Consider the following 72089-nt stretch of genomic DNA (forward strand, 5'->3'; position numbering starts at 1 on the left):
GGAGTTGTGAATCTTAGCCAGAATTTGTTAGAAATATGTGAAACTTGCTCATTTCTCCTTTTTATTTTCCTTTTCCCTAATTTTAAGTTTTTAAATTATTTCTTTAAATTTGTTGTGTAGGGTAGATTGCAAAGTGAACAGTGGACCGAATGTTGTGGAAGCATGTGTAGGGTTTGCACCCAAGGGAGGGAGAGCATGGAGAGTAGGGTGGAGGCAATGGCTACCACGATGGTGCAATAATAATGAAGGCCGATTTGATTTTTAGTGCTAAGAGGGATGGATTGGAGTAGAGTTGGTGTGGAATGGGAAATGGTGTAGTGGCGGCCCTAGGTTGCTACCAGTTTGTTGCAACTAATAGAGGTAAACTATGTACTGGGTAGACTACAATTGAACAACGACGTGGTGGATTGGAGGTAGATACCATGCAAGCTGAGATGGAGCAGTAGATGGCGATGCCCAACAGTAGACAAGGGGGAGGAGTGCATTAGCGATGTTGAATCCGGTCAACACACAAGGATGCATATAGAGGGTTATGGCTACATTAGACACGAGAGGTGGTTGAGCCGCATTGGACAAGGCAGAACAAGAAATTCCAACCAACACAGGCCGTCATATTCGTCGGCAATTACAATGGACAACCCTTCATTTTGCGTTATGGGAGCTTCGGCCATCCGGCCATCTCAGTACTTGCGCTTAGGCTCTCTCATGGAAACCCCTTATTGGCTTTGCTTTATTTTCCTGTCTCGACCTTAGCAGCCACAAACGGCCCGGATCTCAAGATCCTTTTACTTGGCCTCTCGAACACCACGTTCTCCTGCAATATGGCCTTCAAGCCTCTCGATCTTGTTCACCTTCAGCTCCCATAGCTCATATCCCAACCCCCTATGCAGTGTGGACTCCGCTTCAAAGCTCGCATTACCAAACCGCTACTCAACTGCTAATCGTCTTCTCTCCTTTGTGCTCTCCAAGCAACCCGCTATGACAGGTCAAGAAAAAAGGTGCAACCTCACGACTATACCCAACCGTAACCTGTCCTTCAAGTACAAAAAGATAATCTTGAGCTCCTTAAATTGGAGCAGTCATTCTGCGTACACACTATGTGACCTCCGTATGTGATGATATAAACATCTTTAAACTCTCAGACTAGTTGAGCTAGAAAATTATCTTCAACTTGTTAAAAGCCACATCTGACACATACATTTCAATGACATCTGTTGTGCGCTTCATTTAGTACATACTCAACCACCCCGCCATCTACTTGCGGGCTTGCATGCATGGGCTTCTGGCATGTCCTTGAAGAAGCAACAAGGTTTGGCTGGATCATCATTTCCCACCCCTAGTTGCTACTCACCCACAACATTATTTAGGTAAAATAGGACTCTAAAAGAGAAATGATATATAGAGAATCATACAATGAGATTGTATAAGAAAACGATGATATATAGCCAATGTATAAATAGTATAGAGATAGAGAAAACAGATCATTTGTTACATCACCCTCCTTGCTCAAATGACAGAGGCTCCCCCAAGCATGGTGTAGCCTCCACCTGGATAGAAAAACAAAGCAACCTGCTTGAGATAAGTCATGGACTGTTATCGCCTGGATCAAAAGAAACAGCAATCGCTTCCCATGAATGATAGCCATCATCCCCTGGACCACATATATGGCATTGGCGATAACCTTCTACCTATAAAGCTTGCATGTTCAAGCCGTTTTATATGCCATCTCTTGAAGCACTTGCACCATAAGCAACTGGCATGCCACCTGTTAAAGCGAACCCCATGGCATAATCCACATCAAGAAAGTGTTGCAGTCGGTGCAAAGCTATCTGTAAAGCAATCATCAATAGCACATCTATTAACACCATAGCATGAAGTAACAATACCATGACATTTGCCTTCACTTGCTGTATAGCCAAGCAAACGTGTTCCCTCTGCAAACCTATATCTAGAACCTCTATAACTGGCTCAGAAACCGACTCTTGAGTCCCAAAAGTATGACTTGTTGACGCTTCAACCTGCTCTTCAAACTCCTGCTCAATCACCACATCGTTGGACAAGCAATATAAAAATTGATCTGTTTTACCTCATTACTTGTAGGGCTGGCAGCACCTTCATCTCTACAATAAATTGCCGGAGCCACCTCTCCACAGCCACACACCAACTCTCAAACTACAAAATGCACCTCTGCATGTCCATCAAGGCAAGGTTTCCCCATCCCCTACATAGACAAATCACTTCAACGTGCCAATCTTATTGTTTCTAGCTCCTGAAGTCATTATCAAGAACCCGTTCTTCAACCAAGTTGGATGCACAAACAAACCATACCTCTTCTTCTAGCAGGGACTAACCATCATAAGACATAAGAGAGAGTTGTTCAACTAACTGATTCACATAGGTACCTTTGCACTATGGTCCTCTTCAACCTCCATCTGGCTTGCATGCAACTCTTATAATAATGAGGATGCTCCAATCATGCTAATGATCTCCCACGTTGATCAATGCTTGTTTAGATCCTTGTCTTCTTAGCTCTCGGTCTTCTACACCCGATATGGTGTGCCCCTTTGACTCTCTCAAGACTCATGTATCTCTCTGTGATCTTTTTCATGCGAACCTTCCTAATTTGTGGAGACACCCTTCTCTTGCTTGGCTCTTGGAAACTACCCTCTACAGGTAGCACACCCCTTAGATGGCTTTAGCATTCCCTTTTTATCTTGATCGACCGCCCTTGGCCAACCTCCCTGTAGCGCCTCCTCTCTGGACTGTGAGCTCTCCACAATTGGCGGCCCTGCCCTCCTGTTCACGCCCGAGCTAGCCCCTCCTCCTCTCGGTTGCTACCAACGAACACCTTCTATCACTTGAAGCGATTGCAGATTCCCTTCCTCTAGTCAGGCTGCTCACAGTCTTCCATTCTGGCAATAATCACGAGACCTTTTTTCCCTGTTTGCCATCCACAATAGCCCCCTGCAGCGCTCTCTGCTCCTCTCGGGCTCATGGCCTCCTGCTTCTCTGCTTGCAGCTCGTTACTTAATTAACATACAAATGGTGGAGATCGAGGACCTATGCTCTGTAGCACCCCAAGGCCCTTCACCTTCGACAGCTCGGACCTCCCCCGATGTTATTGCCTCCCCTTGCTTATATGCAAGCAACACCCCTTCTCTACAACTTGTCCTCCCTGCTTCTCTGCTCAATCAACAATGGCTGCCCCTTTACATGCAGAACTGAAGCCCAACTCTTCTTTTCCTTCGAGCCCATTGTAGCGCCACCCTCCACTGCGAGCCATGTACTCCACTCCACTGCATGCAGCAGCACCACTCTTTTCAGTTGCACGCTCATTTTCTTTTTCCTTTAATTTTTACTCTAGCTTTACTTTTTTTTTTTTAACCCTTCTTAGCCTTGCTTCAGTTTCACCATTGCTGACCATATCCGACCACCGAACTTTTTCCATCTGCACACCCATGGCATGGCCTTGATCTCCGAGCTCCACCACATTACAAAACTCGTGCTTAGCCTCCCCGTCGCCTCCGAGTGCCAACCTTCTCTACCTTTTAATGTCATCTTGCTTCAATCCGTCAGCGACATGTAAGAGCATCCTTTGCTTCTAAGTGGGGCATACCGCTGTAAACTAGCTAGCCTCCTTGAGCTTTATACACCATAAAGTCCAGGTGGATGCGTGAGACAATTATCGTAGCAGACAGGGGGACTCGAGAAGGGGTGGTGTCGAGAAGCTGCCCACAGAGAAGATGTAGTAGACAGGCGGACTCAAGAACGGGTGGTGTCCTATAGCAGACAGGGGGACTCGAGAAGGGGTGGTGTTGAGTAGTTGCCCACAGAGATGTTGTGGCAGACAGGGGACTCAAGAACGGGCGTTGTCGAGCAGCTGCCCACACAGGCAAGCAATACGTGGAGTAGCGGCAGTTGGTGAGGTGATTATGGGAGCACAAAAATCATAAGGTTCCCTAGCCCTACACCTTCACTTCCCTTGAGACGGCCCACCTTCAATTCCTTCCAAACGTATTCTAGCTACACCCGGCCACGCACCCACTGTGCGCAATGATGCCAAAGATATGATGCCCGATGCCTCTTCTCAAGACCGCCATTTCAATGCTTCATCATTTTCTTGACATTGTTTTGTAACAATGACTGTCCACTATCTTATTTCAACCAATCAACATTTTTGGCCTAGCAAACAATGTTTAAAAATACAACTCAATCTTTTTTGTATTTTAGTCAGCAAAAAGAGAAGGCATCTCTATAGCCTTTGCCCTTTGGGCAGGCCAAAAAGAAATGGGTGATCCCCTCATGACCTTAAGCATCCATACATAAGGCTAGATGACCCCTAATTGGAAACAAAGGAAGAGAGTAGCTAGAAAGACTCAAAGGGGCACATGGCTCCATTTTCCTTGTACTCTACCATTTGGCTAACGCTTTTGTGCATGTTATATAGCTCAAGGGTGCTCTCTCTCATGTGGGGGTTGAGGGAAGTGTTACCATATACGTATGGTAGTTATGTGTGTAAACACACTTAGGACCGTTGGGGCATTTTTTCCCTCACTAGGAGGTTTTTCCCCCTGTGCGTCGTATATATGCCCATCACTCTAGGGCTAACTTATATTCCCATTGCACACTAAGTAATATACTCTCTGTTGTGTGCCTCGAGCTTCCTTCGTCTTCTCCAAGTTGTGTGTTTTTTTCCTACAACCCTAATTCCAACAATTGGTATTAGAGCAGGTTGCGTCCTCTCAGGCTTAGTCGTCAGCACCTCCAGCACACTCTTGCTCGCTTTCTTCGATTTCTGTGAGCTTTAGCAAGCGTTAACAGGTCGACAAATATTCTAGGTAAGCTCGAAGAGCTTGGTCTACTCATATTTTTTATTCGGGCTCATTTTGGCCTCCGTTTCCACTACAGGCAATATTGCGTAGGCTGTTTCACCATTTTGTGCAAAAAAATTGTCAGTTCTGTTTTTTGCATAACAGGTCCCTTGCAGTCTTCTGTGGTTTGTGTCACATAGCACATGTTGTTCCCGCTTCGTTTCTCATCTTTTAGAGCAATTTTCACATCACGTGTAAGCATTCTCCGTGGCCGACAACAACACGGATGTGTTCAAGATGTTTGCTCCTGAGGACATACTGGATGGGGACAATTACCCTATGTGGGCTTACATGATGCATCATGTTCTTGTGTCAAAGGGTGTCTAGAATATTGTGCAGGGCATTGATGTACGTCCTGATTCTAAGGATGTAGGCGATGTTGAGAATGTTGCAGGTCTTGCTGCAACGATTGCTGCTGTTAGAGTTGTTTTGCCTATGGCATAACAAGCTTGTTGGGATGTAAAAGATGTGCAAGCTCATTCATTGATTGTGTTGTTTATGAAGCGCACTATTACTCCTCACATTCGTTCAGCGAAATTTGAAAAACAGGCTTGGGATATTATGGTTGGTCTTTATGCAAGTCGCAACAATGAGGCAAAAATTGCATTGTTGCATAAAGAGTTGGAGTCGAAGATTATGCATGAGGAAGATGATATGGCCACTTCCTTGCTGGTGTCAAGGATATCAATGAGCAACTTATTTCTGCAAGTGGATTTGTTTCAGACAGATACCTTGTGCAGACTGTCCTTGATGCCTTGCCAAATTCTAACCAGACTTTTGCTAGTAGTTGGAGACTTATGACCCAAGGAAATCCTGAAGTTGTCAAGTTTGATACATTATGCACATTGTTGTTGCAAGATCGCTTTCCTGGAAAAAACAAGACTAGATAGCGTGCAGTTGAACGTGCCTTTATCGATGCTCAAAGAAAAGGTGGTAACAGTAATGCATCCACTTCTCGTGGTTCTTCTGCGAGTGGAAAATCACCCGTTCCGAATGCTTTTTCTAGCATCAGTTCGTTTAGAAATTCTAGTGATAAGGGAAAAAAGAAGATGTGTTGCCATTATTGTTAAGCTAATGATCACTTGATCAAGTAGTGTCCTAAGCTGAAGGCCAAAGAGGGTGGTTCCACTACAAATGTAGCTATTGTTGAGTCTTTTGTGAAAGGAGACTGTGATACTGATGTTGATGCAGAATGGGCTTTTAGTGCAAAGTGTGCCTATAATCTTATTGTCCATGATGCATGCATGTCAGTTGCTGCAGATTCACGTATGTGGTATTTTGACAGTGGTGCTACAAAGCATATTACCTCACATCGTGATTTGTTCATCTCTCTTGAGTATGTCCCTCATGGGAATTCAGTCACTTGTGCCAACAATGCCTCTTATTCGGTCCAGGGAGTTGGAAAGTTTGTCCTTACTGCTGCAAATGGCAGTTCTTTCACACTTGTTGATGCACGTTATGTGCCTGGGATCAAGAAGAATATTTTGTTTGTATCTGCACTTGCTAGATTGGACTTGTAGTCGAGTTTGTGGATGACAAATGTACAGTATAGGATCTCAGTTTTGGTGATGAAATTGTTGCATCTGGCATTTTCTACCATGGGTTGTATAAGCTCACTCTATATGACAAGTGTGGGCATAATTTTGCAAATGCACTTGTGGATTCTAAAGCTATTTTAGATGCAAAACTTTGGCGTACACGTTCTGCTCATCTTTTGCCAGATTGCTGCGTTTGCAAAAATTTGATATGGTTGCTTCTTTGCCGCCTCTTGAAGCACCTGTCAAACGTGTTTGTGAAGGCTATATTTTAGGTAAGATGCAGCGCTCCAAAGGATGGTTTAGTTAGGGCCAAATGCAGGTTGCAACTTGTACATAGTGATGTTTGTGGGCCCATGCAAACTCCATCCTTGGGCTTTACTTCGTGACTGTCATTGATGATTACTCCATGCATGCATGGGTATTTCCGCTTAAAGCAAATTCCGAAGTATTTATGTGTTTCAAACAATTTTTGGCTATGGTTGAAAATGTCTCGAAATGTACTATGGGCACCCTCCGTTCCAATTGAGAGGGGGAGTATATGTGTCATGAATTTAATGCATTTCTGGCTAGTTGTGGAATAAAACACCAATGTACAGTGCCTTATGCGCCTTAGCAAAATGGTGTTGCTGAGAGGAAAAACAGATCACTTACCAAAATGGCACGATGCATGGTCAAAAGTCAAGCTTTTCCGCATTCGTTTTGGCTTGAGGCCATCATGTGTGCCACTTATGTACTTAACAGGTGTCCTACAAAAACTTTGGAGTCTACTAATCCATATGAAGCATGGCATGATAGAAAGCCTTCTATTGAGCACATGCGTGTTTTTGGTTGTTTGGCATATGCTTTGGTGCCACAAATACAACACAAAAAATTGGATGATAAGGTTGTCAAATGTATTTTTGTCGATTATAGTACTGAAAGCAAAAGTTATAGGTTGTATCATGCACAAACAAAGCGTATCTTGGTCTCCTGGGATCTTGTGTTTGTAGAAGATTATGTTCAGCCCTTGTTGTCTAGAGACAATAATGTAAGCTCACAGGACCTTTAGGACACTTTCTTGCTAGAGTTTGAATGTAATTCCAATGAGCCAAATGTACAACCTATGGGGGTTTTTGAAAATGTTACAGATCGGCCTATTAATGATGCAGATGTGCATGATGTACTTTATGAGGAAAGGGCTGAAAATGAGCAAGCTAAAGGTATGCCAAAATGGTTGGTGCACATTGTGTAACAGTAAATTGGATGCACCTTTGTCTTGTCACACTCGTTCAGTCTCTCGCCATGCATCTTATGCATCAGATTATTATGCTTTGGATGTGTCTAGCTTACATGATGTTGTGGAACCTCTGTCTTTTGATGAAGCACATAATTCAAAAAATTGGATGGCTGCCATTCAATCAGAATATGATGCACTTATAGAAAATGACACATGGACTTTATGTTATTTGCCTCCTGGCAAAAAGGCCATTGGTACAAAGTGGGTTTACAAGTTGAAACGCAAGCTGGATTGTGAGATTGATCGCTATAAGGCTCGACTCATTGCAAAGGATTATGCACAACAAAAAGATATAGATTATGAAGAAACTTTTGATCCCACTTGTCGTATGACTACTGTGTGTTTTCTATGTTCATTGGTAGCTCATTTTGGCTGGGATGTACATCAATCAGACATTGTTACTACTTTCATGAATGGTGATATATATGAGGAAGTTTATGTAGCGCAGCCTCATGATTTTGTCAAGAAAGGACAAGAGGATAAGGTATGCAAATGTAACAAAGCTTTGTATGGGTTGAAGCAATCTCCTCGTGCTTGGTATGAGAAGGCTGACACTCATTTGTTCAAACGAGGCTTTTGTAACAGTCCAACAGAAAGAAGATTGTATGTAAAGCGTGAAGGTGATGTACTTCTCATTGTGGTTTTCTACGTGGATGATTTGTTGATCACTGGACCAAATGAGAAACATATTGCTGAATTTAAGGCTAATTTGAATGCTACTTTCAAAATGAAAGAACTGGGGCTGTTGCATCATTACTTGGGTATACATTTTAAGTAGTGTGATGGTGACATTGCCACATAGAGACATTGCTATGTAAGTTTGGACTCGAGGATTGTAAATCTATTGCCACTCCCATGGAAACACGTTTGAAATTGAGTCTTCATGATGTTGGTGATCTTGCAGACGTCACTCTTTACCGAACTGCTATTGGATGCCTCATTTATGTATGCAACACGAGGCCAAATATTCAGTTTGCAGTCTCACAGGTCAGCAAATTTATGCATAGACCAAGGTCTAAGCATTGGCAGGCTGTCAAGAAGTTTTTCCGCTACTTGAGTGACACTTTACATCTTGGTTTGTTTTATCCCAAGGGGGATCATTGCCATCAGGCTTACATGCTTTTTCGGACTCAGATTGGGCTGGTTGTTTTGACACGCGAGCGTCTACAAGTGGTTTTTGTTTTGTGCTTGGCAGTTCATGTATATCATGGTTGAGCAAGAAGCAATCTAATGTGGCTAGTTCTAGTTGTGAGACTGAGTACATAGCAATCTTCACAACTATGGTTGAGTGAGTATGGCTCATACGCCTTATGGCTTATTTAGGTGTTGGACAGGACACTGCCAACACTATCTACACTGGCAATCAGAGTGCATTGGCAATTGTGAGGAACCCAATTTTTCATGCTCGCACAAAGCACATTGAGGTGCATTACCACTATGTTAGGGAGAGACTCTCAGCAGGAGAGATCACCTTGGCTTATGTACCAACACAGGACAACCTTGCATATCTCTTCACAAAGGCATTGTCTTGTCAGAAGTTTGAAGCTTTTTGCAAAGCTTTGGGCTTACTCCCCTTTGTGGACTGATCATGTCCTCAAGGCATGGCACTTCACTTTACTCTATGTGCCAGCTCTCATTCACCACATCACTTCAGGGGGGATCTGTTACCATATACATGTGGTAGTGATGTGTGTGAACACATCTAGGACCGTCGGGGCATTTTTTCCCTCAATAGGAGTTTTTTTCCCTCGTGCATTGTATATACGCCCATCACTCTAGGGATGACTTATCTTTCCATTGCACACTGAGTAATATACTCTTTGTTGCGTGCCTCAAGCTTCCTTCGTCTTCTCCAAGTTATGTGTGTTTTCTTGCAACCCTAATTGCAACAGGAATGTGACGCGACACGAGAGAGCAAAAGAAATTGACAAACAAGAAATTGATAGAGTCCACATAAATAGATAGACTATATAGACAATCTTCAGTGTTGTAGGATAATTATAGAAGGAGCATAGCTCGTGCCATAACCTCCCCACCACCCTCGAGATATCTCACTCTCAATCACACTCTCAATCATACACACACCCACTCCCAATCACACACACACACACACACACATGCTCTCAATCACACTCTCAATCACTCACGCACACACACACTCTCTCTCTCTCTCAATCACAATCATGCAGCCGTCCTAATGATAGAGGTCGTCTCCCCGAATAACCACCTGAAAAGCGGCTATTTTTGTAGCCGAACTTTTGTCTTTAGCAAAGTAGAAAAAAAAGGATAAAAAATAAGCATCCTTCACATGACCACCAAAATGACACTAGAAATATTCCAATGTGCAAATTTAGAAATTTAGAAAACTTGTTTTCCTTAAGTCCTAAAATTTTGGCCATTTTCAATGGCCCGTAACTCCCAAACGGCTCCAAATCTGTCCAAGACCATCTCACATGATATTGTTTTTGTAGGGTCTCTTTGTGGCTCAAGCACCTTACCCCCCATGCATGCGAAGCTTCTCAAGCACCTTCCTCATTAAGTTTGTAGGGTCTCTTTTTGACTCAAGCACCTTACCCCCCATGCATGGAAAGCTTCTCAAGCACCTTCCTCATTAAGTATGACAAGCACCTCAAGTACCTTAGTCATCAAGCAGGACAAGCACCTTAGTTATCAAGCACCTCAAGCACCTTAGTCATCAAGCACAACAAGCACCTCAAGCACCTTAGTCATCAAGCACGACAAGCAAAGTCCAAAAAGTGTTTAGTCATTGGCTGTGAAGAAGCTGACTTTGGGTATCGCTTATGGATGGTAAAATCTTTAGAAGTAGGGATGTAATTTTCAACAAAAAAAATATGTACCAAGATTACTTGGAAAAAAAACAAACAAAAGATACAAGTGATGAGTACATGGAGCTTGAGGACGGTGAAAACTCAAGGAGTGCAAGCGTGACAACGTGCAGCAATGTGAACCAAATGAGTAGCCTCAACCTATGCCCAAAATATCTACAAGAGCAAGTAGACCTCCAGAAAGGTTTGTTCTTTCCTTCAGCCGTCTCTTGATCTCAGATTCTGGAGAGCCATACGAAGAATCTATGCAACATGAATCCGAAGAAGAATGGTTGAAGAGCGTGCAAGTGGAGATGGACTCATTACATCATAACCAAAAATGGGACTTGGTTGAGTTGCCTAAAGGTAAGTGAGTAGCACTGCACAACAAATGGGTGTACAAGCTAAAGGAAGAAGAAGGTGGGAAGAAAAGGTATAAGTCTAGGATTGTGGTAAAAGGGTTTTCTCAAAACAAAGGTATTGACTTCAATGAAATATTTTTTCCTATTTTAAAATGAACTCACTTAGGCTTGTATTAAGCCTTGTGGTTACTCGTGACTTAAATCTTGAGCAAATGGATGTAAATACGACGTTTCCTCATGGTGACTTAGAGGAGGAAATTTACATGCTTCAACCAAAGGGGTTCGAAGTAAAGGGTAAGGAGAAAATGGTTTGCAAATAAAAGAAGAGCTTGTATGGTCTAAAGCAAGCATCAAGACAATGGTATTTTAAGTTTGTTCAATGGATGCTGCATCCATCATGGATTCACAAGATACAACTCAGGTCGTTGCATCTACACAAAGAATTTGGGAGATGGGAAGTTCATCATCGTGATGTTGTATGTTGATGACATGTTGGTTGTAAGTGCTAACACATGCATGATATCAAAGACCTAAAAGAGGAGTTATCTAAATCTTTTTCAATGAAAGATTTAGGTGTTGCAAAAGGGACGGGACGAAAAAGACATAAAAGCTATCTCAAGAGGATTACATCAAGAAGGTACTAAAAAGGTTTGCAATGCAAGATGCAAAATTGGCTTCTACACCTTTGGATAGTCACTTTAAACTAGCCACGGATATGTGTCCAAAGATACAAGAGGAGATAGCCTATATGTCTGAAGTTCCATATGCTCCAACAATAGGTTCTTTAATGTATGCTATGGTTTGGACAAGGCCATATATTGCACATGCAGTGGGAGTTGTGAGTAAGTTCATGGATAATCCAAGTAAAGAGCATTGCAAGCTATGAAGTGGCTACTTAGGTATTTAAAAGGGACAACAACAAATTCCTTGTATTTTGGAGGCACTAATATTTGCTTGCAAGGGTGTGCTGATGCACATATGGCAGGTGATAAAGTACTCAAAGGAGCACTACTGGCTATGTCTTCATAGTTAGATGCACAACAGTAAGTTGGGCTTCAAAGCTGCAAAAAGTGGCCTCACTTTCTACCACAGAAGTAGAGTATGTAGCAATGACGAAGGCAAGCAAAGAAATTTTGTGGCTTCACAGATTCTTGAAGGAGCTTGGATACAAGCAAGACAATTGTGTCTTGTGTAGTGACAGTTGAAGCGCCATTCATCTTGCAAAGAACTCAACCTTTCACTCAAGGAAAAAGAACATTGAGGTGAGATATCACTTCATACATACTCTTTTGGAAGAGAGACAACTAAAGCCAGGAAGGTGCACACAAGTAAGAATCTTGTAGACATGTTTACAAAGGTGGTCAACAAGGAGAAGTTGAGCTTTTGCTCGTCTTCAATCGGCATTCAAGGATAAGAATCCAAGATGGAAAGCAATCACAAGTTTGGTATGGAGATCAATCTCCAAGTGGAAGATTGTTAAGTATGGAGCCTGATTTATCCATTGTAACTTTTAGTTCAAAAAACGCACATTTGTAAGGCCTCCATTATGAGGAGAAGCCATCGTGCAGTAAGAAAAATCACTTGTCAAAAAACAAAAAAATTCACGCCGAAATATTCCTTTTTCGTCAGAATATTACAGCTAGACGGCGGGGACGGTTATGGAGCAAGCTTTGGAATGAGTTTTTTTTTTTTTTTTAAAGGGCCACCACCACTACCTTCCATTGCCACCCCTTAGCACCCATCACCACCACCACCTAAGTCCACCGCCGGTGGTTAGTGGTGCTAGCTTACTGCCACCATGAGCCGGCTCTAATCCTACCACCATCACCCATTGTTGCCCCTTCCCACCATTGGAGTAGCCAAGGATCTCCTCTCTCTCTCTCTCTCTCTCTCTCTCTCTCTCAAATGCCAAGGCTCTAGCAATTTTGCTAGTACCCTGGGTCTCTTTGTATCAAACCAGCTCTCCCTCTCATGATCCCTCCAACACATCCCCTCTCATGTTGCCTCCTCTCTCTCTCTCTCTCTCTCTCTCTCTCTCTCTCTCTCTCTCACACACACACACACACACACACACACACATCCCCCACCTCTCTCTTTGTGCTCACACCTCTCTCCAGCCCTTTCCCTTCCCTTTCTTCCCCCCCCCCCCCCCCGCTCTTTCTCTCTCTCTCTCTCTCTCTCTCTCTCCAACCCCCTACCTTTCTCTCCGTCCGACCCTCTCTCTCTCTCTCTCTCTCTCTCTCTCTCTCTCTCTCTCTCTCACACACACACACACACACACACACACACTTGAGCCTATCCCCTTGTCATAGATACACACTATTGTAGCCATTCGGCTCAGCTTCTACTCCCATCGATGTGAGACAGGACGTTTGGACAATTGAGAAGAATCAATTTGATTGTGCACTTTTTATGCTCACTGCAAGTTTGAGAGTCTGAGTACCACACACTACTAGAGTGCTCAGCTTTTGGTCACATCCAAACTTGCTTCCCTCACATTTTTAGCCATTAGTTAGACCTATAAACTTTCCTCTCCCATCCACAGTATGGGCTCTCCATTGTGACTCTCATCACCACAATTTTGAAGCATCGAGTATCACTCATCAGCCACACATATACTACATCACATGTAACACCGGTCCCATAGGTCATATTTGACCTACGATGACGATAATAAAATATCTCTCTCTCTCTCTCTCTCTCTCTCTCTCTCTCTCTTTCTCTCTCTCTCTCTCTCTCTCTCTCTCTCTCTCTCTCTCTCTCTCGCTATTGCTTTGCTTGGAAGAGGCTTTTTTTATTAAAAAAAAATTACTCCTTTCCATTCCTTTTTTTCTCTTTATATGAAAAAAAAAAGCCCCCCCCCCCTTCCCTCTCACAATCCCTCCCCCCTCTCTCCCCGCTCGCCCTCTCCAACTCCCCTATCAGAGTTTAAAAAAAAAAAGGGTATAGTGTTTTCAACCGGCTAAACTTGTAAAATCTCGATTATATGTTGAGAGGTCCTAGAAAAAAACTAAGAAATTCACAAGTTTGTGTAAATACCACCAAAACCTTCAATTTTTTACCTAAAAATTGAGAGAATTTCAAGTTTGCCCTTATTTCTTCAGTTAGGGAAAATGTATTTCTCTAGCGCTATCCCTATCTCTCTCTCTCTCTCTCTCTCTTTCCATTACTCCTCTCTCTTTCCTCTCTGTAAGCCCCCTATCTCTCTCTACCCAACCCGTCCTCTCTCTCTCTCTCTCTCTCTCTCTCTCTTCTCTCCCCCCCTCCCGCAAATCCTCTTCTCTCTCTCTCTCTCTCTCTCTCTCTCTCTCTCTCTCTCTCTCTCTCTCTCTCTCTCTCTCTCTCTCTCTCTCTCTCTCTCGATCTCGATCACCTCTCTTGCTCTCTCTCCCACCATTTTCTTCCCTTTTGTCGTATAGTAAGAGAGATAGGGGAGAGACACACACACACAGAGCGAGCAAGAGAGAAGAATAAAAGAAGAGAATTTTAACATCGTAGGAAACTATCCCAAGAGACCTTAAAGATCTATCCAATGAGCAGAGTTGGAGAGAGAGAGAGAGAGGGGGGGGGGGGGGGGGGGGGGGGGGGGGGGGGGGGGGGGGGGGTGAGAGAGTGAGAGAGAGAGAGAGAGAGAGAGAGAGAGAGAGAGAGAGAGAGAGAGAGAAGGGGGAAGAAGGGGCCGGAGAGAGGCGTAGGTGGAGAGGGGGGGGGGGAACGGGTTAGAGAGAGAGGTAGGGGGACCAAGAGAGGAAAATGGGAGGGGGGAGAGAGAGAGAGAGAGAGAGGTTATATAGTGATAGGGAAAGAGAGAGAAAGAAGAGGAGAATCTTGACAAAGAAGGGCGATTGCTGGAGGAGGGAGGGTGGCTAGAGGAGTAGATGGAGGAGGAGGAGCAAGGGAAGAGGAGGAAGCACATGGGCAGCAAGAGGAGGAAGGGGAGGTAGGGAGGGAGGTCCTCAAAAAAAAAAAACTTGCTTCATTGAGCTCGCTCGAAGACCTAACTCATAGACAGCGATCGAAAAGTGATCAAAAAACGGCCGGCCGGTTGGCCGATGGTTGGAAATCAAGCGCATTGGAGAGTCCAACTTGGACTTGTCTACACAAGGGCGACTCCACACGATTGCCTTTCATGAGAGACGAAAACCCTTTTGGCCTTAAAAAGAGGCCTCTTCTACACACAAAATGTATGTGAAGTTGATGAAGCAAGGTGCATGTGAGGTGGTGAGAGTGAAGCAAGGCGGGAGCTCCATTAAGGGTATTATCCCTTTGTAACCTACTTCTAGTTTGAAGTACTAAAGCTTTTGAGTGGCTGCTTTTTTGTGCACATAGGCCACATTGGATGAACCACGTATATTGTGCTCTCTCTCTCTCTCTCTCTCTCTCTCTCTCTCTCTCTCTCTCTCTCTCTAGTGCTAGTGTTAGTTCTTTGTAATTTTTGTAATCAGACATGATATCAGATTCACCAATTGTAACTTTTTTTGGTCTCATAGGTCATTTTGCCCTTTCAAAGACGTTAATATAACATTTCTATTTCTATTTCTCTCTCTCTATAATCTCTCATGTGTGAAAATTATCCCTCTCCATCAAGTAAACTACTCTAATATCAACTTAGCTACGTCCTATTTCCTAACATGGCACCTATTCCAAGGATGTGCGCAATGATAGCAGGACCAAAAAGCTCTAGGTTGTTTTCAACAGATGCGAAGCGAGGACCTCTCTCCACCTATGTCACAAACTTCTTTAATCATAGGCAAATTGCATTGCGTAACCGCCTTCGCTAAACTCGATGCTGTGGAGAAGTGATTTCAAGCAGTCGGGATTCAACAATATCAACATGGATCTTGCTGCCTATGTAGAGGTCCTTATGTTGGGCACAAAACTTGAGTTGGGCCTTTATGCTATTTTCAACAGATGCAAAGCAAGGACCTCTATCCAAATGCAATCACCTATACTACAAGATTTTTCAATCGTAGGAAAATTGCATTGTGTAATCGCTTTTGCTAGACTCACTGCTCTGGCTAAGTGCTTTCAAGTAGGCGAGATTCAACGATATCAGCATGGATCTTATTGTCTAAGCATAAGTTCTTATGTTGGCACAAAACTTGAGTTGGGTGACGAGCTTTGCCCTTGCATGTACTCATGTTGGTTATGGCCATGAGTTGGACCTTCCCCACCTTTTCTTGCATCCTCAAAGCCTATAGAGGCTAGTCGCATCGAGGACGCCCTACAACCTAGCGCCCTACAACCTAGCGCCCTCATCAACGTGTATGCAAAATGAAGTGCTCTCATAAAGGCATGCCATGTCTTTAATGAGCTTCCAATCAGAATGTTTTTTTCTGGATTGCGCTTATCACAAGCTATTCCCACCATGGACCTGGCAAGGAGGGGCTTGCTTGTTTCCATCAAATGAAATGCGAGGGACTTTCTCCTGTATGCCAAATGTGGTACACTTGAAAAAGCACAAAAAGTGCTTGGAATGCACTGATTGTAAGATTTTTCCTATAGTGGCATGGCCAAAAAGATATTGTCCGTTTTTAGCAAATGCAAAACGAGGGCCTCTCTCGAGGTGCAATCACCTACACATGCATCTTGAAGGCATGTGGCTCTACACAAGATGCTAACATGGGCACAAAGAATTGCAAGTATATTGTTAGTCAAAGGCTCTTGAAAAGAAATGTCGTGCTTGGCACTATCTTCGTCGCTATGTATGCAAAGCAAGGGCCTCTCTCTAGATGCAATCACCTACGCATGCATCTTGAAGGCATGCGGCTCTACACAAGATGCTAATATGGGCACAGAAATTCACAATTATATTTTTAGTCAGAGGCTGTTGAAAGAGGATGTCGTGCTTAGCACTGTCTTGGTCGACATGTTGTTGACTGCAAGATATGCGCAACATGGATATGACAAAAAAGATCCGTTATGCTGTTACCAAATGCAAAGTGAGGAATTATTGCCAGACAAAGTCTGTTGGAGTGCTCTTATAGCCCTAGACTACTTTAGACAAATGCAAAGTGAGGGTTTCTCACATTGAGATTGTTGATAAGGGATTTTTGGTGAAAAATATCGTACTTGGCGGTGCTTTGGTCTACATGTATATCAAATGTGGTGCTCCCACAAAAGCAAAAAAAGCTCTTGATGAGCTTTCTCTCTGGAATGTCATCACCTCAAATGCTTTGATTGCTAGATATGCCCAACTTCATTGTGCCATGGTAGCTCTGGAAGCAGATGCAAACGGAAGCCTTTTCTCCAATTGCATTCACCTATGCTTGCACCTTGAAGGCCAGTGGCCTTATGCAAGCCGTTGACATGGGTGAGAGAATTAACGAGAAGATACCTCATTAGCGTTGGTTGCGAAGGATGTCATGCTTGGCAGTGCTTGGTTGATATGTATGCAAAATGTGGTATTGTCACGAAAGCATGAAAAGTTCTTCATTGGCATTCTCTCTGGAATGTCATCACCTGTAACATGTTGGTTGCAAGATATGCCCAATATGCCTGTCACAAGAAAGCTCGTGATTGTTTTAACAGAACCTCTTTCTCTAAATACATTCACCTAGGCTTGCATTTGCGTTTTGAAGGCCTGTGCCATTATGGAAGACTTTCACATGGGTATCAGAATTCACAATGTGACTCATAGTCAAGGGTTGTTGGGAGTACAATGTTATGGCTGGAGGTGGTTTGATCAATACGTATACCAAATGTGGTGTTCTCACAATAGCACAAAAACTTCTTGAAGGGCATCCTCCCTGGGATGTCGTCTATTGTAGCGGGTTAAGTGCAAGTGATTCCCAACATCGTAAGTGCATCAACGATAGACATTCAATCGCGTGGTGAGTAAGCATTACCTTCCCTCGTATTATAAAAATTGGGGAGGACTATGCAAACTCCCCCATGCAAGGAGACTTGCATGTTTTTTTTTTTGAAACATAAAAATGGAACAACAAACAATTAATAACATTGATATCTTGTACGATTATGAACATTGAGATTGACAAAACTCTAACACGCATTGTGGTTTTTTGCGAGGTACCCCTATGAAGCACTATCATCGGTATCCCATTTTGTGAGGTACACCTTTGAAACACGACGATCGTTATCCCAAAAACACTCTCATCTATAAAAAAATTAACATGATTGATAAAAAATATTTCTCTCTCTCTCTCTCTCTCTCTCTCTCTCTCTCTCTCTCTCTCTGCGCTTCATTTTGATGTCTCACCTCCCAATTAATAAATATCTTAGACATAATTAATAACATCAAATAATTGATTTTTTAAAATTTGAGAAGTGTTGAAATGGCATATACAGTTTCCAATACTTTGCTCAATCTTAATTTGATGCGAACGCACCTAATGAAGCACTCTAGTTCTTGGTCAGTATAGGCAATTGTCTCCAAGATTTTCTAGTCCTTTTAAAGTTTTAAAAAGAGTTGGATCACTTGCTTATAAACTTGAATCGTCCGTGCATGTTAAAGTACATTTGGTTTTCCATGTAAGTTAGTTTAAGAAGTATGGGTTTAATCCTTGACATGTTTTGCAGGAGAATTATAATTTTTGTGATGATGGGTCACTGGAGATAAAACCAGAAATCATTCTTGATCATAGAGTTAGGCAACTTAGAAGTAGAACTCTTGTCAAAGTTTTAGTTAAGCGGAATATGTATCTTGTAGAAGATGCCTTTTGGGTTGACTGAGATGTTGAATACCCTCCTTCTAACTCTAATGACATAGTTAATTTTGATAAAGGGGAGAATGAATAGGACTTATTTTTCAAAGTTTTAACAATAACTTTTATTTAAAGTAAAATTTGGTTGTTTTAGAGTTTGTCCAAAGTCTAAGAGTTTATTCTGATTGTTTTCCTTTAGTTTCAAATTTTGACCCAATGCACCCTTTGGGAGCCACTTTTGATGGTGTTAAGGTCGAATTTTCAAAAAGTTTTTTATGGAGGAAACATAGCTCTAAACAGAAGGAAACTTATTGACTCTTTGAGTGTTTTCAAATTCCATCATTTTGATGCTCGTTTCAGTCGTAGATTACGGGAAAAGCGAGAAAATGTTGTTTTACGTCTTTTTTGTAGAAACTGTCAACTTGCAATTTAATTTTTTTTAGAATCCGAGCAAGATATGCCCTTTTTGCATCACACAACTATTGAAGAGCATGAAAAAACAATCAATTTCCAACCCGATTACAATGTAATGGGCCCTATTTATACACTTCGGGTTTACTGTAGTAATTACCATAGTAACTACTAAGTAATTTGCTGCCCATCTCCTAAGAAGACGTTCCCACATAGTGAACTATCCAGCCGTCTACATACATATTAAATTATCAATCTCAAGGACTTAGGTACTTTGCAAAAACTAGTACTTCATAAAGTACCATTTATAGTGGCTTAGGTACTTTAGTACCTAACAGAAGGTTTGAAAAGTACCATGTTAGGTAGCATGTTCAAGTTGCAATGACTTTAACCTTCTCTTCACAGCCTCAAAGTTTTAAAGAGATTTTCTTTTCATTGGACAGGTGGAATTTTATAGGAGATTCCAAATGCAATATTAACACATCAAGATCTCTCTCAGATGTTTTGAGGGATTGGTTTGTTTGCAAGTTGAAGGATAGTTATACTTGTTGTTGCATTGCTCACATACAGATGATATACCTCAAGGATGCATTCAACCAGATGAGACAAAGCAAGACATGAGTGCACAATGTGGTTGCAAGTCTCAAGTATGCTTCATAGAAGAGGATCTAAGAAAATATGGAGCTACTGCGTACACAAACAATAGCATCAACAAATTGGCTGAGATGGTATTATGTCCGAAGCCACATGAGTCTATGTTTCATAAGCTCTCTTGCTTGAAGGGAGAATGTGACCAATGTGGATCGCAACGGTTAGTGCTCTATCCAAAAGAAGAATCTAAAAATATATTCCAAATTTTAGTAAAGGTGTTTGAAGACATTGCATCAGCCCATCAAGAAGGCAAGAAGTGCAAGGATCTACTGGTCAAGGAAATGGGATGTGTAGATTTTACATCCTTCCTTAAAAAGAATCTAACCACCTACATCAGACACAATTTTATTGCCAGGTGGCAATCTCAGCAATTCAAAGAATGCATTCAAAGGTTTCCTAGAGACATGGTAGTATCTGTTATAGACTTTGCTGAGAATTACTCTTTCACGGAGCAAATTGAAATCCAATCAATGCATCGGTACTCTCACAAGTCACAATCTTGGTGCACATCACCTATGTTCGAGACGAGGCTGACAGGGTGTTGAAGTATATACATTTTTACATCTCTGATGACAAAAAGCATGACAAATTGTTTGTGTAGCATTGCATGGAGTTGCATAGAGTGTGGCTACAAGAGCAAGGATTCAACTCCTTGAAGCGGCACTGGGTCTGGTCAGATGGGTGTGCTGCTCAATTCAAGGCATCCATGCCATTTTTCTTTGTGTTAAAGTATTCTAGCTTCTCTCTCGAACATGATATTTAATTTCTTGTTTTCTCCTAACCTTTGAGATGTGTCATGGATCTAGGTACTACTCTTTGATTGACATTGAGATGCTATGAAGTTTCTTTGCATCGGGCCATGGCAAAGGAGAACATGATGGGGCCGGTGCAATTGTAAAAAAGGCTCTGAGACATGAGCAATTGAAACCTAATGCATGGCACATGAAGTGTGCCAAGGATGTGGTTAGTTTCTTGAAACATAAATTTCATGATGAAAACACCCGGTCAGAGGTGACTCAAATTTTTTGGGACGTCGAAGCGACCGATGTGACAAGGGAGAGGAAATGGAATTGCAAGCGAGTGGAAGGGTCGTGCTCTTTGCATTGTGTGAATGGACACTCTAGGACTGACAAGTGTGCACTTTGCTATCGATCTCTCTCATGTTTTTTTCAGTTTTGTATGTTACAACGTTGGAGGTGATGCCTTAACAACACACATGTCAAAAACTGGCAATATATCGCCATCGAACCCTTGGACAGCAGTGACGAAGAAAGTGATCAGTCAAGTGATGATGAAGGATCAAATTTGCCTATGTATGGTGGACATCATGATGCCATTAGTGATGCTTTGCATGTAGGTCATAACTTTGCCACGAATACAAACGAAAACGAAGCAGACTTCTACCTCTTGAGGTGCTCAAAGGAGAAATGCAAAACAACACGAGCTCTAAGAGATTCTTGGGACAATTGCATTTTTTTGAATTCCTATTTGGTTGAGGGCTACTACTATGAGCTAGTCGATGGTACCAAGGATGTTTATCACATACCTCTTGACCAACCAAAAGTGTTATTGGTATTGCACTTGGTTCGAACCATCAAGATACCTTTGGAACTCTTGCATGGAGAGCCACATAAGTTCAGATTATCTCCAGAGGTTTACGAAAATGTGTACAACAGCACGCCAATGGTTTTGTAGGTCTTTGTATCTTTGAACCTAATAAATATTTGTTTTGCTGCACTTTTTGTTTGCTATACCTGAGTCCTCCCAAAACATAATCACAAATGTAGCCTCCTCGTTCTCTTTTCTCTTTCTACAATCCATGTGTGGTGTGTTTCTCTCACTCCCACCGCCACTTCTCACATGATATCAGAGTGTTGATGACAACAAACCGTCTATCTCCCATTTATTGTACCAACATGTGTACTTCAAAGTAATTTAAAACTTACTACAGTTTAGGTTTCAAGCATCTGACTGCTTGTTCAAGTACTTAAAGGGGGCATCCAGGTAGTCTCAAAGTACTAATGACAGGTTTTTAGTGCATGTTCTACAATGTAGAAGTGTGCAGATTAGGTACTTAAAATAACATGCATGGAACATATCTGTAAATTAGTTAATTTAGCATTGTTGTTAGTCTCCCAACATTCTTCACACGTATCTGTTTGTAGATAGGATACCCTAAACTACCATTGTGGGTGTTTTGAAAGTTCCCTTTTAAAATACCTGCCTGCACATCAGGTACACAAAGTACCTTGGTTGGTACCTGTATTGTTACTTTCTAGTGCTAGAATGCTTAAACATATGATTGTAACGACAAGAGGCCTCTAATGACTACACAACATGGCCTCAAGATTACTTAACTTACGTGTCTGGCACCATTCACAACCACAACCAAACACACACACTACCCACAACATAAATTGAGTCCAAAACACAAAAACTAGATTCCAAAGCATGTTAAACTGACATAATGGAATAACTATAAATTCAACTTTTGTGTTGCCGATAAGTTACATGTTAATCACTTAGTGTAGAGGCAGTCAAAATGTTATCCAAAAAACCATCCATGGGAAGTAGGCATATCCATGGGTTAGTAGAGAGCGTTAAGCTGTAATGACAAAACATGGCAGTACAAGGGTTTTCTACAAAGCTTGGCTTCCTAAAATTACATGAGCTTTTTAAGGATGAGATACCACGGCTAAAAGAAAATTGGCATCAAATGTGGCCCCGTCAAGTATTCTCCATATATGGTCGTCTTTCCACCTCGCTTGATTGTAGCTTTAACATAGTTGTCCTCCAATGTAGGCTTCACATTGAAGGTGAAAGCTTCGGCTGACCGATCCATAGCATCACGCCACTTGGCAAGAACCTCTTGCAAATCCTGGTCAATAGAATATTTCTCATACCGTATCGTGAAACCAGCTTTAGAAAATTTCACAGATTCTTTAAAAAGACCGGTTTTCCACCTACCATTTTGAATGTGGCTACATCACATAACTATTGTCTAGCATGTCTACTGAAGTAGTACAAAGCCCCCCAAAAGCTACCTTGATTATTTTGTCCACTCTGTTCAACATTGATGAACTCTAGATGTAAATATTTTCTCAACCCATAGCCCAAGCTAAGAACTGTTTTGCATCCTTGGGAACAAAGAGGTACCTGAAGGACAACAATTCTTGCTCTATGGGCATGCACAAATCATCCGTACATAAAAAATACTTCAAAGACTCAGTCAAACCTGTCATTATTTTCGTTGATGAGGCCGAACCCAACAGTTTCAAGATCAGGTGGCTGAGCATCCGGGTTATCAGGATCTTCAATCCATGAAGTATAAAGGACACCGTTAAGATCAAACACTAATGCTAGTCGTGAGGGGATATCAAATGGCAACAATGTGATGGTTTTTGGAATATAGGGGGGTGGATCTCTGATAATTATTATTTTTTTGATAGGAAATTTGAGTGTCCTCTTTTCTTTTGGTATCTCTGTAAAATACATGGGTTTTACATACGTCAAGGAATAGACTAAGCACTTTCTAACCAAAACAAGAGTGACGATTGCATTAAATTGAGAGATAGATAAATGGAGGCCAACATAAAATTCACATTTCTATTCAAAAAGCAAGAATTAAAGATTCTGTCATTACAAGAGAGTGCAGACACGAAGTGTCTTCAATGTCACAGTTTCTTGCAAAAACAAGAGGCTTTGGGGGGTCGGAAATAATAGTGGGATGCTGGAGGGGAGTACTTTTTTTGGGGGACTTCTTCACAGGACGCGGTGACTTTTGAACTTCCTCGCTCATCGATTTTCCATCTTTGCCTAAAACCAACACCCAAGCGACTTACACAGTGATGAGCATGAACATGAGCTATAGAGATAAAACTATCAATGAGGTTGACCCTACAAACTTCCTCTACGTGCTGAGATGCTTTTCCTGAACAAGCCATGAGTAAAAGAGGTCTCACAATCATTCTCTTCCTCAACCTTGTTTACTTTGCTGCTTTGAGTGGTTCATCTCTGATGCTCGCGTATTTTTGGGCTGTCCAGCTGCACCATAAAGAAACACATCAATAAAAATCATTCAATGCATGTAGGGAGCCAAGTCCTAGATAGCCAAAATAACTTACCATCAGCATGTTTCTTTTGCTTCCTTGACTTCTTCACCATATCACCAAGGAAGATAGGGGAATCTGATCTGCATCACCATGAACCATGCATTGCACTGCTTCCACCCCCTGTTGCGCTACAAAATCTGTCATCTTAACATCAACATCTTCCATTGGTTCAATTTCCTTTGGTTCTCATTCACCTACTGTCTATTGAGAGGGCTCCACCTCAGCAGCTTGGGTTTTGTCAATTGCCACATGCGAGCCTTTCTCGCAAGCCAAAGTTTTGTCACTTGCCAAGGAGGAGCCTTCCCTACCTGCTGGAGTTGACTGATCATCATATTGTGTGTCTGTGTTTATGGCGCGGGCGTCCGGAGTTGGATCAACATTCAGGTTTGGCACCTCAGCTGGTAATGTTGCCACATATAGTATATGATTGAAACCTGCAACTACACCACACAAGTTGTAGCTTGTGTAATCAAAAAAAGTTTCTTACATTCTTAACAAACTCTATTTATCTTGATAGACATGGAGAATAGAAAACCAACCATTATCCACACGCATCGACTTTGCCGATTTTGGAATACTCTGCTTACAGGAAGGGCTGGCACATTCTTTCTCTGACCCAATCCATCCAACAAAACACAAAGCATGGTATGCATCCCCACACGCTAGTGTATACACACACTACCTTGAAAGCCACAAAACCTAAACCACATGCAGCACATGCTCTTGGAACAATCACTTTGGCTTGTCGGTGACTCCCATGCTCGTCAGATGTCGATCGTAGCAACATTGAGTCACCTCTCTTCACTTGATCCAGCAAGCTCTCACAAAATGTGACTTGAGCAGCACATGTAGCTTCTAATGTTGCTAGCTCAATTAGTTCTTTCTGCACCACACTTGACAAGTAAATATTAGTCCATGTCAAAAAAGTACCAAGGATACACTCTAAGTACTTACAAGAGTACCAAGGACAAGCTCATAGTACCAATCATAAGAACTTACTAAGCACATATGAAAGGCACTTTGAAACAAAGGCATATGTACTTTCCCATGGTACAAACACATGCATGGTACTTAGGAAAAAAATACAGGTACTTTCACAATGTACAAACACATGCATGGTACTTTGGAAATAGGGCATATGTACTTTCAAAGTATCGACCTATGAAAGGTACCTTGAAAGATAAAGGCATATATTCTGTCAATGAACCTATGATAGGTACTATAAACTCTACCAAGTAATACAACATTATGTACAAAGTGCCTATGTGGGTACTCTTGGTTGTACCTTGAATATGAACTACCATATAAAAAGCTACCATATTACTTAGCCTCACAAAGTACCTTTAGTCCTAGTCTAAAAGAGGACTTTGTGATTTCCACCACCATCACTAAGATTTGTGAACCATTGGTCAATAAACTTGCATTGGTACTCATAAAAAGTACCAAAATCTACTCAATCATAGTCAAATGTTGGATTTTGAGAGTTCTACCTACTTGCTAACATTTATAAGCTCTATGAAGCACCAACTATGCCTCATTGGTAACTACAAAAAGCACCATGGTGTACATAATCAAAATCACATGGTGGAATCTGAGAGTTCTGCCCCGTTTTTACCATCCCTATGCTTTGTGAAGCACCCATACAGATCCATTGGTACTTATATAAAGTACCATGACATATTTAATCCTTGTTAAAAGGTGGAGTTTGTGTAGTTCTATCTACTTGTGCCTTGTTAAGTACCAAAAAAACTCCATTGGGACTTGTGGAAAGTACCATGCAAAACATAATCAGAGTCAGGTGTTGAATCTTGAGAGTTGTACTTGTTAGGTAATATCCCAAAACTCTATGAACCACTTAGAAAGTTGCAGTGGGAGTTGTCAATAGGTATATGGAAAATTTGACCAGAAAGCATTGGGAAGCATATCTTGAGATACATCAAGGGTTTACCCAGCAAGTGCTTACACTTCAAGAATAGTGATGCATCCATAGTTGGATACACTGATTCTGATTATGTGGGTTGTGTGGACACTAGGAGATCCACATCTGGATACGTTTTATTGTTTGTTGGAGAGACAGTCTCTTGGATATCATGTCTCCAAAATTATACTTTGTCTTCCACCACTGAGGCTCAGTATGTTGCAGTTTCCTGTGCTAGCAAGGAAGGTGTGTGGTTATCTCGTCTAGTGGGAGACCTTCGTATACAGCAGACTCTGATGTTATATTGTGATAGCCAGAGTGTGATTGTGCTGTCAAAGAATCCCGTGTTTCATTTCAAATTGAAACACGTTAAAGTCAGGTATCATGTAATACGGGATATTTTGGCCAGCAAACGCATTGAGTTAGGCAAAGATCACACGACGAAGAACCCAATGAATGATCTAACAAAGAGACTATCCTCATAGTGATTTGCACATTGCAATAGAGATGATGTGTGTAGGGTGAAGCCATGGTCATGCTTCACACTTGTATAGTTGTACAAACTAGCCCTTACACTTTAGCCACTTGGGTCACGTTGGCCTTTGGTTGGTCACCCATCACTAGCAATTCACTTATTCTTTGGACAACATAGAAGAATAAGGAGCGGTGAGTATAAATCTCACCGAGACCTCCATCAAACATTGTCTCTTGCTACATTGCATCACACTGCACTTGCACGCACATGCTCCCATGCAACACTCACAGGCACAACCAAATTAATGGAGATAACATCACCAGTGCGTAGCAAAATGTACATCTTGAATAAGCTACTCACAATTGCACTATACCAAATGGGAGGAAAAGAGGACCTTCAAGAAAGAGAAAGAAAGAGCAAAAGTGAAGGCCGTTACACAATACATGCAACCTTTGCAAAGTGTAGAGTAGTTGCATGCCCTAAGCAAATGAGTTGTTCAAGTTATCATTGCTATTGTTGCTACAACTTGTGCCTTGTCCATAGCCACCTATGCCACTAATGCAGCCTCAATATATCCACCATATGCACCACAACATTATAAAAGCATAAGAATAGTCCTACAATCATGTCCTTTCCAAAAGACTCATCATACTTGCAAAATCTGATCTCTATAATTGAATTGAGCACCATAGATGAGAGATATGTAAAGAATAAATTTTCAAGATGATGGAAGGCTTCAAAATTTTAGTTCAAAGCCGTATCTTTTTGGAGTCGTTTGATATGGAAGGCAATGTCCTAGTGAGAGGAAGGCAATGTCCTAATGGGAGAATCCAAAACACTCTTGGTCTAGGGAGGACTTAGGGTGGACTTAGGGTGACTCTAAGATGCAAGCAAATAGGCTAGTACCCTCTATGTATGTGGCATAAGCTCAAGACCCACTTGTCACTGCAAACTATGATAGTATTTAGCAAATTGATGAAAATTGAGAGGGTGCCACCGTAATTGACTTTGTTGGAGCTTTGCGGGCATACACCTTGAGTAGGCCAATAAATTCTCAAATGATAACATCAGCTAATTCAACCTCTCCAAGTGGCAATGAAATTTCTACACCCATAGGTAATTAGAATTTGTCAGTAGCTCACATTTTCTATAAATTATAGGAGGTGAAGAGGTGGCTCAAACTAGGGTATTATTATGCAACCTAATGTGTATCCTAAACTACTAGAGGAAAGTTACGATACTGATGCCGAATGAAATCTTGATGAGGGGTTAGGGTTAGAGCTTGTCCCTTAAGGCAACCCTTAATACCAATTGTTGGGGGTTATGGAGGACTAGTTAGAAGCTCATTCATGATTATTAGAGCACTTTCATAGTATATAAGAGCTGAGTTCCTTTCCTTTCTTCTGAAGAATGTGAAAAAAATTTAGTATCGTAATTGTGCAGCCACAAGTTGCTCATGAGCTATGATGGCTAATGTGGCTAAGAGGGCCATAGAAAGCCATCAAAACTTTTGCTAGCTTTGGCCTTCAATTAGTTTAGGCGATATTTGTGAGCCAAAAGTATGAAGCAATCAATCATCATTGACAATTTTTTCTTCTAGATATTTCCCTCCATTTGTAAATTCATATGTAGAATGCTTAGAGAATGGAGACACGATGGAGTTGTAGATTTATATTCCTTGTTTCAACCTTGTTGATGCTTAATTCATTGTTGAAGGCAATTTTTAACTATACATTGTCCAACCAAATGTGAAGTTTAAAGGAGTATTCCAAGTATCTATGAGTGACTTCTGCAATGGAATTAGTGTTATTTCATGTCATTTCAAGCTTCTAACTTTGAGGCAAAAAATAGAACAATAGAGAGCTCCATTTCTTCTTTCCAAGAGCACCTTTTGTCATCTTGCCTTCTCCAATCCTTCAAGTCTATTCATATGATATTTGAATGCATGCTTGACTTGTGATTGTTGGCTTTGTGTGTGTGTGTGTGTGTGTGTGTGTGTGTGTGTGTGTGCACGCACGCACGCGCGTGCACGTGTGTGTGTGTGTGTGTTCCTGTTATTAGACTTATACTTAGACACAAAAGAACCTAACAGTTCAAAAGACAGTTGGATTTAGAAAAAAGAAAAAGATTAACACAAATATGAGTCAGTGTTTGATTTATTTTTGTACATCAAAGTGAGAATGAAGTATCATTCCAGTGTTTTATACATGAGATAGTCAAGAAAAAATGATTCTGAAGTGAAGGAGGCCAGGTTCATTCAGAGAGGGACAACAGCTAAGCCAAAAAGATCCTAAGTAAAGATAGATACCTCACCTGCATCCATATAAACAAGGTATCGGATTTGCTAGCCTTGAATTTGTATTACAAGTGTCAATGAACCTATCAATTGTTATCCATGTACTACTTAGAAAACCTTTTAATTTAAAGCTACTATCCTTTTTTAAAGCATTAAATGGTGCAAAGTATTTAGGAGACATATATCCCTTCCAAAAGTAAGTAGATAAACCAAAAGAAGTGTATTTCCACATGTTCTTCTGTGTGATCAGAAGGCCACCACCTCTTCTGATCCAAATTTCAAAAAATCCCCTTAATTTTAAAGTGTTATGATAAGAATGCCACCATCCTTTTTGATCCAAGTGTCAAAAATCCCTCTAATATTTCATTTTCAAAACAAATTTTGTGATGCATTCCAAATAAGATATAACTTTTTGAATTACAAACCCTTAAACATAAAGCAATATTTTTTAAAAAAGTATTTAATGTGATCAGAAGGCCATCACCCCTTTTGATCTAATTGTCAAAAGAGCCCTTGGATTTTTTTTCAAATAAATGAAGTATATAAGATAAGATGTAGTTATCCTTTCAAAAGTGAATGATTAACGAGTTTTTAAATTGTTGCGATCAGAAGGCCATCACCCCTTCTAATCCAAGTGTTGTCCCAAAACTTTTTGAAGTGTGAAGTATCCTAAACCATGAGCCACTCACAGAGTAAACCAACCAATTCATTATCTAGCCAACTTCTCATTCAATCGGCAACTTGTATTATAGTAGTATATGAGTTCCAAAATGACCCAAGCATTAGGCCATAGTTCAGAAACCAAACCCACAATGCCTATTTACATGAGTGAATAGTACAAGCCAAATTCCTAACTACAAGTGACCTTCTCATCTAAGACACACTATAACCATATTGAATTTCATTAAAATATACTAGTTTAGTAGACCATTTTCATAAATTAGCCACAGACATTTGTGCGAGTTCCACAGCTTGAAATATAACAATACCAAAAAACTACCAATAGCCATTGGTAATACACACCACAAGAATTTCCAAAGTATGTGCTCTATTCAAAAAAATCTCAAAGAAAGCTCCCAATATAAAAACTTCCAAAGGCTGGTAGGAATCAACAAAATTTCTTGTTTTTAGACCATACTCAATACAAATGAGATCTACCTTAAAAAGTTAATTATTACATGCAATCCATATATTAAATCAGGCAGTTAAAAGCAATAGCAATATTATACTATAATGTATTAAGCAAAAATCTAAATGTAAGTGCTATTGCACTCTAAATATGCACTCTATTGAGAACTTATCTAATCCTATACTCAATCAGTTTTGAAAGCTAAGACTTCTGCATAGTCAAATGTTGAGGGAGCAAAAATGGTAAATGTGCCAAATTCTTTAGTTTTAGGCAGTCTCACGTATGCCATGGTAGCTACGAGGCTAGACATTGCATTTGCTTGGGAGTGATTATTTGATATACAGTTAGTCATATGCATTGGACAATAGTGAAACATACCCTCAAATACTTGAAGGGTAAAAGAGCAAGTGTGCTTTGGCAATAGCTATGTATCTATTGTCGGATTATACAGGTTGCAAAGACAAGAGAAGGTCTATATTTGGTTACACATTCATATTCACACAAGGAGCCATTTCTTTGTAGGCCATCTCTCAAGGATTGTACGTCTTCTTCCACTACATAGGAGAATGTTTACCTTTGGTTTATGTATTCATATTCACAGGAGGAGCCATTTTTTTGGAGGTCATCTCTCAATGATTGTACGTCTTCTTCCACTATAGAGGTTGAGTATGTTGTAGCATCAGATGCTAGCAACAAAGCTTTATGGTTGGCACATTTGGTGGGAGACTTAGACATTCAATAGGTTCTTGTTTTGCATTAGGATAGTCAAAGTGCCATTACATTGGCAAAGAATTCCATGTTTCACTCCAAGTCAAAACACACCGAGGTGAGGTATCATCTCATTTGGGATGTGTTGACAAATAAGCTGTTGGGGAGTATCAAGGTCCACAGTGATGACAACCCAATGGACACTCGTACAAAGAGCCTAGCTATGGAGTAATTTTTACATTGCATCGAGTTGATGGGTATAGGGTGAACACAATTTTACAAGGGTAAAGCTACTATTGTGCTTCATGGATGTGCATTCTAATTTTAGAACGTTTCATCTTGTCAATGGAGTGGAGCTAGGTCCCCATTTGTTAATTAGAGAGGATATAATATATCTTTCATGGTGAGAAGAGTTTCTATATAGCTACTTATCCTCATGTTGCAAACTTGTGATCATCTGCAGAATGAATGTCTAATTATGTTCAACTAGTTTATTGCCAATAATTGTCTCCAAGACCCACGCTCCAAGGGGAACTCCCATTTCTACAAAAGTGGAGTGCTTTGAATTGTGATAGGAAGCTAGGTTTTGTGTGCTCTCAAAACTTCCAAAGTTTGTGGCCTCTCCCTACTAGGGGAGAGTCTTATACAAACCGCTTTATGCAAATGTAGAAATCTTGCCACTTAAAAGGACCAAATATTAATATTGTGTCATTCAAACCTTGTACTCAAGGCTAGGAGATAGAGTAGTCACTTGCTAGGCTTATGCAAGACCGTTTCACATCGAGATCTTTTATAAGTTAATCATGAGGGAATATTGGAAATTTCCAACTCCTCGGGTGTGGATAGTTAAAGCCAACACATCAAGGTGTAGCATGACTCACTTCATCAATAGGGATGCTCAAAAAACAAATTACATATTCTATAGTACATGCTCAAGGAACAAATTACATATTCTATAGTACATGCTCAAGGAACAAAGTACATACTCTATAGTCTATACCATAGAGTGATTAATCTTGTTTTTAAGTTTACTCTATGTCAGTAGTTCATACATTTTTTGTGGTATGAGACATTGCACAAGTGTAGATTGGTTGGCTCCATAAATTTAATTACCATAGTATTTATCTCCAATTTATTTATGATAACAGATGTTTATTTAGCTTGTATCAAATTCGTATGTGCACCAAGGAATCCAAGGAAAATAATTTGATTAGAATTAACTTCTATGTCGCAAGACGACAATTCATCACACGTAGCATTTCCTCATTTGTCAGCTACAAGCTCGTCTATTAAACCATGGCAGTCATAAAAATAAATAAATTTTACTCATCATATATCACCCACAACCCGTATAGCACACCATGCACACATCAGACTAACAACAAGAAAGAACGAGCACCCCCTCGAACCATGAACTGACTCAACCAGTTGTCTACAGTTGTGGTCTTGCCACGTCACCAACTTGTGACCACCCCCTCTTGAAGAAGCCGTAAGCAGAGTGATGTAGTACTATGATGTGGTGATCCACTATCAATTGTGAATCCTGACACACTCTCCGAGCCATCCAATACTACCTCCTACATTCAATTTTAAAAAGCTAAAACACTCTAAGAACATGTAGCATTATGCAAAAGCATTGAACATACTCACCAACCGCAGAAGCCATAACAAGCAACCAATCGAAGTTATCCATAATAGAATGTGCAGGGTGAATGTATGATCAAATGCTCCTCAGAGAAAATACCCCAAAGGGGCACAACGCTAGAGGTGATGTGCGATCCACCAAATGGCAAGTCAAGGAAGATGAAGTCTACAACCCATGAGACATGCCTCCCACCACGAGTATAGCAAGTCCCCTCAAGGCGAGCTCGTGTAAGGTGCTCATGGACATGTATCCAAGCCGACGGGTGAATACTACTCTAAAACTAACTACCCACAACTATGTAATCAAGAGCTGTAGCATAGCTCCGACCCTTTGCATCAATGCTAGAACGAGCCATCAATATCTGATGCATATGTAAAGCAAAATGATCTCCTAAAAGTTTGACCACCCAAACTTATAAAAGTTAAAATTGATGAATTCAAAGCTCAGAGCAAAGACTTTATAACAACCTAAACCAAGCAAATTATATGCATAGATGTCATACCAAAGGTAGGAGCAACATCATCTACAAAATTTTCCAAAGTTAGAGTCATGTCTAGCAACATCTATCGGGGTGAAAGCATGAGAAGGTGGTTAGGTTTTGGGGCAAAATTCGTGGATCACTTTGGTACTTTCATATTGTGTGAGGGTCTAGCCTAAGTCGATTAAGAAGGTACCAAGATTTGAAAACATCACTTCAAGATTTCATCATTTTTTGAAATGCAAGCATGCAACAAAAGGTAATCTGCTCAGTACGGCACGCGCCAAGGTCGCGTTGCATGGATTGCTCCTGGTTGCAAATATTTCAGAGCTCACTTTTTGCTGTATTGTGCCACTAGTGCCACGAGACTGCTGACAACCATTTCTTCCTCAAGGTATCTCTCTCTCTCTCTCTCTCTCTCTCTCTCTCTCTCTCTCTCAAACATTCAATGGTCTAGTAACTTGTGCGTAGTGGAAAATAACATAGGCATAGTGAGCATTTCATTAAGTGTTTGGTCGTGTGCTAACCATGTTGTACATGAGACTGCCAACTACTGAAGAATATGGCATCTTTTACATCTCTGCCTTTTCAGCATCCGATTTGGGACAACCTTTCTTGCTTAATTTTGCATATACAGCCATTGGGGTACTCAATGCTTTTTCCACTTGCATGTTAAAATCTTGCAAGACCTTGTGAATATACTCTTCCTATGATAGTTCAAGTATTCCATGCGTATAATCTCTATTAATATGCATACCAAGAAAATGGTGCATCACCCAAATCTTTCATGGAAAATTGCTTGCTTAAGGCATCCTTGAGAAGTGCAATCTCACTTTTGACTTTCCAGCTATAATCATATCATCCACGTACAATATTAGAATGATGAGGAGCCATCATTTAACCTCCTTGTATACAAGAAGTGATCTTCTTTGCTCCGTACATAACCTTGGGATTGAATGTACTTATCAAACTTGATGTACCACTATTGTGATCCTTGATTTAGTCCATACAAAGCTTTCTTGAGTCTACACACTAGTTCTACCCTTGTTGACATCTCGGGCTTTATCTAAAAACCTTTTGGTTGTTTGATGTAGACATCCTCTTCGAGATCCCGGTGAAGAAACACCATATTCACATCCATTTGGACCAACTTCATGTCCTCTATGGCTACTAAACCAAGCATAAGATGCAATGTAGCCATTTTGACCAGTGGAGAAAAGTTCTCATCAAAATCTAAACCTTTCTTCTGCTCAAATCCTTTAACAACCAATTTAGCCTTATACTTAGGCTCAAGATCTTCTGCCGTGTACTTCTTTTTATACACCCATTTGAAAGGCAATGCTTATTTACCCTCTGGTAACTCTGTCAATTCCCAAGTCTCATTGGTTGAAAATGAGTTATACTCAGATTGCATAGCTTGCTCCTACTTCATGCTATTTTCCATCTGAATAAGTGGGCTCATTGCAGTCAAGTGACTAACAAATAGTCCAATCCTGGTGAAAATGCTCAGGTGCACAAGATACACAAGTAGAGCATCTAAGTGCCTGACTATTAGATTTCTCTCTCTTTGCAGCAACATTTGTTTGTGTACTAGTGAAAGGTGCATCACTAGCATGTCTAGCATTCTGCATAATTGGTGGTGAGGCCTCATCCTCAAACCTTACTTTGTAATATTCAATTTCTTTCATTGGTTGTCTATGCATCTTATACTCGTTGAATATCACTTGTGAGCTACGTATAACCTTCTTAGATTCTGGGTGCCAGAGACGATATCCCATCTCTCCATCCACACCATATCCAATGAAGATGCACTTGTGTGATTTGAGATCCAGCTTTTGCATAAGCTCTTTTGGCACATGTGAGAGTGCCTCACACCCAAATATACGTAATGAATCATAATTAGGTTGTTTTCTCGTCCACATATCCTACGGAATCTTATACTTCAATGGTATACTAAGTGACCGATTTATCAAGTAAACAACTATCATAACTATCATAATAGCTTCTCCCCACAACTCCTGAGGTAAAGTGGTCGTAGATATCATAGAATTGATCCATTATTGGATAGTCCTATTCATCCTTTTTGCTACACCGTTTTGAGCGGGTGTGTAAGGCATGGTAAACTATATTATAATGCCCCGTTTATTGCAAAATTACTTGAACTTAGAGGAGACATACTCGCCTCCATTGTTAGTTTTCAAAGCTTTTTAAGCTTTCTACCTAATTGGTTTTCTACCATTGCTAAGAACTTCTAATAGTTACTAAAGAATTCACTCTTCTGCTTCAAGAGATAATTCCTCACCCTTCTAGTAGAGACTTCTATGAATGCTAGGAAGTATAGTGCTCCCCCTAGAGACCTAACATGCATAGGTCCGCATAAGTCACTATGAACAAGATCTAGAGGACTTCCTAACTCCTTGTCTAAAGGCGGTGAGGTCAAAGTTTGTTTGCCATAAATGCAATGCTCACATAAATAAAAATTAGAGTAATCTAGCACAAGGATATAACTAGAATGTTGTAATACTTTCATTCCTTTTTGACTCATATGTCTTAGCCGGCTATGCCACAACTCTATAGATGGAAGCTTGGCTACACAAATCGAATTCTCTCTCACTGAAGAGACATAGAATGAATATAGTGAGCCAGACTTCTGGCCTTTAAGCATGAAGAGGTTTCCTTTCTTGATGATCCAAGAACCATGTGTGAAAATGGTAGTGTTACCCAAATCGTCTAGTTGCCTGACAGACACTGAAAGACATCAAACTGTTTGTCAATCTGAATACATGTCTGACATTTTGCAGCATAAACTTGATGTCATTACGCATATAAAGTTTTATGGCCCCAATACCACATATATCAAGCTCAAAAGAATTCCCCAGTTTCACTGTACCATGCGTAGCAGTATATGTGGAGAACCACTCCTTATGAGGAGTCACATGAAAGCTGGCACTTGAGTCCATTATCCAATTATGGGCAAAACACTTATCAAGAGCTAACAATGCATTAGGACACAAATATGAGGTGAATATCAACATATCTGTGATGGCTTTGTCACATCAGGAACAATCTCAACAGCTAGAAACTCTACAACATTAAGTTCTTCTATCTTCATAATGCTCTTAGATGTGTCAGACTTCACATTTTCTTTACCCTTTTCACGTTGTAATGCACGACAAGCCTTCTTTACATGTCTCTTTTTATGGCAATGATAGCATTCAACATCCTTCATGTCTCTTCCACATCTCTTTTCTACTATTGTTCTTGTGATCCTAAGAATGACAGCGACTATGACCACGTTGCCTTGGCTTGTCACGACGGCCACTAGCCATATATGCATTACCATGCCCACTCACATCAAGAGACTCACTTCTAATCTCCTCAGTGAGCAACATCCTAGTAGCATCACTGGAAGCAAGCTTGCCCTTAGGTGTGGATTTACTTATGGCTATATTGAACGTATCCCATGACGATGGCAACAAACATAGGAAAAAGATGGCTTTCATCTCATCATCAAAGTTAAGACCTTTGAAAGAGCTGTGAAAAGAAATGTTGAACTCATTCAAATGAGAGCTAACACTACTGCCTTCTTTCATGTTCATGCACATAAGTTTCTTCATAAGAAAAAACCTTGTTAGAAGCACTTTTGCCATCCCATGCTACACATAAGGCATCCCATAAATCTTTGGCATTGTTCTTGTCCATTCTTGTGAAGTAGATGGATTCACCAAGGTGCCGGCAAATGGTCGCTTTCACTTTTCTCTCATGCAAAGGTGCTAGCAATCCCTTGTTGGTCAACACATCTTGCATACGCTGCTTCCAGGTTGCAAAGTTTTTGCCATCAAAATTTTGGATGTAATACTCTTGTCTGAAGCACTACTAGCAGCCATAATTCAAGAGAATGTGACCAAACACTTGTGGTGAAATTTTTGGGAGAATCTCGACAGTGCTTCCCCTTTTACAAGAGCAAAACCTCAAGACAATATGCAACAAAATCACTATGAGAACAACCAAATATGCCAAGAACGTATATGAGGGACTCCAACAGAGTCTCCTATGTTTGGGGATCAAAATCTCAAGCATAATGTTTGCAGGTCACCACGATGGACGTCCATAGCATAGCTCTCACACATCAACATAAAATATCAATACAAGGGAAGCGACCAGATGAGGCATGGAAACTCACTAGGGTGTCATTCCTAATGAAGTGAACTCGATGAGATGCAACTACTAACTCTGCAAGCAAATCATACGCACTAAAGCCACGTAAGATGCCTACGTCCTTCTACACAGCTCTGCAGTCATCACGCCCGTTTACCATGCAAATAATGTCAGATTCACACGAAACATGAAGGGCAGCTACAGGGGACTATCAGGAACATATCCTATCACCGTCACAGTATTTTGGAGAGGTACAAATATCACGATCGTTCATCCCAAAGTCAGTAAAAACAGTGAACAGGTGATCCTACAGGGTTGTTTTAAGGTCCCTAAAGCCTCTCCTAGGGCCAAAACAACATAAAATACGGATATAAGCACTCAAAATAGCAATTTAAGGCTCCAAACACGTAGTTGAAAACCTACACCGAATCTTGAATGATTACACTTGAATGGAAGAGCAAAGTAAGAGGAACACAATGCAATAAACGAATCTGAATTCGGATTACCGTAGCCACAATAGCGAAGATTACAAGTTGGAGCAAGAGGAAGCTCTCAAACGTACGCTATCTTCTCAGTTTTTGATAAAAGAAGATTATGTTCAAACTTACAAAACTGACCTTTATAGTTTAGGTCTTTACAAATGGCTTGTCCGGCCAAAAAGTCCTAAACCTCTAACTGGCACTATACAATTGCTCCCAGAAAAATAATCATAAATTCTTTTACAAGTTCTCGGCTTAGAGATGCTCTCTTACAAAGGAATTTTACAAGGGCTTCCCACTAAAATGTGACTCCTTCTCTGGAAACCGCCGCTTCATCCGCCAAACACTCCCCCTTCCTTATCCTTGCACGTCCTCATGCATGTTCAGAGCTTTGGTCGTTGATGGGGCTCCAAGGAGGTAAGTGTCGCTGAAAAGCTTCATGTGCGGAGTACAGCCTCCAGGGCTTCTTGATGCTGTCTGAAAGGATTTTCACTTAATGTATGCTGGTATGCTACGTACCGTGCCTTGAGGTCCTTGGCCATAGGATGAAAGATTCTTGAGTCGATTTCGAAGAAACCTGTGATGAAGGCCTCTTCAAACGTCTGCAAGTAATGTGAAGGCAGGTACATTAGTTTTGAGTACATTGCCATCAGAATATGTCGTGGTGGTGAATCTTGCAAATTCCAGCAGATCCCTCTATGCCCTTCTAAGAACAAATTCCACGTATGATCGTCGCCTTCAGTGTCTTTGAACACCTGGATGCAGGTGACGATCATTCGGGCTATCTTTACCAGCATCTAACAGGCCAGGTCGGGGACATCCCGCAGCAAGGTGATTGTCGAATTTAGAGTGTTGACTACATAGGCTACTGTAGGAGGATTTTGCGATGTCAGGACTGGGTAGTTCAGATTTTGCTGCCTTGAGCCTTTCCATGTGTCAAACTCCTTCCATGTGCGTTTGCTAGGGACTGGGCAGAAAGTAGGATCTATTTGAATGTGTTGAGGAGTGTTGTGGTAGTTGGTTAGATCCTGTGGCCGCTTATCCAGCCACTTCTGCCTCCATTTAGGGTGATCTTTGATGAGAGGCTGAGCTTCTTCAGCTGTCAGTGCTACATCTTCGTAATCTCCGTCTTTGTTTCGTGGCAGGGTCAGCCGCATCTTCTCCTTCCATAGGATTGCTTCGTGGCATATCAAGGGAAAAGGTAGGTACACATGGTCAAACCCCTCCACCTGCTCTTCTGGCTGTAAGAACGCCAGGGCCGCTGACTCCATTATCTTCTTTTCATATATAATGTAATCTTTTGCTGGTCCCTCTGACATGTCCTTGATGGTCTGAGTTAGCTCATCTCTTATCTCCAGATTTGCCTCTACTGATCCTTGCTCTTGTTCTCCTTGGTGTGATGTTTCAGGCAAGTCAGGCATTTCTTGTCCCGGCAGCAGTTGCGGTTGCACTTGGGCTTTGTCTGTTCTGATTGGTTGTTGAGGAATCAGGTCTTCTTTTTCTTTTAGCAGTGTCTCACTGATTTGCTTCTGCGTCTCTATTTCTGCTATGGCCGCTGGCAATTGCTGCTCCAGCTCTTTCACTTTTTGCTCATTGGCCGCTTTCTGGGCCATCATTCCCGATAAGAGCAGTTGTCTTTGAAGTTTTTCTTGCTCTAGCTCCCCTTTTAGCGCCACTAGGGTGTTCACTACTGTAGCATTGTTTGATGTGGAGACCAATGCTCCAGCAGGTTCTTGGTTTGCCATCAAGGTTGTTAAAGTACTTTTGACAGTGAGGTATGAGCTGTTAACCCTATGGAACCTTGTGTTTTCGTAATCGAGCTGCTCCGTCGCTTTCTTTATCCTTATTGTCAAAGCTTGGCATTCCGTTTCCTTGGCTGTTAACTCCATCCTGACATCCACCAGATCTTTGATCAGAGACTGAGCCTGCTGTCGCTCAGTGTCTCTTTCTTGCGTTGTGAGCTCTAGTTGTGCCCGCAAGCTCTCTAACTCCTCTTGCCCAGATTGTTGCATGTTTTGAGCCTCCTGTACCTGCTTTTCTTTTTCTCTCAGCACCACGTGCTGGCATTGGAATTGTTTTTCCAGATCTTGCAAGGTTTTTCTGTAGTCAAATTCATCCATAGCCTGACAGGCTCCTTGGTACCCTATTGCTTCAGTAGGGGGCACAGACTCTTTTTGTGAGGATGAAGGAGGAGGAGGTGGTGGTTTTTTGGTTGATGGAGAAGGAGGAGATTTCGGCGAGGGAGGAGGTGGTGATTTAGGCGAGGGAGGAGGTGGTGATTTCTCCACTTCTTGTACATGCCTCTTTTTTGATGCATCTTCCCTTGGCTGTGAAGCAAACGCGTTGGCTTTTCTTTTCTTTAAAATCTTTATTATTCTTTGGCGAGTCAAATCCGCCGCCCGTCGTGCTTCCACATTCCTCTCTCTTTGAGCTTTCTTTAATTGCTTTGCTTGGTTCGTATCTTCAACCGCTTCTTTCTCCTTTGTTCCTTCAGTGGACTGAGAAGAAATGTCCACTTCTGCAGCCTTTTGTTCCGCTTCTAACCTTTGTTTTTCAGCCCGTATGCGAGCTGCATTTTCTATTCTTGCTTGTCTTTCCTTCTCGAACCTTCGTTTTTCTGTCTGTTGTGTTGCAGCAGCTCTTGCTTTTCTGTCAGCCCACAACTTGGTCCTTCTCTCCTCAATTCTTTGTTGGGCCTCTGCATATTCTTTTTGAAGGTCAGACTACGGCACTGTACTTCTCTCCCTCTTTCTTTTCTCAAGCGGTGTGGTGGAGTCTTCCTCCTCGCTTTTATCAAATTCCGATGATCCTTTGTCTTTTGACCCTTGAGAGTTTCCCTCGTCTTCAGTCTTCGTCTTTTCTTCATCGCTTGAGCTTTTGTTGGATGCCTTGGCTGAGCGCGATGATGCTGCGCTAGTGGTCATCCTTACTAAGTGAGCAACCAGCTTTGCTTTTTGAATCAAGGCCGTTTGAGAACTGGCCACTGGAAGGTCTTCAATCATTCCAAAGCTTGGTATGCTATTCTTGTTAGAATTGGCCCTGCACTCATGTAGCTTTTGTTCTTTGTCGAGCTTTTCAAATTTGCTTCGATCAAGTTCTCCAAGATGTAAGAACCATAATCGCATCGGATGGTTCTGTTTTCAGCTGTTGCTAGAGCCATGACCACTGCAATGTGCAGGATTGGCTCGGTGTGGCGAGGAGGATTTTGTACCCTAAAACGTTGAGAGATTAATCTCATGGTAACTCCAGCTCACCGTATATCATGTCACTGTACTTGTACTTGTTTCCTTTTGCTTTGATAAATGCCTTCTCGTTATCTAGTGACTTGGTCTTTGCCAGCAAGTCGTGTTGCCCTGGAAGGAAGTGCAAAGCTTCGTTGATGATTTCTTTTGTGATCTTTACTTTTACCTTTGAACCATCCTTGTCGGTGAGCATTACTTGACCATCATACGGTATCGAGCTCATGAGCTCGTGGGCCCTCATGTAGTCTATTCCCCATCGCTGCAATCTGAAAAACTACTCCAAATGAATAGCCTACACGGCTTCTGTGACCTCCGACCTTCGATGGAGATTCCATATTTCCCGTGGCATGATAGTCGTCTTTACCATATCACCATCAGCATCCCTAAACTTCGCCATGAATATGTGAGCAGGGATCTGAGCTAGTGTTTCATCCGAGATGTGAGCTTTTCTGTTTGTAGAGAGTTCATCCACTTCATATGGTGCTGCTGTCCACTGCCTTGCTTGCTTTTGGCGAGGCATTCTGTGTCATTAGAATCACAAGCTGTCAGGATTTTCCTTTCGCAACCAGTAGCATTTAGACTTTTAGTAAAAAGCAGTTCAAAAGTTAAAACTGATCATAACTTGAACAAATCTCATCCATTCTTGTCCATATTTCACCAGTGGGACTAGGAAGACTAGAGCTATGACTGATTGAAATCTGAGCCAAATCTGGGCCTGAGGTACACCGATCGCGATAGTAGTACACAGGCCAAAATGAGATTTGATCACACGAGTGGTTTGTTGATAGCTAGAGGGTCATTTTGGTCCACTCTGTCTTTTATTTGAACCACTTTTGAGTTTATAAGTCACAATTAAGGGTTACAAGGGAGTTTTGGACTAGACTTTGATTTTTCATGGGTTTTTGGTGTCCAATTGGCTTGAAACTTGATGTTTGACTTGAACAAGATGTGTACAAGAGATCGGTTAGGTTTTGGTCAAAATCTGATGCTGAGGTACACCGATCATGATCGTAGTACCTGGGCTTTTTTGGGTAAAAATTGGATGGCTTTGGTCCCCTATGCCTGCCTAGCCCACTGATGATTTATTTTCAAGTTTGGACTTAGAATGAACAAATCAGAGCAATTTTTCATTGTTTGACCTTATTTTACTAAGTCTAACCATATTGGGTTTTCCTGATGAATTCTGGTTGGAGCCTGGAGTTAGTTGATGTTAGTTTTTGAGCTTTTACTGCTTCCATGATGTGTTACTACCATTAGCCTACTCCGCTGTCTGATTCTGACTTGATCAGACACTTTTTACCCCGTCTTTGGATATTTTCCAGACTTGTGCATTTTTCAGGCATTCGTTGGATACCAATGGGATAATTGGGCATCTCTAAGTCGCCTTTTAGTCTTTGACATTAGTTCGGCCAAATTCTTCCCTTGTGTGATCACTCGAGACTGAAATGATTATCTCCGTTGTTGTAGGAGATTCTGAGATCCATTCGGGGTTTTCTACTACTGTGTTGACTCCTAGTCGGACATGTATGCCTTTCAAACCACCCGTCATAATTTTCAGTCGAATTTTGGTAGTTGTAGGTCAAATTTCCTGATTCGGGTGTGTTTGACAAATTTGGCCTATTCTATGAGCAAAATTTGTGCATTTTTCATGAAAATTCAAGAGAGTGTATCCCTCTGTGAGTTTTAAGCCTGGGCCATGTCAAAATTTCTAAAACTTGCAACTGGGGGCACCGATCGCGATCGCACCATAGATCCCAAATTCATTTTTGACACCTGCAGGTTGTTGGCGAAGTTGAGGGGAGGCTTTTTGTAAATTCTGTGTCAAATTTGGTCAGTGGGGTACACCGATCGCGATCGTTGTAGTACCACCAAACTGAGATTTGATCATATGGCATGGTTCCTGACATTGTGGGAAACACATTGATGTGTTCTATCCCTAAAAAAAGTTTTGTCATGATGCCTCTAAGGGCCCTCGACCTATTTGACTCAATTCGACTTTGATTTGAGCCATTCGCCCGTTTGTGCAACGATTCGCGCTTGCATGCGTAATAGACTTGATCTTTACTTGATAAGGAACATACTTGTGAAATTTGGTGTGAAATGTTGGCTCTGATCGTCCGTATGGGGTAGAAATGTGGCAGCTCGCTCTAGGTCAAGAAGCTCTCTTCTTCTCTCTCAAAATGTGAAAATGAACAATGAGCTAGAATTTGGTCTACCTGACCTATATCTTCCCGAGATTTTCGTGACATAGGGCTGATTTTCCTTACCTTTGATCCCGATATAATCTGCATACCATCTGTGGGTCGAACCGTTCGTCATTCTGGCGTCGTATGACCATTTGATACGATTCTGGTGAAATGTGGTCATGATCATTAAGGCTAAAATTCGACATCTTCAGATTAGCTTCATATCTTCCATGCTTGATAACCCTATCATGATACTTAGGCGTTTGCTTCCAGAACTTGATTCCGATAATGTGGGCGATATTTTTTAATTTTTGGAAGATTATTAACGAAAATCAAACAAAATAAATTGAAAACACTTATTGATTAGCGAAAATTAGCCAAAAATTATTATACTCACCCCTAAGCATATACTTTTACTAGGAGCATCCCAATGCTCTAGCTTTTGTCATTACACCTCATTATTATGCTGGTTGGATGATAAAAACGGTAAAATGCCAGATTTTGATCAAATTTGTTCGAAATTGAACCCTAAAAAATGAAAAAAAAAAAACAAACACACGCATTATGTACATATATACACGTTGGACCCCTCAATGGTCCTGACTGCTGCTAGATTCAGCAGTTACTCCCCCCTTCCTAAATTGAGTCGTCCCAGACGAAGGTTGTGTGCATGTGCATGGGTTTTGAAATTTGTGTCTATGCACGGCCATGTAATGTGGCCCTATCCTCATGTTTGAGACAATGCATTTGGAAACAAAGTGTTGTGCAAGATGCGGGGACTGAATGTAATTTTCAGTGGCTTTGGATGGCGAGGCTAGCTGTTTATGGAACAAAAGAGCTTGCAGTTTAATTGCTCTCTCCTTGATTGTTGTTTTTTTTATGGCAACTATTTTTGGAACCCATTTTTATTCAGTGTGTTTCATATTTGCCGATTTTGATGTAGGCTCCTGAATTTTCTTAGGTTTCCATTGCCATTTTGTTAGTTCAGGCTTCCTGTGTTGACTTTTTGGTCTGTGTTCGATCTTTGTCGCTGAATTTTTGGTTGTCTCCATCTTTGGTTGCCATTTCCATTCTGGATTACCTCCTGAAGGTCTTTGATATGGTGTTGCTTTCATCGGGAGTTGTGCCTTGGGTAGCCATATATGTCTCTGTTTGTTCTGCATGACGGTTTTCTTTATCCATACTTTTCGAACAGTCGTTTTCTGTGTTTCTGGCTGATGAGCTGATTGCTTTGTGTCGATGGGGATAATCGGCCACGAGTGATCTGTTTTGGCGAATGGAGTCATGTACGTGTTAGAGATGTGTGTGTACATCAGCGCATGTTCTGACCATTCGGTAACTGCATTGTACGTTCTCATCCATGGAACTCCCAAACATAGTGATTCTCTGATTCCTTCGTCTTTCATTACGAAAAATTGATGAGGACAACTATTTCCATCAATATTGATTGGTAAGTTTACTATTCCCAATGTTGGCATTGTTGCCCCGTTTGCGGCTTGTAAATCTCGTGTGGATTGCACTAGAGGTTCGTCGGCAAGCATCTTGTAAGTGGAGAAGTTGACCACATTGACTCTTGCCCCTGTGTCAATCAACGCTCGTTGATATCTGCCATTCGGAAGTATGACATTGATGCGAACATCGATTCCTATTTCCCATTGCTCGTCAGTGTGAATTATAGAAAGAGGAATTTGAGCCGTATCTGCTGGTTGAGGAAGTCTTGGTTGTTGTGATTTCTATTTCCGCTTTAAAATCCTGATTCTGGCCTCCTCCTGTGCTTGAGCTTTTGTCTCATTTGCTTTGTTCTTGCGCTCCTTCGCAGCGTGGATTTTGGCGAGCATCTCTGAGGTTAGTGCTAGGTTGTACTTCTTTAATCTGCAGCCACTAATCCAATTAGGCATCTCCTCTCCCTCTAATGTCGCAAGTTTAATGGCACCGCTAGATGATATGTCATGAATCACATGGAGTCCATTGCCTCGCTTTTTGAGTTTCCGGGAATGTTGTTTCAGGATATACATTAAAACGTAATCCCCCGTAGCAAATTCCTTGCTGATGACATGTTGATCAAAGAATGATTTCATGGTTTGTTTTTGCACGTAGATTGATGCGACTGCTCTCAATCTAGTTTCATCCAGTTTTTCTAGGATATCTATTTGATTGGATAATTCATGACCCGTCCATTCTAATTATTTAGCTACCCTAAGTGTGGGGATAAGAAATTCAAGTGGCAAAATCGCTTGAATTCCATAAACCATGTTGAACGGAGTCGTTCCAATTGAGGTTTTGTACTCTACTCTATATGCCCATAAAGCTGAATGCAGCTTCTGATCCCAGTCGGCTCTCGATTCACTAACAATTTTCGTGAGAATTGTAACCAAAAACTTGTTTGTACTTTCTGCTTGGCCGTTAGCTTGTGGATGATAGGGAGCTTACTTTTTGTGAATTACCATGAATTCATCCAATAGGAATTCGATCACTTCATTGACGAAATGAGTCCCTCTATCGCTCACTATCTCTATTGGTAAGCCATACCTGGTGAAAATGTTCTCATACAAAAATTGTGCTGTCGTTTTTGCATCATTTTTGGTTGTTGCTTTTGCTTCAACCCACTTTGTTAGATAATCTGTTGCCACAATAATGTATTGAGCGTACGTTTTATATCCAGGAGGCGCAATTGGTCCTACAAAATCTATTCCCCATTTTGCAAATGCTCTTGCCGCCTCAAGGGCATGTCATCTCGTGCTCTAGGAATCTTTGTCCTCTGGCAATCATCACATCGTTTCATAAACTCTTCGGCGTCCATGAATAATGTAGGCGACCATATGCCAGCAATAAGAATTGCTTTGGCCGTTTTGTCAGCTGAGAAATGTCCTTCAGCTTGTTCGCCATGTGCTTGCTCTAAGATAGGAACATATTCCTCTTCCGTCGCACACATTCTCAATTGGTTGTCTTTTCCCCTCTTGTAAAGATTGCCCTCAATCAATACATAGTTTTTTGCCTCTTTCGTGATCGTTTTGATACGTGATCTACTCATCCCTTCAGGCAGTATTCCGGTGGTGAGGTGTTCTACAATGTAGTTACTCCATCTGGGTGCTACAGATAATTTGAATAGAGTCACGTGTTCTATCGGCTTTTGAAAAGTGCAGATAACACATGATTTGATATGCATATGAACACTTTGTTGTATTTTCGGCCAATATACACCCATTCTCATCAATCTTTGATACATCTGTGCATACCCATTGTGAATCCCCGTTGTTTGTACATGAGACTGGTTTAGATACAAGTCCTATTCACTTGATTCAACACAAAGCCTAAGGATTTGATCCGATCCTTGTTTGTATAACCTTCCAGCCAGCATTACCAATGATCTAGATGCTTTAATGGTAGATGGTTGTCTTGTCAAATTCAGTGACCCAATAGTCAACAAAGGAATTACATCTTCGCTCCATCTTGGAACCATTTCTATGTTGAAGAGATATGCATCTGGCAAATCATCATTAACTCCTACAGGGTTTTCTCCATGCACAATGGCATTTATGGGCCATTGTGGATATTATCGCAGATTTATCTACTCTTTGGTGTGTAGTTCCTTTTTTTACTACAACCGTGAAGTCAAACTCAAGGAGTATGATGAACCATCGTACAATCCACCCCGTACTGCAAGGTTTGTTTACCAAGTATAGCAGCGCTTGGTGATCAACGAAGAATACAAATTTATTGAAAAGTAGGTAATGTCTAAACTTTTTCACAGCATAGATCATACCCAAATCCTCCCTTTCAGTTGTTGTGTAATTCTCTGCACTGTTTAGTTGTCTACTGTAGTAACTGATTGGAAAATCCATGTTGTTTTCTCCAGGTTGTGCAAGTATGCATCCTATAGCAAATGCTGATGCATCTACGTGGACGTGGAATATCTTTTCCCAATCCGGAGCCTTCAAAATTGGAGCGGATATCAATCTTTCCTTCAAAGTTTGAAAAGCTTTCTCGCACTCATCTGTCCACTCAAATTTAGTTATCAATGCGTAAAGAGGTTTCGCAATTATAGTGTATGAGTAGATAAATCTGCGATAATATCCACAATGGCCCATAAATGCTTGTACCTCCTTTACCTTTACTGGTCGTGGTAGATCAACAATTACATTGAGCTTCTCCACGTTTGTCGAAATACCATTTTTGAACACTATATGTCCCAATATTTTGCTTTGCCTTACCATGAAGACACATTTCTCCGGATTCAGGCAAATCCGATACAGTCTGCATTTTTTGAACACTTTGGTCAAGTGCTCTATGTGCTCCAATCTTATAAGGGAGTGAACGCACAAGTCATCCATGTAAATTTCTAAGAACTATCTTAGATATTCTTTAAAAGCATGACCCATCAGCCTCTGAAAAGTGGCTAGTGCATTCATTAAGCCAAAAGCCATTACCTTGAATGCAAAAATGCCCCATTCAGTTGTAAAAGACGTCTTGTGCTGATCCTCTGGCTTTATTGCAAGTTGGTTGTAGCCTGAAAAGCCATCTAAGAAATTGTAAGCTTCTTTTCCTGCCACTCTTTCTATTACATGATCAGTAATGGGGAGGGGATAGTTGTCCCGAATTGTAGCAGCGTTTACTTTCTTGAGATTGACGCACACTCTCAACTTTCCATTTTTCTTTGGGACCACCACAATCGGTGAAACCCAGTCAGTGTGCTCAATTTCGTAAATAAACTCTGTCTCTTTCAGCTTATCTATCTCCTCCTTGATCTTCCTTGCAAACGTCTCATTGTAAGTATAAGGACGTTGTCTGCTTGGTTTAGCGTCATTCTTAAGGGGTATTGTGTGTTGACAGATACTTGGATCCACCCCCTTAAGATCTTTGTATGACCATGCAAACACGTCTCTATACTGTTTAAGCGTAGCTATCAAAAGCTCTTCCTCTTCTTCAGTAAGATCCGTGGCAATATATGCAGGTTTTGGATCTTCTCCTGGCTCCGCTAGATCTATTCGTTTGGCTTTTTTCGGACCGTCGTATGATGTGCCAGGTTCGTTCAATTCCCTCATCAATTGTTGCACTATGATTTTTCTATCTTGTATGGTATACTTCTTATAATGGGACGGCACATCCATCTTGTCAGAATTCGTGTCCTCATCTGTTTCCATTTCAGTTGTCCATATGTCTTTGAGGGTCTGTTTGAGCTTATTGTACTCTGTTTTCCTCTCTGTTTTGGTCATTCTAGACCTTGTTTCCCCCTCCTTATGTGTCTCAGTCGTTTTCTTTTCGCGCTTGTTCTTCTTGTTGTTTTTCCATGGTTTAGTTTTGATAAACCGGCCAGTGACCTTGTCTTTGACACAATCGTCAGCTTTTACAAGCCTTAGATATCCCGTTTTGTCATTGACAAGAGGCATGAGTTTATGCTTATTCGCTCTTGATTTCCTTGTTCTCTTTGACCTATACCGCTCTTGTCGACTAGGTTTTTGGTTAGGAAACTCGTAAAACCTGTCCGATCTTGACATATACTTCCTATTCGTCTCTAATCCACTTGGTCTTTTGTCATCAACATCTGTCATTTGGATTTCATCACCCAGTGATGGAAGGTCACCGCTTAGTGAATGTGTGAATTCCTCCTCTGTTCGATTCTTATCATCCACTACAAATATCTCATCAACTATTCTTTTACACTTAGTCTCACGTAGTGGTTCTTCTTGTTCCTTGCTATCTAATCCTGACTCAAGGATGACGCTAGCCATTTGCAACGTTACTAGGTCGTATCCTTCATTGTCACAAAATTTTGTAGGCGTGCACTCGTTAACACATACATCCAAGGTTGACAATATTTGAGTCCACCCAAATGGCTCAAATAAATGTTCAGGGAAAGGTTCTGCGAGATAAACCTCATCTTCTACGGACCTTTCCAACACACATTCCTCTTTGATTAAGTCTCCACAATCAGATGCTCCACACATCCAGACATGTGCTTTCGTTTGTAACCACGCAGGTATTTCTTTTCCATTCACTGTGGTTGAATCAAATTCTTGCACTGGTGTTTTTGCAACGTCTCTATAGCTGTGATCCTTCATGTTGATTTTCATTATTAGCTCCTCATGCCTTAAGTAACTTTGGTCGTACCCCCAATCTTGTATCATTTTGAGTTGACGCATAAAAGGTCGTCCCAAAATAATATCAAAGTTGTTCGTTTTTCCGAAATCTACCACGGCAAAGGTGTGCTCATAGTTAATTCCAAACAAAGTTACAACTATTTGGTCCAGGACTCCCAATGGTCTCTTTACGTATCCATCTACGAGTTACAGTTTCATTCTCATCTTTCTGAGAGCTGGACGGACCCATTTCTCCCAGATTTGCTTTGTAGCAATCGCAACTCCCGCTCCACTGTCTAGGATAGCTATCGTCTTTATATCTTGATATTTGACAGGTAAGGTTGTATTACCTTCCTCACCTTCACAGTAATCTCCGACCTTGTTTATGGGCACAGGTTGGGCTTTGGGTTGACCTTCTTATTTGCTTTCTTCTACCGTAGGGTTTGTCTGAAGAGGAATCTTTATTCCTTTGTTCTCCAAATGTTTTTCCATGTCTTCCCATAAGTGTGGTCTGACTCTCAAGAGTTCTGACAATGTGATTGTGCATGTTATAGGTGTCAACAGCATCTCTTGAAGACTTTTTGAGTCAATCATTTGTGGAACAGCTCTCATCTGGGATGGAACTAATCTTATCTCCGATTGTGCCTAGTGTTCACCTATAAATGAAGGCAGGGTTTTCAGGGATTGAGCTTTGCTTTCCATCGAAGCCTCCGTTCTTGCATCTCCATACAGCGATTGTATATCTCTTGGATAAAATTCGTTGTCCATGTTAACCTCAGGAATTGGTGCAGACTGTAACGTTGCGCTTCCGTTCTTTCTATTTCTAATGGTTTCCCATAAGTGTTGTGGCCATGGTTCTTCCACTTATGGAATTGGCATTATAGTCATTGACTTAGCATCATCAGTGGTGTTCGGCACCACTCGGTGATCCAATGACAATATCGTTTCAGGCCTGGGTCCGTTTACATGTTCGGATTCATTGATCTTCAGCTTTTCTCGCTCTTTGTGAATCAGCACTTCTTGTTCTTTGGTTCTAATCGCATTAGGTTCCATCAATGCCTGGGCTGTTTCAATGAGGTGTTTACACATTTCCAAATGCTTCGTTTCCACTTCTGGTTGAGGATAAGTCAATCATCTCTGCTCTAAGGTTTGGTTTGTTTTTAGCCTTACTTCATACACTTGTAATAGAGCATCTAAAGGCTCTAGCACTTTCTCGACCAAGACTGATCCCCCTGAGGATGCTTTCCTCGGCTTGTTGTTGCCCTCAGCAGTTTTACTATCTCTCTTTTGTTTCAGTTGCTCTTTCATTTCATGTAATTCATTTTGCATGGCAATTTGGGTTTTAATCCTTCTTACTTTCATTCTGTCTCGTTTCGCCTTCCAGGATTTCTATTGTGTTCTCACAGATAAACTCTCGTTTTCTGTGGGTATTGGCAACTCGACCTTTTCTTCCAATGGCTTGTTTTTCTCTAAGTCCTTGGCTTGGGCTCTGGTTACCGCATTGATCTAGATCACGGGTTCGGTTTCCGATCCACTGCTTGCACTTGGTAACACCCCCACAATATTCATAGTTGCTTTTCCTTTGTTGTCCGGATTCCTTGGGCAATCTGGCAGTATGTGATTCACACCACAACCGTCACAAAACCCAAAAATTTTCACTCTTTTTCCTTTGAAAGGACAACTACGCTCCCAATGATCTGTACTTCCACAGTTATAGCACGGTCCAATTGGTGGTTGATTTTGAAGAGGTGGTCCGATAGGTTGTCCTGCCCTATTAGGATATCCTCTTGGTTTGTAGTTTTGGTTCGCAATGAACATTAGCGTTCTTTCGTCCACCAAATATTAATCCCTCGAAGGTTGTGCTACATACATTGGTGGTGCCATACCCTCGTTAATTCCCCATGGTTGATAGGCTTTGTCTGCGTACATCTGTGATTCAGGTTCAGTTACGTAAGGTTCATTCAGCTCCTCGTAATAAGAAATTTGAGGTGTATTATTTGTTCTTGGTGATGCTTCGTAAGGTTGAGCATACTTGATCATGGCCCTATTTTCCAGTGGTAGTGGAGGTTGTTGACCCAACACAGGTTGAGGTCTATCTGCTCCTGCTACCATATTCACATTTGGTCCAACTTGATATCTTGGAGCAGATGGTTGGGGTGGTCCTACTGGAGGTCCATACGGCCTTTCCCTCACATAGTTTTTGTTGTAAAAACACTCATCCGTGCCATGGTTTGTCCATTTTTGCTCTATGGTACACCATTTTAGTACTCGTCCATTCGCAACTGGTGCTTTTGCCTATTGTGTGCACCACAGCGTCCGGTGATCCCTCCCACATATGTCACATTTCCTCATCTGAAACTGTCTCATCACCGGATTTGATCTCATATGTTGCGCATTCTCTTCGTTACTTCCTCTATCATTTGGTCGCTGTCGGCATCAAAGAAGCCTGAGCATCTTTCTTGGTAGAGGGTTCACTCTTAATAGATGAAGAGCCACTGGTTACTGAATCAATATCCTCTAACACTTCCCCATATGCTTTGCAGTTATCAACAAGATATAATGCTTCCCTTGTAACCTGTTCAAATGTGCTACAGGCTGTCATGTGAAGGTTCTTTTTCAAGGTTTCGTTTCTAAGTATTTCAATGAAGAGCACATACAATCTCTCGTCCTGTGGTATTTCTCTCCCTGGGCACCTCTCAATGTATTGCTTGAATCTCAAGGATGCTTCCTTCACTTTTTCGTTCTCCTTTTGTTTAAAAGCATATATCTGTGATACAGTATTATGCTTTATATCTCGTTTTGAGAATTCTTCCACGAACTCCCGCAATACATGTTCAATATTCGGACAAGTTTCAAGGTTCAAAGGTTGAAACCATGTTAAGGCCGTCCTTTCCAAGGTCCGTCCGAATCCCTCATAATGAGTATGGAAATCAGTGATCTGCTCTGCTCTTAAGACTTGCTTGAAGAGCGACACATGGACATATGGATCCCCTGATCCACTATACTTCTTTGGCATGCACTTCGCTACCTGGGATGGCCTCATCCGTCTATGGTTTGGGACCAATCTCAATGCTCCCGTGTCTCGACTTAATCGTTCTCGTAAATCATGGATGTTGTGGGTTTCTCTCGGTGGCTCCCCTGCCTCGAATCTACTACTAGGAGGCAAATGTGATGGTGCGGCTGCAAACGTCGAACCTACTGTGGTATGTGTAGAGATAGAAACCACACTACCTCAATTCGTAGCCATTGATTCTCTGGAATGTAATGTTCCCATGGGGCTTGGCATAGAATATTGAGGTCGATTGAAAGAAGCAGCTACATGAGTCCTCTCTCCACCTGTTGCCATCGGGTCTGGCATGACATTTGTAGGTGCTGGTCTCCGTGGGCTTGGAGTGACATAATAATGGTGGAGTGGTCCCCCAAAGTACGTATATCCTTCCAACTCCTTTTTATCGATTGCTGCGTATCGTCTTCCATATTTGTCATATGTGATGATTTTCGTTTCTGATCCCTCTGTGTAGGTGAAGACATAAAGTCTTTTCCGCTCCGTCAACTCTCCGACGTCGGGTTCCTCGCATCTATAATAGAGATCTTCCTCTCCATTAATATACTTGTATAACCCCACGTAGACGTTGTCTGTGTTGACTCTCAAAGTTTCGTTTTCTCGCCTTAACCTCGCATTAGGGAAGCTCACTGTTGGTGCTTTCTCCTCAGGTTCCTCATCTACTTTGGCTTTCATGCCCATCAATCCCCACTTGTCCACAATGTTAGGATTCAGGACTACCAAGTACATGATACCTTCGTCATCTAGGTACCTATCTCCGCTATAGCTCACAAGCACTAAGTCCTTGAACTCACTTGGTCTATCTTCTATTTTCACACAGTAGCGGTCCATACCATCTTTGTAGATCTTGGCACCTTGCTTGTTGTCATACTGATACTTGATGAACAATAGCTTCATTGTGGCCGAAGGGTTTGATGGTTCTGCTGCCATGTTTTCTCTTTCGTTTAGGTTTAAATGTCCCAAGTTTTTCGTGAAATACTCGTAAGATCTCTCTAAATAAGTATCGAAAATAAATTCTTCAAGGATTGACTCTAATGGTCGTACTACACCTTGGTTTACACTCTCCTCCGTTGATAAAACACTTGCTTGATCCGCTAAATTTCGGTGTTGGTTGTTTGTAATCTTCCAACTCTCACGACTGCATGGATTGTTACTTGATCGGTCTCTGCAAATGAATACACTTGATGGCTATGAGATCACTGTATCATTCCAACTGTCAGCAGATTTAACAATTTCACAATGACTTAAACACAATTTTGCTTGCAGATTCTTGACAGTATGTCCAATTTGGGTTTTGACAACTCGTGATATCTTAAATAGTCTAGGTCTATGAACAGTTCAAAAATGAGTCAAATCTAGCACAGAGGTACACCGATCGCGATTGTAGTACAATGCCCAAATTTGATGAAATTTCACCAGCTTGTTCACTAGGCTATTTTAAAGCTACCCACCAGATACGTTTGTATTCAAACTCCAAAAAGTCAAGCTTTTACCAGTTCTTGGTTTGAAGTATCTGTTTTCCTGAATCTGTCAGTTTGACTTGATTTTGTTGTTTGTTTTGGGATATGAGAGATATCTGGCTTGTCCTGTGTGCAGGCTTTCCCTCTGTATAGTTTCTTCCCAGTTTTGATGTGTTTTGGTCTACTGAAAGTCAATTTCTATGCCAGTTTAGCAGTTTTTGACTTGGGTTTGTATTCAGATGATTTGACAGGTATTTTGAGGTTTCTAGCTCTCGGTTCTCTATACTTTTATGTTCATATACACCTAAGGATCTCACAGATGAAATCTGGTCAAAATCTGGCCATTAGGTACACCGATCGCAATCGTAGTACAGTTCCCAAATTAGACCAAATTTGGAGTGCTTGTTGACACTAATGTTTTAAGGCTATCCCCCAAGTCTTTTTGCATTTGGATCACCAAAAGTCAAGATTTTACAGTTTCTGGGTCTGTCAGGCTAGTTTTACCCAAGTTGCCTCATTTCCTTGATTTTTGATGTTTTTGGGTATGGTTGCTTTAAACAAACTTGTTTAGAATCTTATCGGGAAGGCACATGTCAAATCTTGTACAATTATGACACAGAGGTACACTGATCGCGATCGTAGTACCTGGGCCAAATCTGATGAAATTTAGTCTGATCCCTCTGTTAAGTGTTTTACAGTGTTTTGTGCTACCACTTGGTGATTTGAATTAATGTCAACCCTGTTTGGTCAGATTTTCTAAATTTCAGAGTCTTATGGCCTTTTTGCCAAAGTTATGGTTTCCTAGTTTCTCGACTCTAACTTTTGCCCCAAATGTGACTAGAATGTAAATTACTTATCCTACTCCTATGTACAGAAATGAAAGAACATAAAGAAATGAATCAAACAAAACAAACAAGACGGATTTTGGGTGAGATTTTAGTACTCAATCAAATTAGAGAAATTGAAGAGCAAAAATGCTTTGAATACTCTCACTCACAACTCCCTAAATCTCCTAAGAGAGGATCTAGGCGGTCCACTGACTCTAGACTCCACTAAGCTCTAAACCCCTGTCTAGCAGCCTAACTGAGGTGTAAAATGGATTTGTGGATTGATCTTCTTTTAAGGAAGCTAACTGCGCACTCGGTCACTCATCACCTAAGGTGCATTCCCCGGCAATGGCGCCAATGTTTGCAGGTCACCGCGACGGACGTCCATAGCATAGCTCTCACGCATCAACATAAAATATCAATACAAGGGAAGCGACCAGATGAGGCATGGAAACTCACTAGGGTGTCATTCCTAATGAAGTGAACTCGATGAGATGCAACTACTAACTCTGCAAGCAAATCATATGCACTAAATCCAAGTAATCTGCCTACGTCCTCTACACAGCTCTATAGTCATCACGCTCGTTTACCATGCAAATCATGTCGGATTCGCACGAAACTTGAAGGGAAGCTATAGGGGACTATCAGGAGCATATCCTATCACTATCACAGCATTCTGGAGAGGTACAAAGATCGCGATCGTTCATCCCAAAGTCAGCAAAAACAGTGAACAGGTGATCCTAAAGAGTCGTTTTAGGGTCCCTAAAGCCTCTCTAGGGCCAAAACAACATAAAATACGCACATAAGCACTCAAAACAGCAATTTAAGGCTCCAAACACGTAGTTGAAAACCTACGCCAAATCTTGAATGATTACACTTGAATGGAAGAGCAAAGTAAGAGGAACACAATGCAATAAACGAATCTGAGTTCGGATTACCGTAGCCACAGTAGCGAAGATTACAAGTTGGAGCAAGAGGAAGCTCTCAAACGTACGCTGTCTTCTCAGTTTTTGATAAAAGAAGATTATGTTCAAACTTACAAAACTGACCTTTATAGTTTAGGTCTTTACAAATGGCTTGTCCAACCAAAAAGTCCTAAACTTCTAACTAGATCTCCACTATACAATTGCTCCCAAAAAAATAATCATAAATTCTTTTACAAGTTCTCGGCTTAGAGATGCTCTCTTACAAAGGAATTTTACAAGGGTTTCCCACTAAAATGTGACTCCTTCTCTGGAAACCGCCGCTTCGTCCGCCAAACACATAACTAGACCAAAATTAATACATAAACCAACAAAGTATAATTAATGGGCATAGACTGGCATCAACTGCTCAAATTAAATATTGAATGATTGCCAACTTGACGTCGGAGCACCTATACCCATCTATAAATAACCTATGGCAAGGCCACAAAAGGGATCTCCAGCAACCTAATCCACCTCACACTGGGTAACCTAACCCTCAGTGTTCGACTTCAAGAAACCTCACACAATGATCCTCACAAAAGGCTAGGAAGACTCAAAGACTAGCCACAGTCTTAGAAAGGGCTCTTTCGGACTGAGTCTCAGAAAAGGTCGGGTAACTATCTAGAACAAGCCAAAAATGGATCCACAAATTTGTACCAGAAAGGCAATATCTGCAACTCAACGTACATGTGATGAAAGTATCTATTGATGTGGCAAAAGCGCGCACAAATAGGTGCCAAAAGAGATGCAAGAAAATCTATTGACAGTTGTGGTCTCTGCGGGGAGAAGATGTCATAAAATCTAATATCTAACCAACCCAAATGATTTTCTCATATCAAATTGATCACTTAATGTGGGAGAATAAACGGGAACAAGGGTTAAGATATAGACATGTGCTTATAGATCTATCTCAACACGGGGCCAATGGTAAAGGGGCCCACATGAGAGATGGTCTATCAAAGAGCAAGGCTAACCAATGGAGCATAAGACCTTAGGGTTAGCTTCATTGAAGACCTCCAGTAATTAGTGTAAAAGTCCTTTGACCTTAGGTAAGCTAGGGCTGTGCTTGAGGTGGGAACCCGACACAAGCTTGAGGTGCTTGTCGTGCTTGATGACTAAGGTGCTTGAGGTGCTTGATGACTAAGGTGCTTGATGATTGAGATGCTTGAGGTGTTTGTCATGCCTGAGATGCTAGGGCTATACTTGAGGCAAGAACCCAGCCCAAGCCTGAGGGGCTTAAGGGCCAAGCTTGTGGTGGGAATCAAGGCCAAGGTTGAGTGGATTGAGGTGTACAAAAGTCAAAATTCAATCCCTACAAGGAGGGGGTGAGCCCTACATGAGGGGGGATGAGAGAGAACACACACACACACACACACACTCACAAAAGGCATGCTAGTACAAAGAAATCAAAGGGGACACTTGTCAAGTTCCTCCTCATGTTGCCCTCATGGTGTGCTTGAAGCCTATTGGTTGGCCACCCAAGGGGTCAAATGATAATTTAGGAGATTTAATTAATTGTCTTTGCATTTATCAAGTCCTCTCTCTCAAAGGGGAAAGGGGGACACTTGTCCCAAGGCTACCCTTGTTGCTTGTAATGCCTCATGCTTGTGATTGGCTAGGCCTGGAGGGGTTCAATGAGCTTCAAGCATGAGCTACAAGGGGGGGTCGACCAAAGCAAGCTAGGGGGTTGCTTAGGCGGTATACTCACCCACACGCACACACACACACACACACACACACACACACACACACACACACACACACACACACACACACACACACACACACACTCATTGTGTACTACGCAAAGTGCAAGAGCTCCATCTCCTTCTCCAAGCTCCTTAAGAAGGTGAGAGCCTACACCAACACTCTTGGCTATGGAGTGCAAATCCAACTAAGAGCCATGCTTCAATGCTTAAGCTTGCCATCTTATCCATCTTCATTACTATGCTATTATGTATGCTATCAAGAAGAGTTATGATAAATGAGGAACTAATTCTTTCTCCTATGAAATGTTTCTTCTTCCTCTTCCCTACCCTCATTCCCTGCTAGCTCTCTCCACCTTCGAAGGTGCTTGAGGTCTTGGGATTGAATCTTGGGATAGTTAAATCTTTCTTCAAAGTTTCTGTTATGCTTGTGATGCATGAAGCTTTCCATCTTCATTGCATCACCTAGGTCACAAGGAACACAAAAATTGTATTCTAGCAAGTCTCTCTTAATGGGAGAAATCATAATACAAATGCCTATTGGAGGGGGGACCGGCTCCACATAAATCCGGTCCTCAACTGTTGTCATGTTCTCTAAATTTTCTCTCTTGCAAAAGTATTGTTCATGCCAAGTTAACTAATTGCTATGCCTATGTTGTTATCTTCAATTATGTTCACCCGCTATGCTCACAAAGTAATTTCTCAAAAGTACTCTCATTAATTTCCACTACTCTCAAGTTAACAAGCCGATTCCATTACAGAAGACCACTCTCAAAACAACACAATACCACCTTGAGTGCTCTCACACATAAAACAGTGCATGAACTCCCACTACGACATGAACCAGTCAGTCTTAGCCAACTAGGCCAAGCATGCAACCACAAATTCCATACATGTACCAAAACATAAGCACTAGCAAGCTCTTTTAAAATTGCAGAGAAACATGCAAATCATGTAGTAAACAAGCACATGTGAACCTGTATCTACCTGCATTTGTAAGCTGACATGGCTATTGCAAAACACTCGAAGAAAGTTGATCTCTAAATCGCATAATGCATACATCATTGTGTGATCCCTGTATGTGTTAAGAACTACTCGATGCCGATGTCGATGCCAATGTGGAAAATGCCAAAGCCAATGCCAAAAATGAGAGATTTGATGCCGAGGATGTCGAAGCCAAGAGCGTATGTGTGTGAGAAGAGAAATGTTGGTTGATTTGTATTCGTGTCAAAATCAGCCCTCTTCTCTCTTTTTGATGCCGATAGAGAGACAGTCTCTAGCTAAGGAAGATACCGATGCCAAGAGAACTCGGCTCTTGCTTCTCTCTACTTTATCAAGGTGTGTGTGTGTGCGTGTGTGTGTGTGTGCATATATGCCTACACACATGCGCGCTTTTGCAAAATCTTCTCTTGTTGCTTTGCAATCACACAAGAGCTTGTGCTCTCTACTGCTTCTACTTCTCTATAGCTCTCTCTCTCTCTCTCTCTCTCTCTCTCTCTCTCTCTCTCTCTCTCTCTCTCTCTCTCTCGCACTATACAGAGATTGCAATAGCTGCCAACGTTTTTGCTTTAAATTAACTAGCACTACCCTTTTTTGCACTATAGTAGGAACCCAAAATTTTACAGTGCTCTGCAAAAAATTTCAACGTTGTTGCAAAGAAAAAAAACTCCAGCACAACCTCCTTGCAAAATGATGCTTAGATTTTCTTGCTCAACATTACTGTAATGCTTCAAAAATCCACTCTGCAGATTATCTAGCTCTCACTGAAACTCAATGAATCACTTTCTTTGCTTAAGCTTTTGAACCTTAGCTTGTCGAGAAGGCTGTGCACACACTAGGACGGATCGGGAGGCGCTGAGCTATAACACCACTTGTGAGTGCTGCATGGGAGCACATGCATGCGAGTGCAGTGTGGTGCAGTGCAGGAAGAGACAGTGTTTGGTGGAGTTCTCGATGAGTTATACTCACCTCTCCATATTCTTCAATATTATCCAAAGGATAAGTGAATTATTAATGATGGACGGCCAACCACTTGACCTGGACCCCAACATTGGCATGTTAGGAAGTGGTTATGATCTAGTCAACCAATTAAATACAAGTAATTTGATATAAACATGTATTCATAATTATGTCATGAAATATAACCAATAGGAAGACAAGCCTATTTTAAGTACCTGACACCAATGGAGATGATAAGAGAGAATATGAGGCTTGATGAGGGTTTCATTTACTGAGGCCAACCTCCATCAAAAGGATATCAAATTCAAGAGAGCCATAACTTGTGTGCAATTTATGGAGATGATAAGAGAGAATATGAGGCTTGATGAGGGTTTCATTTACTGAGGCCAACCTCCATCAAAAGGATATCAAATTCAAGAGAGCCATAACTTGTGTACAATTTAATTTGAGCTCTTGTTTAACTAGTGCATATAGTTTAGAAAGATAAGGATACAAAAAAAAAAGAGGGTGACCATACCTCCTAGTCCAAGTAGAAGTAAATAATTTATCAGAACAAGGAATATACATGCATCTCCTACCAAGGTATGACACTATCTAAACTATTGGTCTATGGAGAGAACATAAGCAACATCATTCTATCAAAGTGGCCAAAAGAAAAATTCATTAAAAATATACCCTCTTTGTAATAAAACTATCATGAAGTTGAGAAAGACCCAATAAAGATATAAAGAATAGTTTAACATGTCTTAAAGGCATGTACAATATTTGCATGCATTTCACAAAGTGACAAGGAAAACCCAAATATTAACACCTTTGAAAGCAATAACAAATGGCAATCTACATGTACTCTTTAGAGAATCAAGTAGGTCAACCACAAGGAAAAGAGCACACAAGCACTAGAGTTGATTAGGTATTATGTTGCTTTTGTATTGTTGAAAAAATGATCATTCAACCTAGATAGATACAGTAGATCCCAAACTCCAATTGAACTAAAATGTGAACCAACAAGTGTGCATTTGTTGCAGGTGATCAAATGATGATTGTACGAGCTAGCACGAGTCATAAAAACAACACGCTTGAATTAATTACCATAAGAAATGCAAAAGTTGTACCACATTAACTTAACTTATCTCACTCGACCATAGATGCTTCTTGAAAATTGCCCACAACAAATCATAAACATAAAATGAAAGATTAGCTCTAAGTAGGCTAAGCAAGCCTATCTCAAACACTTTGTACTCTTTGGGAGAGAAGAAGCATTGACAGTAAGAAGACCATCGACTATTTGATATATGGATTAAGATGACTAGTCTAGGTAGAGATTGCAAGGTTGACATCCAAAAAATGAGACCAAGAAGGATTTGCCTTATGAAGAGCGTCTTACAATCTTGTATTTCAATGTAGATAACAATTGGGGTAGCGGTAGCCAATTTCTTACAATCTTGTATTTCAATGTAGATAACAATTGGGGTAGCGGTAGCCAATTTCTTACAATCTTGTATTTCAATGTAGATAACAATTGGGGTAGCGGTAGCCAATTTAATTCACAAAAACCATGGTGAAGCGGTCCACGTACAATGAGTTAAAAAAAATGGAAAGATCAACCCATAACAGCCAAAATTAAATGCCCTAAAGTACTATGATAATGCATCTAGAGTAAGTGAGGCAAGTGTTCCTCTTATTCACCTTACAAAACAAAGGCGTGAAAGGATCTTGCTCCAGTGCTAGTACTTAGAACCATAAGGAGGGTGTCCCATTCTATCCATGAAAAGGTTTCCATCAATAGAAAATCATGGCTCAAAGTAAACTCGTATAAAAAGAAACTTTCATTATGGAGGGATTCAATTTTTTCAAGATGACTCCCCGAGGACTCAATAAACAAATTAGCATGTATTAAGAAATAACTTGAAATCTATTGGACCTTTTAATAAGACTAAGAAATGTTTAGAGTGTGCAGTAACTTCTTCAGATTCTTTTGGAAGATTCATATAGCACATATCATAGTTCTTTGTTAATTAATGATAATGTTCATGGGATACAAGGAAACTGGTATTCTCTATATTTATAACTTGGAGATTTACCTATATACTAGAAAGTTATTTGTAACATTTAATGGTCTAGTAACTTGTGTGTATAGGAAAATAACATAGAAATAGTGAGCATTTCATTAGAATAGATTCCTAATGAGCATAGCAAGAGTGCTTGGATGGAGAGAGCAACAAAAGCATAACACCTAGTTAGATAGACATGAACAATACTTCAAAAAGAGAGAGAAATTAAGCTATGGACAACAGTTGAGGACCGGATTTACATGGAGCCGGTCCCCCCTCCAAAAGGATTTGTATTACAGGTTTCCCCCATCAAGGGAGACTTTTTATAATACAATACTTTGTGTTCCTTCAATAACTTGCTGGTGCAATGAAGATGGAAGCTTCAAGCACCATGCTTACACTTGAAAACACAACATAAATTCCCTCACGGTCTTAGACCCAAGACCTCACACACCTTCGAAGATGGTGAGAGCTAGCGGGGTATGAGAGTAGATCGATAGGAAGAAGGAGTATTCTTACGAGAAAGAAGTATGTCTCCTCACATAATCACTCTTAATAGCTTAGCATAGCTTAGTAAATAGCATGGTAGAGGAGATGAGCATGCATTGGATCTTGGCTCTTGGTTGGATTTGCATCACAAAGCCAAGAGTTGTTGGTGTAGGCTTCCCTTCTCACAAGCTTGGAGTAGATGATGAGATTTCCATTAAAGCTTGAGAAGGAGATAGTCTTCTTTACTTCACACATGAGATTGTGTGAGTGTGTGTGTGATAATGCATTGCAAAAATCAGCCCCCCCTCTCTCTCTTGGTCGACCCCTCTTGCTAATTGCTCATGCTGGCATCCTATTGGCCCCTGCAAAGTTCAGCCTATGACAATTAAGAAGCATAAGTGATAGCCTCGTGACATGTGTCCCCCTTTCCCCTTTTGTGAGAGCTTTAGGTATTTAAATAATTCAGTTAATCTCTCATTGGACCCCTTAGTCTTTTGGCCAATAGAAATCAGGCAAGCCATGGGCTACTGAATGCTCATTGGACCCCTTGGGAGACTGTCCAATAGTCTTCTAGAGAGCTTAATTTCTATTGGTTCTTTTATCAAGTGTTTTTAAATGAATTAAACTAAATTTACTCTAGCCTAATTCTCATTGGTCCACCTCTATGGCCATCCAATAGAGATTTGAATGCACCTTGGGGGCAACTGGGCTAGGAAGCTGACATGTGTCCACTATGCCCTTTGCATAAAGGGAGCTTGCAAGAGTGTGTGTGTGTGTGTTTCTCACTCATCCCCTACATATATGGCTCGCCCCCTCCTAGATAGGGATGTGGGAAGACTTTTGAGGCTTCCCACAAGCATCCAATTTACCCTAAGGTTTGACCATTGAACATTACCCTTGAATTTTGGATCCTTAGCATTTTGGAGGTCTTAATGGGCTGAACCTTAGGGTCTTTGAAGCCTATTGATGCACATTGCTCTTTTGCAGATGGCCCCCCCTTTGGATCCCTATTGTGACCGGTCTGCCAGCCTAACCAATATTCTAGCTTTTTCTCCCCTGGTACTTCTCCATATTGAATGATTAGTTTAACATGAGAAAATCATTTAGGAGAATTAGATAATAGTTATTATGACATTACCTCTCTCTTGAAATCATAGTCATCCTCGACTATGAGGTAGAGAAGATAAAGCCTAGTCATTAGTCCATTTTCTAGCGGGTAGAGGATCCCTATTTTACCCTACGACATCGTTCCAGAATGGATGACTAATCCATTTGGTGCTTGAGAGCCTAAGCTGCCGCAAGCATGTATATGCATTAGTCCTATCAATCTCCCATAGTAGAGTGACAAGCTCTCCTTGGTGTTTGGAAGACGTTGTCTCCACAAACTTGATCCCAAGCATGCATAATTTTTAACATTTGTGCACAATAAAGAAAAAGAGAGTCTTATAAGACAAAAAATTTGTTCATTTTAAACATTTGTACATTTGCTTACTCTAGGGATGCATTGTAAGCATTGACAAGGTTTAGGTTATCCTTTAGTATGCCTTACATCCATCTAACATCTTCAAAAGGATAGTTCTTAAAATTAATAAGATACCGTTGGATAAACTTACCACCTCTCAATACCTTGACTTCATGTCGGAGAATGGACTCAGGTTGCAACACCTCTTCTTCTTGATCCTCGATCTCAGGTGGGCCTTCCATAGTTGGTTCTTGAGGTGGCTCTCCTTTATAAGACTTTAGTAGGCTCACATGGAAAGAATTGTGTATGAGCCAATGACTGGGCAACTTGAGTTGATAGGCCATCTTGTTGATCGGCCTAAGAATCTAAAAGGGACCATAGTACCTTTTTGCTAGTTTAGCATAGTACTTTTGGTGTCCCGTAGGATTCTTGCATGTTGTGTGCCTTAGTGGAGCCTTGGAAAACTTAAGCAAGACCCAATCATTTTGTTTAAAGGCTTGAGCTCTTTTGTGCTTATCAGCAGCAGCCTTTTGCCTTTGTTGTGAGATAGAGATAACATCCTTAATCTTTTGGAAAGATTCTTGTAGGTCTCGGCTATACTCATCTGCAGCAAATATCTTCCCGTGTACCTTAAGTAGTCGATCTTCCTGTTTTACGACGGGGCTGAGGATGTCGATAGTTCACAACTCTTCTACAAGTTTTGGCCCGGATGTAAGAGCCGATAATGAAATTATTGCCAGGTTAAGAAGCTCTGCAAGAAAGACTCGCTTTCAAGGCCCAATGGTGCAAGATCCAAGCTCTGATGATGAACTAGAGATGGTAACACCTACCTACATGGTACAACCCAAAGAGGAAGCTTTCTTCGACTACACGTTTCTTGATTTCAGGTATGACTTGGAAAGTAATGAAGTAAACAATGCATGGCTTAGAAAAATTGGTCTCCTTGATTTTTCAAAACTCCCATGGGTGAGTTGGAGAAATAGTCACATGGCCACAATTTACTTGAAGCAACTGCAGTCAAATGATGGACAGGTTTTTAGGGAAGACTGTTTGACTGAAGAGTTAGTAGCTAAGGTGTTTGATGTCTCTATTGCAGAGGATAATGAGTTCAGCAAGGCTAGTGAGAAAGATATGACCAGGTCTTTGGTCCATCTTAGGGAGAAAGGCATTATTACCAACTGTCAAGAATGAAGAATGTAGTTAGGCTACAGTAGGTGAAATGGTTTATAGAAAGGGTCTTTTTGGTGCTAAAGTCTAAATACATCAGCAGGGAGAATTATGACATCTTGTTAGCTACAGAAAGTGGTAGACACATGGGGTGGGCTAATATTTTATTTGATAGAGTGAAATTTGAAATTTACACAAAGCAAAGAAGGAAAGATAGGACAACTAAGGTTGGGCCTTATCTTGCTGCTGTGTTTCAATATGTCAATAACAAAAGCATTTTGCAAGGGATACACTCCCAAATTTCACCACAGGTAACTAAAGAGAGAAGAGATAGAAATTATTCTTGGACCACAGATTTGTGTAGATAGATAAAGACATTTAGGATCTTTTGTATGCAGATTACTCTAAACAAGAAATTTAGATGGAGTGAAAGATAAGATGGACAAGAAGTTTGGATAATTGTTTTCTTATACTCCAACACGTGTGCCTGAAAATCCTGTGATACCTACAACTGCCAACATAGGTTTTGAGATTAGGAGACTTCATAAGTTGTCAAAGCAGTAAACCCTATCAGGATTTTGCAAAGGAGGGGTCCAAGAAGGAAATATTGCTTTTACAGAGACAATTAGCTGATTTGAAGGAGCAGAATGCAGAATTGCAACAGAAGGTGCAAGTAGAGATGGAAATGGATACTGCACCAGCTGAACCAATTCAGACTACAGTTGAAGTGGAAGCTAAGGATACAGTTCATTTGTCAGTTCAGGAAACAATTCAGGGATCAGTTCAAGAAGCAAGTTAGACTGCAGTTTCAGCTACACTTATATAGGTTGATAACACAAAGGATCAGGAGAACATGGAAGAAATTTTGCTGAAGAGTGATGAGGCAATGTTTGAAGATCCAAGTATTGATGCTACATTACTTGAAGCTGCTCAGGATATGGAGGAATAGTCAGGAGATCCTGTTGAAACTGAAGATTCTGGTCTTCAAGAGCAGTAGCAAGAAGAAATTTATTTTGATTTTAAGCTTGTTTTGTCAAGGGATACTGTGGGTTCGTTACCATTCTGGTACACGAAAACATCTTCCCGTGTACCCAAAAATTCTTTGATAGCTCATTACCCTTTTTGGTAGTTGACTGCTTACCCCGAGGAATCAGTGCTTCTTGAGTCAAGGGCTTTAGCCCATCATCCTGATGCCACAGAACATGGTTATCTTTTGCACATCCACTTCAAAGATAGGTACCGTTGATGAATTGGTTCTAAGAAATTCTTCTTCAACATCCTCTCCAATCTCTTCTACCAGGTTCAATCCTTCTGCATGCAATGCCCTAAAACCTGGTGGGATTACCTTTCTGGCATCCATTTGCATTCTAATTTTCTTGTTACCCCTTTTGATCACAATGGAGTATGCTCCCCATAACTGATTTACTCTTGCTGCTCTTAACCATGGTCTTCCCAACATGATTGGATAAGAACGGATAGATTCCTCCAACCTGAGCACTACAAAGTTGGCTACAAATTGCAATCCCCCAGTTGAGATATGCAAATTCCTCAAAATGCCCAAAGGTTGAACCTGCCTCTGGTCTACCATTTTAACCTAGAAAGGAGTTGGATCCCACTTCAAAAGATTCAAATGTTTGCAGGTTGACTCCAAAAGAATATTAACTCCTGACCCTCCATCCAAGAGCACACCTGGGAAAAACACTTATCCAATGGAAGCCCCAACTACGGGTACCTTGTAATCAACATCCAAGGTTGAACTTCACAAGCTTCTCCACAAATAGTATCCTCAGGGCCCATTCTAGTTTCTTGATTCTTTCGTGCCACTTGTCTAATAAGTCTTTTCAACAATTGTTGTGAAAATGCAAGTACAAGCCTCAATATTTGCTTCATTATGATGGTCATTGGAGCTGACAACAATGCTTCATAAAAGTCATCACCACCAACCTGTTCTTGCAGTTCATTTTGACTGCGGTCTAAATTTTATCTCCCCTGGTCATCCAAGGATCTTTTAACAAAATTCCATTCCTCAGGTGGTACACCCCCTCTTTGAGAGTTTTGCACTTATTTGAGTGCCCTTGTCCTTAGTGCTTTTTGATGTTTCCAATTCAAACTATTTGAGTTGTCTACTTCTTCCAAGGTGGATTTTCCAACCTTGGCCTTTGCCCTAGTGACCACCATGGCATCAATGCACCCACTGGTTTTTGGAATATCCTCAATGAGGATGCAGGTTGTACAATCACAATTGTGATGCTTAGGTGTCTCCTGAGCAAATTTAGTCTCTTGTACTTGCTGATCAGTTTGCTATTTTGCTTTGACAACTTCTACCTGTTCTTCAATCCATTCTTCCTCAGTCCATGCCTCTTCAGTCCATTCCTCCAATATTACTAAATTAGCCTAACCCGGAGGTCGTTGTTGCTGCTGCTGTGGTGGAAGTGGTGCATTCTATTCTGGAGGTCGATTATTATTGTTATTATTGTACCTGATAATAGGGATTCCTCTATCATTCTAATGTTAGCACCAAAGTTCACAGTCAGGTCCTTGTCGATGAGCCATGACTTCACAATAATTACATGGTGACTGTGGCATATTGTTTTGATTCCTATTTTGATATCCCCAATTATTTGGATTCTGAAACCGTCTCTGAGGTGCATGTTCATGATATCTCCTATTAGGACCTTGAGGGGCAATCATGCTCGCAACGGCCTCCCTCATCTTTTGAGTAATGTACTCAGGTCTTCTTTCCCTGAAATCCGGGTTGTAATAACAATTGTCATAGTCATGTCCAAACCTTTGACATACCTGACAATATGGTTTCTTTGACATGCCAAACTAGTTCATGCCTAGAGTTTGTAATTTATCATGAATAATTTTGTTGACTGCATCTGCAATCACCACATCCTCTCCCTGCTTTTTTATCCTTCTTTGGAGAATCCTTATCTTTCTTCTGCTTCTTCTTTTTCTTATCCTTTTTCTTTTCTGACCAATCTTCATCCTCATCACTGTCAATGTCAACTCCCATATCCTGATCTGAATCATCAGTTTCTGACCCTGAATCTTCAGTTTTTTGAGTCTGAGTCATCACTTTTCTCCTTCTTCTTCTTTTCCCATAAGATAGTTTTACCTCCATACCTTCTTTCAGCTTTGGCTGTTGCCTCAACCAAATTAGTAAAATCTTGTGCATTTGCTAACGGGGGTCTCCCTGCTACTACACTCATGTACTCCTGTTTGAGTCCCTTACAAAAATAATCCCCCAACTATTCCATAGAAGGCTGTTGTGCCACTTCCAATCTGTTGTTTAAATTCCTAAACTTTTGGGCATAATTTTCAACCAACAAGTCTTTTTGCTTTAAGTTTCTCAATTTCTTCAAAATGTCTTCAGGCGTTTTATCTTCGCTGAACCTTAACAAAAATCTTTGTTTCAAATCATTATAATTAGGAAAAGCAGGCATACCATACTGCAAGAACCAATCCATGGATTTTCCCTGTAGTGTTGCTACAAAATGCTCCTTCTTTACTCCATCCGGGTGTATTGTCTCATATCCACTTGCAGACCACCTTGTTTGAAGCTGACCAACGTGGTTGTCAGCATCTTGGGACTTTTTCCCGCTGAACTTTGCGGCACCCACTTTGGGATTTGGTGCAGTCATTGGAGGTATTGAAAGTGTTCTGAGTACCCTTATCGGAAGTGGATTAAAAGGTAAAGAGGATGTCCCTGTTTTTGTAAATTGTAATTGTCTTCTTGACTGAAAGATTGTCTGAGCTAACAATACATTCACCAATGTTTCCACAATTGGATATCCTGTAGGAGGAGTTGTGTGTTGGCCTTGTTGGTTTGCAGGTGGGGTCCCCTATAGCCTATGTTCAGGTTCTTGTAGTTCAGTCCCCGCCCCAACAGTACTCGCTCCTGCAGTGTCCCCCCTTATAGGTCCAACTTTGGCCATCATTGCCTAACTCTTCTTCCTGTCTTCCCCTTGCTGCAAATTCTCTCCTAAGTCAAAACCAGGTGCCATATGAGTGTTGTGGTAAATTGGACCCTTGTCCTGACCCACTCATACATGATTTCTTCTTTTCTATCGTAAATACTGTACCAACACTTTCCTTTCATGCAGACTGTAACAGGAAGGTAAGTTGCATGTCCCAAAAGGTAGAAATGAAGCAACTACCTTGTCAGCCACTGCAATTTTGATTTCCCTTGGCAAATTCAGGAAGAACTCCTTCAAGAACTTGGTTGCATATTCCTTAGACTCTTCCTGTGGGGTTACCCAATTGGAGAATTCCCTCAGGTGGACAATATCAACTTGCATATTAGTTCCCCACTGTATTCCTGATTGCCATACGGTTCAGGCTGAATTCGAACCGATTGCAGGATCGCCAAAGTGTTAGGGGCTAACTTCCCTAACATTAATTCAAGGTAAATACACAGTAAATTGCATACGACATGGCTTTACTACACAACAAAAAACTGCAGAACATCATTGACACAAAGGAACTGTATTGTATTACTGCATACTTTGCATCATATAAACACACGCTATAGCACCCTGCTGAATACAGTCCAACTGCTCTAAGCAGAAAACGACTAATGACTCCTAAGTGCCATGATGTGCCAAGAAGTTTATTGCACGGCCAAAGCAATCCCACTTAAACTAACCATCATAAATGTAAAAACACCCTTAGAGTTCAAAGGTCTAAGCCTTGGTTTCAAATAAAAGTAAATAAACCACTATTGAAGCATCAGAGCCTAACAATAGGCCGAAGAAAAGTTTAGCCTTGTTCCTAAATTCTCAAAGAGACCCTTCCATAAATTATTGGTCATTCTGATATCTCTATCCGACACTATGGACATTGGTAAGCCATGGTACTTGAAGATTTGTGATATGAAGAGGGTTGCCATTTGATGGGATTTGATAGTCTTTTTGACATGTATAAAATGGTCTTGTTTGGTGAACCTGTCTACTATCGTCCATATTCCTGTATTCCCATGGATAGAAATCCATGGAAATACTCTCCCATGGTGAATTAGGGATTGGCAAAGGTTGAAGCAATCTAGATTGCTTCCCTCTATCAAACTTCATCTTTTAGCATACCACACATTTAGAAACATACTCTTGTATGTTTACTTTCATGGTAGGCCAATAGAAATATGTTTCTATCCCTTTTAGGGTAGAATGAATCCCTCTATGCCCCGCATAAGGAGGAGCATGAGATTCATACATTACTTTCTCACGTAGTGAGTTAGTAACGCATAGTCTATTGCCATAGAGAAGGTAACCATCTCGTAAGGTAAATGGTTCCTCTTTCTTCCCTAGTGCAAGGGCTGAAATCACATCTCTAAAATCGGGATCAATAGCATACTCATCTATCATAAAAGATAGATCATTGTGAGTTGCTATGGAAACCGCATTCACTCTCGGCTGTCTTGAGAGTGCATCAGCTACTTGATTATGCTTGCCAACAATGTGAGCAATGTGAAAATGAAATTACAAAAGGAAATTTGCCCACCTCATTTGTTTGTTGCAGAGCTTGGTCCGTGTCATGAAGTACTTAAGGCTTTGGTGATCCGTCCGCAGAATGAAAGGAGTCCCCAATAAATAGTGCTTCCACCAGTCTAAGGCATGTAGAACTACGAGGAGATACTTTTCATATATGCCTAGAGCTTGCTCAAGAGGGTCGAGCCTTCAACTTTCATAGGCTATGGTGTGCCCTTCTTGGAGAAAAACAGCTCCAAGGCAATCACCACAAGCGTCACATTGGACCTCAAATGGCTTTGAGAGATCTGGCAGTGTAAGCACAGGTTGAGAGGTAAGCTTTTCTTTAAGCTTCTTGAAAGCATTGTTCTCTTTGGTAGACCATGTATACCTAACGTTTTTCTTTGTTAGATCATGTTATGGTCCCGCAATTTGTGAGAAATTTTCCATGAAGCGTTTATAGTATGCACACATACCTATAGAGCTTCTTAGTTCATGTAGATTCCTTGGATTAGGCCATCCTTTTATTACCTCTAGCTTTGATGGATCCATTCGGATGCCATCTTGAGAGATAATGTGACCTAGATACTGAATCTCTTGTAAGAAAAACTCACTTTTCTTTTGATTAATATAGAGTTTATTCTCTCGTAGGACTTGAAATATTACCTGGAGGTGTTGCTTGTGTTCGTCTAGTGAATTAAAGTAGATGATTATATCATCAAAGAACACTCCAGTAAAGGTCCGGTGAGGCCTGAATAGCTTCTTCATCAAGCGGTTAAATGTGGCTAGTGCATTGGTCAAGCCAAAAGGCAAGACAATGTATTCATAAAGACCAAACTTAGTGCGAAATGCAGTCGTTATAATGTCTTGATCAACTATCCTTATTTGATGGTAGCCACTTTTTAGGTCAATCCTACTGAAGAAGGTCAACCCTTGTAACTTATCAAATAAGTCTTCTAGCCGTGGAACGGGAAACCTATTTTTGATAGTGATCCTATTTAGTGCTCTATAGTCAACACACATACGATACATGCCGTCTTTCTTTTGCACTAATAACACAAGTGAAAAAAATGGAGATGAGCTAGGCCTAACCATGCCCTTCTCAACTAACTCATGCACTTGCGGCATAATCTCCTCTTCTTGATCTTGAGAAACTCTATAAGGAGGTTTATTAGGCGGTGAACTTCCTGAAAGAAGTTCAATTGCATGGTCATCATTGCCTCGTTTAGGAGGTAGTTCCCAAGGGATGTCGTCAATAAAAACATCTTGAATCCCTTGAGAATGTACAATGACTTATTGACTTATTGAAAGCTTGCGTATGTACACATGGAATTTAACATTGGCAGTCATGCAATCAAACCATGGTGCCCCTAGGATTACATCCTCGTGCTTGAGAGGAGAGATAAAGAAGTCCTCCTTGTCTGCATAGCTTTGGACACGGAGCCTCAATTTCCCAATTAAGGGAGGGACTGAGGCTTCTTGCCCCTTGAAAGCACCATTGGCGGGTAAGACATCTCCCATCTCATTGGCTTGGATGCCTAGCTTGGTGGCCAACTCTGTGGATATGAAATTGTGAGTAGAACCAGGGTCAAAGAGAATAAAAGCATCATGTTCTCTTACCTTTCCCCAAGCATGGCATAGAGGAGATCCTATTTGGTGAGCATCCTCTTATTGGATTTCGCCCAAGGTAGCTCTAGGAGTCTCATTTGTGTATTCTTGTGGGGACAAGCATGATATGCATGCCCTTGCTCCCCGCACTTGAAACATCGGTTATCTATACAATACGCTCAAGCTGAGGCTTCCTAGGTACTCTCTTGTCATGGTGGGGAGCTTGGAGAATCCCATAAGCACGTAGCTACCATTGCACTTCACTTTGGAGGGATGGATTACCCATAGCTTGTTGAAGCCTAGTAACAAGATAATTAACAAGCATAGGGGCATCATTACTAGTCTGTTCATTAGCAAAATCAAATTTATCAACATTAATTTCACTCTCTTTACTATTGTCAACCATTCTAACAATTTTTAGGTGTAAAATTTTTAAGCTTACTTTGGCACTTCAAGCCCTAATTGCTACTCCTCTTAACCCCTTTAGAAAAGCACTCAAGCTCCTGTACCTGTGGCTCAAATATCATTAATTGCAAGGAATTGAAGAGAGGGTCTTTCACCACCAAAATAGTACTGGCTCTTGTCAAGCTTCTAATAGCTCAATAGTGGTTAAGCCATAGGCAAGCCCCGTAGGACTCCACTATTAAGACGATAGCTCTCAATGATGATGCCCCATTCTACACAAAGCAGGTGCACTGCAAGGCCGAAAAATCCCTATTCTACTTACTTAATTGCAATTAATGATACCAATCATTTATAGTTAGCTTGAGGACCTCTCTTCTTGAGCAAGAAAAGAGAAACCTTGTGCTATGATACCAATGTAGCATTTAATGGTCTAGTAACTTGTGTGTAGCGAAAAATAACATAGACATAGTGAGCATTTCATTAGAATAGATTCCTAATGAGCATAGCAAGAGTGCTTGGATGGAGAGAGCAACAAAAGCATAACACCTTGTTACATAGGCAAGAACAATACTTCAAAAAGAGAGAGAAATTAAGCTATTGTCAAAAGTTGAAAACCGGATTTACATGGAGCCGGTCCCCCCTCCAAAAGGCTTTGTATTATATGTTTTCCCCATCAAGGGAGACATTTGACAATACAATACTTTGTGTTCCTTCGATAACTTGCTAGTGCAATGAAGATGGAAGCTTCAAGCACCAAGCTTACACTTGAAAACACAACATCAATTCCCTCACGGTCTCAGACTCAAGACCTCACACACCTTCGAAGATGGTGAGAGCTAGCAGGGTATGAGAGTAGATCGAGAGGAAGAAGGAGCATTCTTACGAGAAAGAAGTATGTCTCCTCACATAATCACTCTTAATAGCTTAGCATAGCTTAGTAAATAGCATGGTAGAGGA

This window comes from Adiantum capillus-veneris, chromosome 3 (assembly GCF_014529385.1).
Source record: "Adiantum capillus-veneris isolate H3 chromosome 3, ASM1452938v2, whole genome shotgun sequence".
In the NCBI taxonomy this organism is placed as follows: domain Eukaryota; kingdom Viridiplantae; phylum Streptophyta; class Polypodiopsida; order Polypodiales; family Pteridaceae; genus Adiantum; species Adiantum capillus-veneris.